At 41.8% G+C, this 72,089-nt stretch overlaps 4 protein-coding genes and 1 non-coding gene across 6 annotated transcripts; 3 read left to right on the top strand and 2 right to left on the bottom strand.

Annotated features, from left to right (window-relative positions):
• Window positions 1-34: 34 nt before the first annotated feature.
• On the bottom strand, window positions 35-1,021 carry LOC134300747 (free fatty acid receptor 3-like). The gene has a single exon (XM_062985168.1). The coding sequence runs from the start codon at window positions 1,019-1,021 to the stop codon at window positions 35-37; it is 987 nt and encodes a 328-aa protein (XP_062841238.1).
• A 10,324-nt stretch (window positions 1,022-11,345) lies between these two features.
• si:dkeyp-97a10.3 (putative uncharacterized protein DDB_G0291608) lies at window positions 11,346-18,834 on the bottom strand. Its single transcript, XM_062985167.1, has 7 exons — window positions 18,806-18,834; window positions 18,614-18,750; window positions 18,223-18,489; window positions 16,643-16,927; window positions 15,259-15,363; window positions 15,116-15,177; window positions 11,346-14,178 (listed from the first exon to the last, which is right to left on the bottom strand). Exons 1-7 carry the CDS (start codon window positions 18,832-18,834, stop codon window positions 12,064-12,066), a joined length of 3,000 nt encoding a protein of 999 aa, XP_062841237.1. The 3' UTR covers window positions 11,346-12,063.
• An 11,487-nt stretch (window positions 18,835-30,321) lies between these two features.
• LOC134301299 (uncharacterized) lies at window positions 30,322-50,776 on the top strand. The gene is made up of 6 exons (XM_062985950.1): window positions 30,322-30,383; window positions 31,680-31,764; window positions 33,650-33,979; window positions 45,743-45,964; window positions 49,544-49,661; window positions 50,115-50,776. The coding sequence occupies exons 2-6, from the start codon at window positions 31,722-31,724 to the stop codon at window positions 50,146-50,148; spliced, it is 747 nt and encodes a 248-aa protein (XP_062842020.1). The 5' UTR covers window positions 30,322-30,383; window positions 31,680-31,721; the 3' UTR covers window positions 50,149-50,776.
• On the top strand, window positions 47,019-47,100 carry trnal-uaa (transfer RNA leucine (anticodon UAA)). Its single transcript has one exon. It is a non-coding gene; the product is annotated as a tRNA-Leu (tRNA).
• A 5,481-nt stretch (window positions 50,777-56,257) lies between the features above and the next one.
• On the top strand, window positions 56,258-65,030 carry si:dkeyp-97a10.2 (uncharacterized). Of its 2 annotated transcripts, XM_062985501.1 has the most exons (6): window positions 56,258-56,346; window positions 57,349-57,416; window positions 59,878-60,228; window positions 61,522-61,758; window positions 62,209-62,305; window positions 63,287-65,030. In XM_062985501.1, the coding sequence occupies exons 2-6, from the start codon at window positions 57,365-57,367 to the stop codon at window positions 63,345-63,347; spliced, it is 798 nt and encodes a 265-aa protein (XP_062841571.1). In that variant the 5' UTR covers window positions 56,258-56,346; window positions 57,349-57,364; the 3' UTR covers window positions 63,348-65,030. The 2 variants fall into 2 exon arrangements, with proteins under 2 accessions (XP_062841571.1, XP_062841570.1); XM_062985500.1 differs by having other exon boundaries at window positions 56,258-57,416.
• The last annotated feature ends 7,059 nt before the right edge of the window (window positions 65,031-72,089 follow it).

The following is a 72,089-nucleotide window of genomic DNA, read 5'->3' as shown; positions in this document are numbered from 1 at the left end:
TCACTAACACTTACAGAATTTGTCGAACCAGCATCTAAAAATCAGTAGTCGTCTGTAGCTGATTGTCACGAGAACTTTCCTCTGTTCTAGACGTCTGTTTGTTCTCTGTGGTGCTGAACCTGAAGGAAAGCCGAATGGCGAGTCTCCGTAACGAGTGGTTGATGGTGTCTCTGAGCGCTGAAGACGAGAAATAGAAGATGAACGGGTCCAAGGAAGCGTTCAGGGTGCTGGGGAGCAGGGCGTACACTCTCCATTTAGGACTGTTCCAATAAATAAAACCCACCACATGAGACAGATTTAAGGGCATGAAACAGATTATGAAGACCAGGAAGGTGACCAAAGCGAGTCCGATGGCCCTGAGACGCTTCTTACGGTTGAAGTTGGGCAGCCGCGAGAGGATGAAGATGAATTTCACGTAGCAGAAGCAGGAGATTATAAACGGGATGCTGAAAAGTACGATGGCCAGCTCCAGACGAAACGGGAGAAGGACGCTGAGCTGCTCGTCACTGAACTCCTTGTAGCAGGAGTTTTTGTGGGATGGATCCAGCTGGGTTTTGTTGTGTTTATAGTACTGCATGAAGTAAACAATACTGCAGTGGCCCATGGACAGGATCCAGATCATGAAGCTGGCGAGCACGGCCATTCTGGGATCTCGCTTGAGTTTGTAGGCGATAGGGAAGGCCACGCCCAGATAGCGCTCCACACCAATAGCAGTTAGGAGCAAGATGCTGTTGTGGAAGGTGCTGTAGAAGATAAATCCCGACAGTGGACAGAGAAAGTAGCTGACCGTCCATTTCATGTCGGCCGCCTCTTTGGTGTGGAATGGGAGAAACAAGAGGAAGACCAGGTCCGAGATGTTGAGGTTGAGCAGGAGAACGTCGAGCGGTGTGGCTCGCTGTCTCATTTTTCGGATGAAGATGAAGAGGGCGAGCAGGTTGGCGGGGAGCCCTGTGATCAGTGTGATACTGTCCACAAGCAGGACCCACATGCGTAGGTCTTCGGTCCACACCGTGCCCGGCATTTTGGTAAACTGGAAAACGAGAAGTTTTGGTAACCATCTATAGTCAATCATCACTAATGAAGAAATAGTTGCACAAATTTAATTACAGAACGTTCTGCACCACCGAATGAGTGATTTCAATTGCAGTGTGTATATTTTCAAGCCATTTTCATCACACCAACATTTTTAAATTACCCTAATAATTTAGTATTATAAATAGTATGTCCTGTTTATAATGATTTAAATACAGTTTAAATTTAAACTACCACTTTTAAAAATACTGGATGGGCGGACGGATGGTCTGAAGACCACAGCCTTTATTAAGTACCTTTAAAAGGCTTATAATAAGAGATACGATCTAAATTATATACAGATGTGAGCAGACTCTATAAGCACAACAAACTAAATTTAGGTGCAGGAGTGCAGAAACAGGTTTTCCTAAATTTAATGAGATTGCTCCAGTGTGGACTTGAAGTGCAATTTAATTTTAGCAGCGGAGGAAACGGTTCTGTAATACGATCATATAAAGCAGTGTTACGCAGTAGTGCTGATAGCTCTGATCTTAATCATTAGTCTGCCAGTAGAGAGTTGGCTAGACTGATGAATAATAACGCTACTAAAGAGAAACACTGATTTATACTAAACTTAGTATGTGTACTATTACTGCTCTACACTATTACTGCTCTACTGTACTGTACAATAACAGCTCTATATTATTCCAGCTCTATACTAATATAGCTCTATACTATTACAGCTCTATATTATTACTGCCCTGTTATATTACAGATCTGTACTATTACACCTCTGTACTATTACAGGATACTATTACAGCTCTACTGTACTATTACAGCTCTATACTATTGCTGCTGTGTAGTATTACTACTCTAAACTGTTATAGTGCTGTACTACTATATGTTCTGTATTATTACAGCTCTAAATACATTAAAATTTATTAATGTAAACTTTTACAATAACATTTTATGTTTTAAATTGTGCAGGTTTAAAAATAATTACAAACTGAAATTTGACATCATGCAACAAGTGGCATATATATGAATATACGTATATATATATATATATACACATACATAACACATGCTTATAGTTCATATTAGGGATTCAATCATGTGTTAAAATCTTTTACATCATCTGCACATGACTAGATATAACACATATTAACATTTGTTTACCTTTAACAATAAATAAATAATAAATGTGTAAGCTGTAAAGCAACATCAGCTCATGTAGATCAGAAGTCATACCTTTAGCTGTGCAGGGATGGGTTTTGGCTCTGATGGTGCACTTTGTGATGCACACTGTAAACGCTGCTGATATTTCTAGTTCTGAATGAGCTTAAGGTCTAATTATACAAAAATAACGGGGCTGTAATGAGAAGTCATGTGATAAATGTTCACACCACCGACTCACTCAAAAAAACCTCTTAGTTCCTTTAGTCTGCAGAGTGTTAACCAGAGACTAACAGCGTCCTGAGCCACTCACGCAATGAGTAGTAATTGAACCATGTCATGGTAGTTTTGGGTAATTTCTGGAGGATTTTTTTTACTTTGGGGGGTAATTGTAGAACTTTGTAGTTCTACAATTACTGACTGTAGTCCATCTGTTTCTCTACATGTTTTTTTTACCTGCTTTCACCCTGTTCTTCAATGGTCAGGACCCCCACAGAGCAGGTATTATTTAGGTGGTGGATCATTCTCAGCACTGCAGTGACACTGACATGGTGGTGGTGTGTTAGTGTGTGTTGTGCTGGTATGAGTGGATCAGACACAGCAGCGCTGCTAGAGTTTTTAAATACTGTGTCCACTCACTGTCCACTTTATTAGACACGCCTACCTAGTTGGTCCACCTTGTAGATGTAAAGTCAGAGATGATCGCTCATCTACTGCTGCTGTTTGAGTTGGTCATCCTCTAGACCTTCACGCTGCCCACAGGGCGCTGTTGGCTGGATGTTTTTGGTTGGTGGACTATTCTCAGTCCAGCAGTGAGAGTGAGGTGTTTAAAAACTCCATCAGTGCTGCTGTGTCTGATCCACTCATACCAGCACAACACACACTAACACACCACCACCATGTCAGTGTCACTGCAATGCTGAGAATGATCCACCACCTAAATAACACCTGCTCTGTGGTGGTCCTGTGGGGGTCCTGACCATTGAAGAACAGGGTGAAAGGAGGTGGTTTTAATGTTATAGCTGATCGGTGTACATGAACATTTCTTAATTTTATGGTGTTTTTATAATTATATAATGTAATTTAACTTTGTGACGTGGCCCATTGGTCCTGCTTTTTTTGTGTTTTGCAAGAAAGTGTAGTTTGAGGTGCTGATTTTGTCACGCCAATGTGAAGCTTGTTGTTTGTTTCATTTTGGAAATGTGGAAAAAATTCCTTTTACATCTTACATTTTTATGCGTTGGGTTTTCATACAGACCCTGACAGCATTTTTTTTGGTGGTGCAGTCAGACAAACTCTAATTATACGGACACAGCTGTGAAGAATCAGGAGTCCAAACACATACACTGTTCAGAATCATTCAGTCACAGAAGCAAACTCATGAAGATCTTGGGAATTTTACGACGTGCGCATCAGGTATAAGTTAGTTCAGGTCTGAGGTACTACAGCCTTCCTGCATGCTCAAACCAGACAGGTTATTCCCTCTCTTACCTCCTATAAGAAGACATTAACAGCTGAACCGGTCGCTCGCACATCAGCAGCTTGTTTAAGCTTTCAGTTTCTGTAACGTTTGACATGTTAACCAGACTATTTATAAATCTGCTACTGGAAATGTCTGAGCTCTGAGTTTTAATTCTGTGTTTGAAACAGGAAGTATGTCAGGGCTGTCGGCAAGCTGCTGGAAACCTCATCATTCTCATCATTTACATTACATTTACATTTTCTGCATTTAGCAGACGCATTTAGCAGACGCCTTTATCCAAAGCGACTTACATTACAGTTACAGTATACAGTCTGAGAAGTTGAGGGTTAAGGGCCTTGCTCAAGGGCCCAACAGCAGCAGCCTGGCAGTGGTGCGGCTTGAACCAGCGATCTTCTGATTACTAGTCCAATACCTTAACCACTAGGCTACACGGCTTTATGTTTAAATAGGTCAACTTCACAGTGAAAATACATAGGAAATTAAAATTAGGATTAAAATTAGTAGGAATGTGTATGGACTGTGTCTTTGGGAATTTGTGCCCATTAAGTCCAGAGAGTGTTAGTGAGGTCAGGCACAGAATCGATGTTCTAAATTATTCCAATGTAGTTTGATGAGGTTTGCTTCATGCTGGAACAGGAAAGGCCCTTCCCCAACCTGTCTCCACAGTCAGAAGCATAATTTTACAGAAGTGTGGCTGAAACATGTGAACGTTATAATTAGAAGGAGGGTGCACATACTTTTGAGCATACAGTGTATGTTGAGTACTTTTTTTTGAGGTCTTGTGTTCATCTATTTGATTCTTGTTTCAAAAGCTTCTTTGATTTCGGTTTATTTATAATAATAATACATTTTATTTATATAGCGCTTTTCAAGATACTCAAAGACGCTTTTTTTTATTTGGTTCTGTTGAAAGGTTCTAGACTGCTGATAGACCTCACAAAGGTAAAGGCTTTTTACCCGTGTGATCCACACTCTTACACAGATGCTGACTGTCACCAAACTAAATAAGTTGACCAGTCTATGTGTTCTATGAAACCCAAGCTAGACTTATTAAAGAGTGCAGCTGCTGGACTGGCCTGTCTGCAGCCCAAACACAACACATGGAAACCCTGTGGAGTTGCACAGCTAGCGAGTTTGAATCCCTGCTCTGCTATCGACCATCCAGGTGCCTACACAGACAACAACTGGCTGGCAGTGGAAGTGGAAATACAAAATTGGGTAACTGGATACACCTAGATTGGGAGGAAAAATGCATTAAAAACTGGATCACTTGGTGTCTTGAGTCTCAGAAGAATCTAGACTGTAATTAGACTTTTAACTTGTTTATTGCTTTACTTTTTACTTTTTATTTTAATAATGTACACTGTACCATGTGCTGTGGTAGAGATGTGCAATCAAAGACAATAGTTAATGAGGCTGCGGTCATAAAATAAATATGCCCAATATGAAAAGGTCCTTCTTTGAGGAACTTTGAGGAACTTAAATCACAGAAAAAATTTTATATAACATAAACCAAATATACTTAAAAACATGTAACATGTAGATCCTTGAGCAGCCTTGTTGTATTTGTTTGCTATTAACCTTTACTATAAATAATCAGCTTCAGAGTTTCAGTGGTGAAAACAGGAAGGAAGCCTTGACTGCCAGAAAGTCCTTGGTATGACTTATGCTTTAATTATTGTTAAGAAGAAAAAACACCGTTTTTATTTGTGTCATTTGTGCCATCCCCTTCCTCCTGGCCCCACTTCTGACAGAATTATAGCACCAAGTCTTTTTTTATAATCCTTTATGAATGAAGCCAGGAATCTGAGATCATCTCCTCAGTCCAAAATCTCTCCAGGTCCTCAGGGTTCCTCTTGTGGACAGCTTTTCAATTTAGATGCCTGGGATGGTGGGTCTTCCTAGAGCGGTCAAAGATCCCAACGGTGCTACCGGCCTGGTCAGGTGCTCTACAGAGACATTTGGACGCTTCTGAGGGAAGGGTAACGGTGCTGTAACGGCGACTCCAGTACGGCCGCTATTGTGTGGTCAAAGCATCAGGATGAGCAGTGGAGGAATACCTCGGTGTAATATGTTCACTTGTGCATGTTACGGCTCTGTGTAGAAATCCGCCGCTGGATAATGAAAGAAGAGCCCATGAAGATGGCATGTGCCATTTCGCAGGTTCTTGATTGATTCATCTAAAAACCAGACATTTTTACAGTCTCAGAGACCAGTCCAGAGTCGGAATAGTGAGTTCGAAGCATGAATGATGTTGTGCTGACGTTGCTTCCTCAGCCAGATCAGAACTAAAAGATCCAACTGATTCAAGACTGAACATGAGCTTAATGTTTCCACTTCTCCTTTACAGTTGCCTGGGCAGCTCTAACAGGAAGGAAACCAACTAGTTGTAAAAGTAACACCCTGTTACCATCCCATGTAGGTCAGAACTGTTCTTCTGCATGTAAGAAGATTGTATGACTGTATAAAAAGTAATAAAAAAACATACATAAACCATGAAGCATCCAGTTCTGTAAAAACTAAAATACTTGTCTAAGAAACTAGACCAAAGCATTTTGCAAGCATGTACATGATATGGTCAAGGTTATGCGGCCACCCGACCATGATCTTGTTGGATGTCCCATTCAAAGACCAATATGGTGTGGTTTCTTCCTTCGCTTTGTAGCTATAACAGCCTCCACTCATCAGGGAAATCTTTCCTCAGAAATATTGGAAAGTGTCTGTGGAAAATGTGTTAATTCAGTCAAAGGAGCATTTATGTGGTCAGGCATTGATGTTGGACAAAAGGTGACAGATCATTTAAAAGTTGCATTTTACTCATGTCATCTTTTTTGGAAGATTAATACATTTAAATGTGACTAATTAGCCAAAACAGAAGAAATCACAAATACTTTTTATTTTTTACAGTGTTGTATATACTTTTTTATTTATTTATTTTTTTTTTACACTTATGAAATTAGTTTCAGCCACACCCATTGCTAATAAGTATGCATGTCTATATACTTATGCATGTCCATATGCTATATAGTGAGTGTATTGGTTGCATTGGTCTCACGAACCCTAAAAATCGGTACTGGTCTGTAACTGATTGTTACGAGAACTGTCCTCTGTTCTGGAACTCTGTTTGTTGTCCGTAGTGGTGATGCAGTTTGGTAGTTGGTAGTTGCAGGAGGAAAGGTTCAACCGAATGGTGAGTCTCCGTAACAAGTGGTTGACGGTGTCTCTGAGCGCTGAAGACGAGAAATAGAAGATGAACGGGTCCAAGGAAGCGTTCAGGGTGCTGGGGAGCAGGGCGTACACTCTCCAAGTAGGACTGTTCCAATGAATAAAACCCACCACATGAGACAGATTTAAGGGCATGAAACAGACTGTGCTTTGGTAAACTGGAAAACATGAACACCCATTTTAAACAGTTTTTAATATTTTGTACAGATATTTTGTTATTACATTTTGTACAGATGTAGTCAATATTTACGTACACTTGTAGGGAACGTGTGTATTATGGACAGTATTGGGATTTCTTTTTGAATGATATATCATTACTGGTTCCACTGACAGCAAAACAGCCCTGGAGATACCAGGACCACCATAAAACACCCTCTATAGCTCTCATTCATTGCACAGAATTGTGTTTTTCCTCTGCTGGGTCACCTTTTACCAAATTCCTTGTTTTTACCATTTCATAATAGTTCTTTGTTTATTTATTTAGTAGTTAGCTTAGCTTATTGTGTTCCTTGGTTAGTATTAGTTAGTTCTGTTAGCATTCGCGATTAGCATTAGCGATTAGCACAGGGCTTATTGTAGTCATCCTGAGATTTCTTGTTCTTTATATTTCTTATTAACGTTTTATATTTACTTGTAGTCACACTAGCCCCCTTCAAAGTTTTCTGTCACTGTACTTTCTGGTGGTGTTTTTGTGTATTTTATGTATTTTTGTGTCAATAAGCACTAGGGTTGCCAACTTTCAGAACTGGAAATAAGGAACACCCTGGGCTGGCGGGATGCCAAGTGTTTACCTGAGCGGGGGGGGGGGGGGGGGGCACCTGTAAACAACATATCGGGTCTTACACCATCATAGAAGCATTATTAAAATGTTTTATTTAGGCTGTGTAACATTTATTATTTTCATTCTTTATAATAATAAATCAGAACCATATTTTAGGTAAAACAACAAACAACATTTTTACATAATCCATCTTCACACTGACATGCAGCCCCGGTTGTGGACTGTGTTGCCCACCCCAGCGCCCCCATAGCACCGGCCCTGCTTGTGTTACTTTAGTTTCGCCCTAAGCCGGATTCGGACCTAGGGCAGAAGAACGTGCACTATGCGCTCTGCCCACTGCGCTACTCAAACAGCTGAGAATTTATAGTGGTGGTAAATTCAGTACATTTTATGCACTCGGGTTGATCTGAGTCACTCAGTAATGTGATCCGGTTCACTTGGGTCACTTGAGTCAGTTGAGTCACTTGTACTGACGTTCTGATTGTGATTGATTTACTGCATTAAAATGCATCCAAATATCACGTGTTCTGTGCTCTCATCTTCTGTAAATAAATCCTTCTCTCTTAATTCTCTTGGCCCCTCACACTTCTCTTATCAGTGACAAGTTGACACTTTTTTAAGTAAAATCTTGATCATGCGGGAGAGGGGGGTGGACTCACCTACCAATCAGATGGGTATATTAATGGGTCAAGGGTTTAAAATTACCATGGGGGGCTATAAGTGGTACAGTACTAAAGTAGCCTGTAAGCATTTGCATTTTAATAATAATATAACTATATTTTGTTATTTTGTTTACAAGAAAATATGCTGCATTACTAATCTATACCACTACTGCTGATAATAATAATAATAATAATAATAGCATGTGCATAAAATAAGCCACATAACGAACCGCTTGTATTAAACTTATTACTTAGATTCATAGACTGGAGTGAAGTCGGTTTGGTTCAGCCAAATCATCTGAGTCAGATGTGTTTCCGGTGAGTCGGCTCACTCGCCTTGTATACTGAGCTGCAGCCAGTCAGAGGACTCGTAGGATCCGGGTTCATTGAGTTTTCGGACTCGTGATTCCTGATTCAGTACAAAGATTCGAATCATTAACCCGGGTGATTCAGGAACCGCCCAGCTCTGGTATCGAACAGTCTAATCTGAGCATTTGTCTCCCATTGATAAAAATACGGAACAAAGCGCGTCCCGTATCTGTCGGAACACCGCGTTTAGTTTCCAAATACGGAACGATTCCGTATTTTACGGGACGGTTGGCAACCCTAATAAGCACCTTCATTAATACCTAAACTCATGATTTGCTCCTCTTGTTACATTGTCCTCCAAACATATTTCTGGTAATTTTGAGCAAACAACTTGTTTATTTTGAATCGTGGGCAATATAAAGCACTTTTGACTGTGGACAGTGACACCTAATGTTGTCGCATCACACTGGGCTTAATGCACTTATCAGGGTATATACGTGGTTGTATTTTTGCTAATAAAGGAGTCAAAACAGCACCAGAAACTCCTACACTGCATGTTCACTTTTATAACACTAACTGTTTTCAATGCACTATCTGGTGTCACGTTTATTATCGCATCTTGAGACATCATGTACTGTTTTTGATTCATTCAGGTTACTTTTATTCATATTGTGTTCATATCTGAAACGAATCGCACCAGAATTTCTCGAAACGGGCCGTGAATCCAAACATCCTGCTCAAACACCCTTGGTCTGCTTATTAGGTGCACCAGAGGACAGGAAGCTTCACACTAACTGTAACTAACTGCGACAGAGCTATCACACCAGGGTTCGTTTGAATCCAGCCAAAGCTGACGAATAGAAACAGAAATGAACGTTTCAGAAGCAGAAATGATTAAATTTCCAAGACTACAATGAAATTCTACTGTATGTGTGATTTTAATTATGCAAACCACTCCAAACTTTCACTTGCTAACTGGGGTGGCACGGTGGCTCAGTGGGTAGCACTGTTGCCTCACAGTAAGAAGGTCCTGGGTCCGATTCCCAGGTGGAGCGGTACGGGTCCTTTCTGTGTAGAGTTTGCATGGGTTTCCTCCCGCAGTTCAAAAACGTGCAAGTGAGGTGAATTGGAGATACAAAATTGTCCATGACAGTGTTTGATATTAAACTTGTGAACTGATGAACCTTGTGTAATGAGTACCGTCCTGTCATGAATGTAACCATAGTGAGTAAAACATGATGTTAAAATTCTTATAAATAAATGAACAAATTTACTTGTTAATTGACATTCAGCAGTAAAGCGATATGTGATAAAGCAATATAATTAAGTCATTATGATTTAGAATTACTAATTCTGATTACTAGAATTGAACTGCTACTTCTAAATCACACATTTTCAGTGTATAAACAAACACACTAATATAATCTCTGAAATGAACCTGGAGTTCACATCGGGTGCAGACCTGAGCCTACAAGCAAAATGTGTTCAGCCTCGTAATCAATGTTTAATTTATTCCAAAGGGGTTCAGTGAGGGTCGAGTTTGGGTCTCATTAAAACTCATTAACTCATTAAAAATATAAATACCATAGTGTTTTTTCAACTTTCACAGTTATGCTTCAACTGGAAAGGACCTTTCCTAAACCCAAAATGTAAAAAATCTTACCTGTTAGAAATGGGTCCTGTAATGATTTATGTAATGAAATAAAATAATGGATATAGATCTTTCCAAAAGAACTAAACTCAGAAACAATTATTTAATAGTGTAAAAATGGATAATTAAGACAAGAATCCAACCTTCAAAAATGCAGCAACGGTTGTGGCTCTAATGAAGCACTTTTTTGGTGTGCACGTTAATATTGTTACCTCATGACGTTAAGGGATTAGATAAGAGATTTGTTAGATTTATTTTTAAAAACATTTGTCATATCCTGTCAACCACTTACAAAAATACACATCAGTCCACATAGTAACCAGTTAGAAACGATCTAGCCTGTACATTGTATGGACAAAAGTATGTGGAAAATTACAAGGATTGACATTGGTATTGACACTTGTCAAAGTCTTTAAAATTACTATGGAGTTGCCCATATTGCTCTCTTTTGTGGCTATAACAATCTCCACTCTTTTGGGAAAGCTTTTTTTACAAGACTGGTCTGTCATGTGCATGAGCTGTGCCTTAATGGTTGTGGAGGAGTACCCATAAGCTAGGAAAAATTCATAGGCATTACATTAAAACTCACTCATTTGATATGTTTAATCTCAGACAGCATGGTAGCGCTGTCTCCTCACAGCAAGAAGGGTCTGGGTTAGATGCCCCAAGGTCCTTTCTGTGTGGAGTTTGCATGTTCTCCCTGTGTCCATGTGGGTTTTCTGCGGGTGGTCCAGTTGTCTCCCACTAGTCCAAAGACATGCCGTCAGACCAATTAGAGAGAATCGAAAATACCCTAAGTGTGTCTTTCTGCCCTGTGATGGACTGGCGACCTGTCCAGGGTGTTTCCCGGACCCACCACGACAAAACAGGCACTTTGCAGGTGAGAGGAGGCTTAATGTTTCATATACGCAGAATGTATCTATAGAATCTATTATTATCACCTGGATAGAGATGATTTTAATGTTATTTGAACTTATGTAGAAATTCAGTTTATTCTGAAAGGTTCACAAACATTCTCCACTGAATGTATATTAAGTGAAAGTAGGTTTGGAAGAGAAACACTCAGATCTCAGTAGTCTGTTTCAGCATGGCAAAGATGTCATTTTTAATATAAATTGATAAATACTCCACAGGTAGATGAATTGAGGCAAGGCGATTTTCTCTCTGACCTTTTCTCCCTCAGTCATGGCCAATATTGTCTGTAAAGTGCACAACCAAGCAGCGGGCACCAATGAGACTTGAACCCGCTTATCAGCTGTAGGCAAATGTAACATACTTGAGCTTGAGCAGCCCGGAACTTTAAATTAAAATGCATTAAAACATAATTGGCCTGTAAAGAATTTTAATTACATTGCTGATACAAAGATTTAGCAATGTTGAAACTAGCATTTAATTTTGTCCCTAATGCTTGTAGTGTGGTAACACTCCTCCTGACCACCAGAGGGCAGAATCGGCAGAGGTATAGATTTGTCATGACGTTTACCTCCTTTTTACACCTGTTACACAGTAAACTTTGGGCTCTGTCAACAGTGTTGTGTTTTTCCTGCCTAATGTTTAAGTCTGAGCCATGTGGTCCAGTGGTATTTTGACCCCTGGACCATTCATACAATAATTAACTTTCTGTTTAACCATTGCTTAAGCTTAGTCAGGGTCACAGTGGATCCAAGTCATGGTAAAAAAGCAGGAAACGCCACAAACAGGGCACACACACACTTAGATTTTTTTTGTATCCACCCAAAAAAGAGCTCATCAGTGTTTTTTGACTCTATAAAAAGTCTCTTGGCTGATTCATATGTGCTGGGTGTTTGTGAGCGCTGGCATGCATGTGTGGGTTTTCTATGTGTCTGTGCAGGTTGGCATGCATGGTCCTGGGACGTCTGTGCACGTTGTGAGGTCTGTGATGTCCGACTGTAGGTCGTTTCATGATCTGGATGGTCTGTAGAGGGCGTGGTTGCTGTAAAGGCTCCCGTGGCAGCGTTCTAAACTCTGCCGGTCGCAGAACAGGAGGGGGGGTCGGAACAGCCTGACCTTCACGGTTGATCTGCTTGGCTGGAAGAGTCTGACTGGGTATGGGTTGAGTCCCGGGGTGCTGCAGGGCGGTTTGGGTTTGGTGTGTCATGTTAGGGAGGGGGTTTGAGGTCTGACTGGTGTGCTGCTGCAGGGCGGCCTGGGTGAGCGGTACAGGGTTTGAGGTGACCTGTCTGTGATCTGGAGCAGCCTGAGCGGTGAAACGTGTTGGTGTAGAGGTCTGGTTGGTGTGCTGCTGCAGGGCGGCCTGGGTGAGCGGAACAGGGTTTGAGGTGACCTGTCTGTGATCTGGAGCAGCCTGAGCGGTGAAACGTGTTGGTGTAGAGGTCTGGTTGGTGTGCTGCTGCAGGGCGGCCTGGGTGAGCGGAACAGGGTTTGAGGTGACCTGTCTGTGATCTGGAGCAGCCTGAGTGGTGAAACGTGTTGGTGTAGAGGTCTGGTTGGTGTGCTGCTGCAGGGCGGCCTGGGTGAGCGGTACAGGGTTTGAGGTGACCTGTCTGTGATCTGGAGCAGCCTGAGCGGTGAAACGTGTTGGTGTAGAGGTCTGGTTGGTGTGCTGCTGCAGGGCGGCCTGGGTGAGCGGAACAGGGTTTGAGGTGACCTGTCTGTGATCTGGAGCAGCCTGAGCGGTGAAACGTGTTGGTGTAGAGGTCTGGTTGGTGTGCTGCTGCAGGGCGGCCTGGGTGAGCGGAACAGGGTTTGAGGTGACCTGTCTGTGATCTGGAGCAGCCTGAGTGGTGAAACGTGTTGGTGTAGAGGTCTGAGTTTGTGCGGTTTGATGCTGAGGAGCATTTGTTCTCTGGGATATGCCTACATTTTGCTGCCTGGCTGTCATACTTTGCTGGTCTGTTCGATACCGTCTCTGCGCAGCACCTTGAGCAAGTTGCCTTAACAAGTCTCTTCTGGAAGGATTGGAGACATTCCTTATTCGTCCGTCCACCGGTGACCTTCGCGGTCTCAGATTCGGACCTGGACTCGCTCTTTCTGAGTCTGACCTGTCTTGTGATGAAGTCTGGGACTCGTCGCTGTCTGAATCTTCCGCTTGATGATTGGGATATGCTGGTGTACCATGCATGCGGTCCCACGGCATCTGACGGAGATCTGCACTTGCATCAGAGCGATTAGAAACTTCGTTTGGTACTGGTTGGGATCGGGTGTGGTTTGGACTCGTGTGCCGGTTGTGTGAGTAGCCGTTATGAACGTTATCACTGTGCTCTACATGTTCTAAGGTTCTCCTAAGTGCAGCCGGTCCTGCGTGGTCTCCCTGTGTCGGGTTCCTGAGGTACTGAGGATGATTCTGCTCCTGAAATCTGTTGCTTCGCTCCTCATACTGCATGGCATTTTGGGCGTTCTGGTTCTCCTGGCGAGGCACGACAAGCTGCTGGACCGTATTTGGATCGCTTTGTTGATGGTTGTGGTTCTCGTTCGGCCGTCCTGAAGGCGTCTGGGGTGCGGCGAGACTGACGTGCACCGTCGCAGGCTGTGCGTCGGCATTCCGCTGCCGGGGCTGAGTGTTGAGGTTGATGAGGACGGTCTGAGTTCCTTGCTCGCCGTGGCCCGTCTGGATTAGAATATTCGGATTCTGTTGTGGGCGACCGTGTGGATTTGATTGGCTGTTTTCATGCCTGTATGAGTTGGAGTTTCCGTCTGTGTTATCCGGACGTATGTTGTTATTTTGTGGGATGTTATTGTTGATCGGTCTGTTTTGTCTCAGCGGTTCATTGTTTCCGTGACCGGTGTGCCAGATGTTTGTGGTGTTTTGATCGAGTCTGTTTACATGATGCAGAGGTGGATCAGGTTGGTCTTCAAGGAACTCGGGATTGTCATGGCCATTCTGTAACGCTGCAGGACTCTAAAAAATAAGACATTCATAACATCATTCATATGGATTTTTAAATGTTGTAAACAGCGACACCATGTGGCCAAAAGTATGTGCACACCTCACCACAGGCTTGTTGGACATTTCATTCCAAAACCATTGGTGTTTAATCGGTTGCCTCTCACTTCTATTGGCTATAACATTCTCCTCTTCTTAATTCATAATTTTGGAGTGTGCCTGTAGGAATTTGTGCCATTCAGTCTAAACAGAATGTGTGAGATTGAGCACTGATGTGTGACGAGAATGTCTGGCTTGCAATCAGTGTTCCGATTCATCCAACAGCTGTTTAGTAGGGTTGAGGTCAGAGTTAAGTCAAGCTAGAACAGGAAATGACCTTCCCTAAACTGTTGCCATAAAGTTTAAGGCATATTCAACATAACGTTTACATTGTCAGCATTTATCAGACGCTTTTATCCAAAGCGACTTACAGTACTGTGACAGTATATTTCGTCTAAGCAATTGAGGGTTAAGGGCCTTGCTTAAGGGCCCAACAGTGGCGACCTGGCAGTGGTGGGGCTTGAACCAGCAACCTTTTAATTACTAGTCCAGTACCTTAAGTGCCAGGCTACAACTGCCCTACAAAGAAATAACTGAGTTTATACACCTACGTTTAATATTGGACAGTCGTAGACTAGTGGGTAGAGGTGCATGTTACCAACTGGAAGGTTGTGGGTTTGAATTCGGGCTCTGCCACTGTCGGGCCCTTAAGCAAGGCCCTTAACCCTCTTGGCTCCAGGGATGCCACATAGTGGCTGACCTTGCTTCCAAAGAATTTTGATCTGTACATGTGTAGACATTAATATGACGAATAAAGGTGTCCCATCTGCTTTAAATTATTATTATTATTATTTAATATAACCGGCATCCACACACTTTTGACCAAATATCTGTATGCTAGCTATTTTCCTACCGTCGGCCTGTTGTTCAGACTTTGCTTCTGATGTCTGATGACGGTCCTGAGCCTCCGATCGACTGAAACAGACAGACCTGAGGGTCACATGTGCAGTCCGAAACACCGGAGGTCAGACGTGACGGAATAAAGACGAGTTTTACCTCTACGCTGGCGAAGAATCAGCACGATGGCGACGATAATTAACACGAGAGCGACAAAACAGGCAACGACGATTCCTGCTACGGCGCCCACGCTCAGACACGTACCTGCGAAGAGCCCGAAAAGAAAAGATTTATTTACAGACGTCTCTGATGGACGTCGACATTTCACATATTTATTCATTTATTTATTCATTCAGTCATTGTCTGTTTTACCACCATTTTATCCTGGTCATTGTGCATATAGTGGACAGCAGCCTGGAACCCTGGACAGGTTGCCAGTCCATCACAGGGCAGACACACACACACACACACACAATTTTGTAGGTCTTTGGGCTTGTGGGAGGAAACCGGAGCACCCGGAGAAAACCCACGCAGACACACAAAGGACCCCAGGCCCTACTGTGATGCGACAGCTCTACCCACTTTACCACTGTGCCGCTTACCGCTGTGGCATTACCATGTTAACACTTACATGGAACAGTGGTCTGTCACCAAGGGTTCAAGAAAATCCCCAAACACACACACACACAGAGAGAGAGAGAACGTGTCCGCATGGTCAGATATAATACAACAACCAGCTTTAGCCTAGTAGTTAAGTTACTGGACTAGTAACCAAAAGGTTGCCAGTTTAAGCCCCACCACTGCCAGGTTGCCACTGTTGGGCCCTTGAGCAAGGCCCTCAACCCTCAATTGCTCAGATTGTATACTGTCACAGTACTGTAAGTCGCTTTGGGTAAAAGCATCCGCTAAATGCCGAAAATGTAAACAACCAGCAGGAAACAGAATGAATTAGAAGCGTACTTGAAATACATGGAATACACCGCCCACAGTCGAGCGAGTTTTACATCATGTGATTTTCGAGGCTGCCTCTTCTGTCCATGTGATCAGCAACCAACCTGATCTTCTCATTTATGGCAGACCTGTTTTGTTGGTTCTTGGATCTGACCATCCAGAAAATCAGTGCATTTCAGCATGAAGTGACAGTTTGGGTGGTCCTCCTGACCTTGGCAAAGATGCTGCTGTTCCATGTACTTTATACATTGGCACACAGCTTTCTGAACTTCCCCACTGTAATGTTTGTCGTTTACGTGGGAATTGGGGACAAAATAGAACTGCTGCTGCCACTAGGGGGCGCCAAAGCGGATCATTCGTTCGGGTGTTCTTTTTTATGCAGTTCTTCTTTTTATCTGGGCTTGGGACCTGCACTGAGGGTGCACTGATGTGTACCCCCCCCCCCCCCCTTCCCTCAATAGCTAGTTTCACATAACACCATGCACCTTCTGATTTGGACCCTCAAAACAATAATGTTCCAATAACTGAGAAACGGACGTAAGCCATCCACGAAGCGATTTCCCTGCACAGATATCCATTCCAGCTCACTCACCCACAACGCTGAGGCTGATCTGCTGCTGCGACGTTTTCATGGTGACGCTGTTACTCGCCGAGCAGACGTACTGGCCGCTCTGATTGGTGGAGAAGACCTGCAGGCTCAGCGCGCCGCCGGTCGACTGGCCGCCCGCCAGCGTCTGGCCGTTAAACTGCCACGATAGGAGGGCGGGGGGCAGAGACACACATGTGCAGGTCAGCCGGACCGACTGACCCACGGTGGAATCTCCGCCGCCCACGCAATCCGAGGACGTTTTGGTCATCTGAGGCGTGTCCGGACCATCTGGAGTAGAACAAATATCATAACGTAAGACATTAAGACAGAAGAGTAAGATGGAGTTGCCTCCCCACTGTACTGCTGCTACACTATAGGGACAAAAGTATTGGGACGCCCCTTCTAATTTTAAGAAAATTACATGCTTCTAGTTTGGCAGCAACAGTTTAGGGAAGGCCCTTTCTTGTTCCAAGAGAAACAAGCTCTACAAAGACATGAAGAAAAGCTTTTAAAGTTTAAAGAGACTCCACATTTTTGGGAAGGCTTCCTACTATTTTTTGTACTGGGTGTGGTAACTATCGGCCAGAGAATTAAAAGAGGCTTTGTGATGCTGGACGAGAATGCGTGGCTTATAGTCAAAATTCCAATTTATTCCAAAGGTGTTCAAGGGGTTGAGGTCAGGGGTTCCTAGCAGGTCATAGATATTTCTCAATGATGGATTTTACACACTTTAAAAAGCCAAAATTCAGCCTCCCTGTTTAGTGTCTGGTTACGACACACATAAAATAGGGAGTACTAAGTATTTAGGGGTTGCCTCAACAGATCTGGTCCACATACCAGACATTAGGCACAGTTTTTACGCCGTATGCACTTCCTCACGCAACCCTCCTATTTCCATCCAGGCCTGGGATCAGCACTAAGAGCACAATGACCTAACGCCACCTCCACCAAGTGGACCTTCCAATGCTAGGGCTGTTTCGGCCACCACACGGTCTGACATTAGCCAATCATGTCCATGCAGACACCCGACGGGCTGATGGCACCACTCAGAATCGAACCCTGGATCCCCAGAACTTCTGCACCACTCAAGCATCGCTTGGATGAGTAGTCTTGTGTTTCTTTGGTGGTTTAGTGGGTCATTGGTCCTGATTTTCTACTTCTGCTGCTATAACCCATCTCTATAACATGTGACATTGAGACCGGCATCGTATTTTACAGGAAAAAATGGTGGTACCTTCTTGATGCATATTGTTAAATTGCTACTTCACTGTGGAGATGATGCAAGCAATTCTTTTATAGTGGCTTTAAGTCACGGCCTCTGACTTCTGCAACTCGGAGTGATAGACTGTGTGTAGTAGTGGGACAGCCTGACCTAGGTAGTGTGGCTGTAGTTCCATTTATTTATTAATCATATATTAACTTATTTTCAATGACTGTTCTGTGGACAGTTATACCATACTGATAGTCCTCACAAAGAGACTGTGAACTAATATAAATTCATACAGGACCTTTAGAAGGACTGGAAAACACAAAAGGGTACAAAAAGCATTAAGCTATCTACGCTCCACTGGTTTAGAACATACAGTTAACGGTGAGGCCGGCCGTCGCGCTCTGTGTGCTGACCGGGTTGCTGACGGTGCAGGTGTATTGTCCAGAATCGTTCCTGTTGGCTGGATTAATGATCAGAGATCCAGCGTTGATGTTTACACGAGGGTCTGAGGAGAGATCCGTGCCACCTTTGCTCCATGCCACTTTGGTCTCTGTGCCCTTGGACCAGCTGCAGCTTAGGGACACGTTGCCACCTTCTATAGCCAAAGAGGGCACGAACAGGCTGGCCGGACCAACAGCATCTAAAACACACAAACACACACACGAGGTCTTTTTGAAGGTCTTTTTAGTTTAGAACAATCCTCATGACTGTAGAAGATACTAGAAGATAATCAAACACTGAGGAACTCACTGTTCATGTCTTACCAAACACCCTCAGCGTGACCGAGCGCGAGTTGGTGGCCAGACCGGTGGTGGCAGCGGGCGTCACCGTGACCGTGTAGTTTCCGGCATCGCTGAGACGACTGGCGCTGATCTTGAGCTGCGTGGCGCCGATGTCCACTCTGCCCTGGTACTGAGTCAGGGGGTTGAGTACGGCCTGGCCACCGATCCAGTTGCCCAGCGTGCCTCCTCCAGGAGCGAGCCATGTGATGGAGAAGACGTTGGTGACGGTCTGCACTACGAACACGGCATCGCTTCCCGAGACAGCCAGGACGGGGGAAGTCTGGAACTGGATGGGCGCTGGGTCCTGACACAACGTCCACGGCAGCGCTGTTAAGATGTTAGTATTATTAGTCTCAACAGCTTTAATGTCCAAATTCATTACAGTTTTTTACTTTGTATTATTTAAATTGCTTAAAGTTTGTTGATGTTGTTAATATTGACAAAACGTATTTATTAAACTGTCTCATAATCAACCGTAATCATAAAACCTTCATTCATTTCATTATTTAATATTTAAGGTGACTTTTTTAGGCACCTGAAATATAAAATAGGCAGGGTGCGGGTTCAAATCTCAGCTCCACTTACCATAAAGAAGCACTTTGTAGTTTTACAATTACTGACTGTAGTCCATCTGTTTCTCTACTTTCACCCTGTTCTTCAATGGTCAGGACCCCCACAGAGCAGGTATTATTTAGGTGTAGGATCATTCTCAGCACTGCAGTGACACTGACATGGTGGTGGTGTGTTAGTGTGTGTTGTGCTGGTATGAGTGGATCAGACACAGCAGCGCTGCTGGAGTTTTTAAATACCGTGTCCACTCACTGTCCACTCTATTAGACACTCCTACCTAGTTGGTCCACCTTGTAGCTGTGAAGTCAGAGACTATCGCTCATCTACTGCTGCCGTTTGAGTCGGTCATCTTCTAGACCTTCATCAGTGGACACAGGACGCTGCCCATGGTTGGTGGACTATTCTCAGTCCAGCAGTGACAGTGAGGTGTTTAAAAACTCCAGCAGCGCTGCTGTGTCTGATCCACTCATACCAGCACAACACACACTAACACACCACCACCATGTCAGTGTCACTGCAGTGCTGAGAATTATCCACCACCTAAATAATACCTGCTCTGTGGGGGTCCTGACCATTGAAGAACAGGGTGAAAGCAGGTTAAAAAGGTATGTAGAGAAACAGATGGACTACAGTCAGTAATTGTAGAACTACAAAGTGCTTCTACTGTATATGGTATAAGGTTTTTGGGGTTATGTTATTTACTAAAGAAATGCCGTCTAACCGGTTATATTTTTTGACTATCGCTCTTTTATCTTTTATTTGCATCTTTGTAACTTCCAAAACCAGGTGTAAATCATTTGCATCGCATCTACCCGACACCTTTATCCGAAGCGACTTAGCAGTGGGACCCATTACTAAGCAAGCAATGGAGGACTAAGGACCTGTCGGGGTTAGGGCTCGAACCCGGACCTTCTGATCAACAGTCCGGCACAATAACTGCCCTCGGTGTGACGCTTGACTGCTGACTACCTTTCTTGTAGCATTCATTGCCAAACTGAAAGCAAATGTGCACCATAAAAACGAAACCAGCTTCTACAATGGGCCAGTGGTCCAGAACACGTCCCACCCAATTTCCTGAGGTAAATACATCACTTAAAATCTGTGGCTGGATTTAAGTGCTGTGGATTTGAGTCAGTCTGAGAATGTATTGATATTAGAAGCAATCTGAAAGGTGGAGTGGGTAAACATTCCAGGAATCCAAGTGATATCTGCCAAAGAATGTATTTGGGTGTCTGAATGTTATTATATCTCCACCATCCAAAGGTTTACTTCTCTCTTATAATGTAATATTTAGGTTGTTTTTCTTGGCCATGGATTTTTGGACCATAAATTTTGGTCTTTAGACAATAGTCACTATTAAAAAGTGCTTTTAAATAAATTTGACTTGACAAACGGTGGCACAAACTTGTGGATTTGATTAAGAAATGTATGAAGCTCTAGTAGGAGCAGACTGTACCTGTCAAAGTGATCAGAAATCCAAGCAGTGATGGTTTCATCTCAGTCTGAAGCGGCTGGAAAGAAAAAGAGCTCCTCTGTGTAAACTATAACCCGGTTACCGCAGGGTAAACTGTTACTAATCACCTGAGCGATTGTGTAATCATTTAGGGCACTGTATAAAAATAATCCCATGTGTACTCACCCTTAAAGCTTTTGTTGGACCTCGGTTGAATCCATCAGAAAAACCACCACTGTTTACACCTGCCCATATTCCATATCGCTCCCTACGTTCAGGACATGACGTGGAGTGTACATGGCATTATTTCATGCCCTACGTAGTGTGCATAGGTAGAACGTTGGAGAGCATTTAAGATCCAGCCAAACATCTTTTTACTTCCTGTTTTTCTGGTTTGGTGAGACACGCCTGTACCAAACAGGTTAGCTGAACGCTTCCGTAGGTTTCTAATAAACAGTCTATGTACACTCTCAGGAATTAAGTGAGAGGTCAAGAGATGGCTGGCTGCTGACCAGGAGCTTGATGGACCTCCTATTCTAATACGTTTAGGTGTCTGTTCTGGATTTTTCTCAGATGGTTGTGAATCCCTGTAGTCATGTTGTAAAATCAGAGAGTCAAATACCCCCACCAAAAAAAAAAGATTTCTATGTTTAATAATGTACATGGTTTTAAACTAACATTATTGGGTGTCTGCATACGCTAGATCAGGGGTGTCAAACTCATTTTCACCGAGGGCCACATCAGCATTATTGTGGCCCTCAAAGGGCCGGTTGAAACGTATCCTGCTGTGATTGCAGTCTGCTGTTTTTCTTGGAGGCTGAATTCTGCATTTACATTGTCCTACTTTACCACAGACACGGCCTCATAACACAAGAGACGCACCGGTTTCTCTTCCTGAAGCACAAACTTGTTTTCACTTTCATTAAATTTCCTCCTTATGTTTAATTTTCTTATTTATCTTTTTGTACATTTTAGGATCATGTGTAAATATGTGTAACATCATCTACTGGCGGGATGTGTCACTTTGCAGGTCACAAAATCAGCCTGCATTTTGAAAGATGTAGTTTGTTTAGGATTTTACAGTGTATTTTTAAGACAATTGTTCTGCCCTCACTAATAGTTTATCCCCCTTGCTCAGCTAGACAGACAGACAGACAGACAGACAGCTCCCTTCAGAATACAGTCGGTTTATTTGCTTCCCAGCTGTGTGATACACTGTGTGCATCAAAATGAAGTAAAAATACAAACAATAAAAACAATAAAGAACCTAATACAGTAAAAAGCACACAGCTGTAGTCAAGTGTTACATCTGGTACAATATGAGATTTAACCAAACTAAAACGCTGTGATATACTCACTAAACATTTACAAACAACTGAGAATATAAACGCCACTACTTACAGACGATGTTTCTGTATTATACTGCAATATAATTATCTGTATTTATTTATTATTGTTTACGTTACTGACTACGCTATCCCGCGTTCTTTTGCCGTAAAAGTCACATGGCTTCTCAGCGAGGTTAAAGTTAGTTGCCATGACTACGATGTCACGTTGTCTCTTAAAGGCGCAGGAGCGCATTAAATTATAAGCGCGTCTCTGTAACGACTCGAACCATCACAACAATCATACAGTCGCTTAAGCTCTCGCGGGCCGGATGTGGCCCGCGGGCCTTGAGTTTGACACCTCTGCGCTAGATGGACAAAAGTATTGGGACACCACTTCTAATTGTTGATACAAAGATCTGTTAACAGGAGTAATACACTGATCAGCCATAACATTACAACCACCAGGGAGGAGTGTCTAATAGAGTGGAAGGTGAGTGGACACTCATACCAGCACGACACACACTAACACACCACAACCATGTCAGTATCACTGCAGTGCTGAGAATGATCCACCACCTAAATAATACCTGCTCTGTGGTGGTCCTGTGGTGGTCCTGACCATTGAAGAACAGCATATAAGTGGGCTAACAAAGCATGCCGGGAAACAGATGGCCTACAGTCAGTAATTGTAGAACTACAAAGTGCTTCTATATGGTAAGTGGAGCTGATAAAATGGACAGTGAGTGTAGAAACAAGGAGGTGGTTTTAATGTTATGGTTGATTTGAGCAAATCAGTGGTATAAAGGAAATTATGAGCTTTTAACTTTGCAGCAACAGTTTAGGGAAGGTCCTTTCCTTATTCGGCATGTGTGCACCCCTGTGAACAAAAGCGAGCTCTATAAAGACAGAGCCCTGACCTCCGCCCCACCAAACAGCTGTCTTTGACTGAGTGGTCACACAAAGGTCACTTTATTTTAATACTGTTTGTTTTTTTAAATGAGACGTCCGACTAGCTCATGGTCTGGTGTCCAAATGCTTTTGGACTTGTGTGGTCTGTATGGATCTGAATCTGTTATGTTTTGGATAATTGATGTTTATACTCTACTTTTGCTGTTGTCTATACTTTGTGGACACTTTTTCATTAAGTCAAGAATGAAAAAGAGTTCTGGCATGATTGCATGGTACCGGCTCTGTCCACAAATATAGGACTAAGAGTTCAAAGCTGGTGTTTTAGCTAACCCAGACAAACCTATCTGAACCACAATGTACTGTATGTGGACACACCTTTTGGCATATAAAATCAGTTCCATAAATGATATCCCTCCAGCTTTGAGGCATCGGTTTAGGGAGGAGTTTGTCTGTCTGCCACGTTTACTCTTGCATTCAGATTCAGCACACACTAAGATGTACCATCAGAAGAATTCTGTTTACTGAGAATGACCAGCAATTAATCGAGTAATCAGATAAGAAATACTTTTGCTTTAATAAAGAGCAAAAATAAATACATATAAGATTAAATAAGACTCGTCTCTTAAAACTGCACATTTTTATTCCTTGCATACAGTACAGTTAAAATAAATCAAACTACTTGTAAAATGTAAACATGCAACCTAAAACTAAGTCATTCATAGATAGATAGATAGATAGATAGATAGATAGATAGATAGATAGATAGATAGATGATAGATAGACAGACAGACAGACAGACAGACAGACAGACTGATTGATTAGACAGACAGACAGACAGACAGACAGACTGACTGACTGATTAGATAGATAGACAGACAGACAGACAGACTGACTGACTGATTAGATAGATAGATAGATAGATAGATAGATAGATAGATAGATAGATAGATAGATAGATAGATAGATAGATGATAGACAGACAGACTGATTGATTAGACAGACAGACAGACTGACTGATTAGATAGACAGACAGACAGACAGACAGACAGACAGACAGACAGACAGACAGACAGACACACAGACTGACTGATTAGATAGATAGATAGATAGATAGATAGATAGATAGATAGATAGATAGATAGATAGATAGATAGATAGACAGACAGACAGACAGATACTTTATTTATCCCGAAGAAAATTATTGGTCTCCAGTAGCTAAACAAGAACAAAAAACAAAAAAAAACTAATACAAATAAATAATAATAATAATAATAAAATAATAAACCAAAATTATAATAATAATAAATAATAATAAATAAACAATAATACATAAACATAAGCCTCTAATTTGTTTAACTTAAAGAACTAAAAGTTTCAGCTACAGCTCACGCAGAACATAACACTTTAATATTTTGTTGGGAGGTTTTGTGGTGTGTAGGAGGTTCTGTCAGGATTGCATCTTCTAGATGAGGTGATTTGGCGTTTGTGTATGGCGTCACATCAATGTCAAAACTAGAGGGCGCAGCACTGATCATAAAATCGCTCTTAAACTGTCTTTTTCACTCTCGAATGTTGTTTTTCTGCTCGATTTCATTGTTGTGCGCGCGCGCGAAAGCAAATTGCGCTCGGCTGCTCTTTCTGCGCGAGAGAAGCTTTTGCGCTCGCGTTATCAAAGAGGCGGTTTTGACCGTTTGGGGGCGGAGTCAGGGCCGGCTCTATGCACGCCTTACTTCCGGGTTCTCGTGTACGGGACAGACCAACTTCCGGTATTCAGACGCCGGTTGTCAACAAGCAGATATTGTGGCTCTCTCTTTTACACTTGTTGTCTTCAAGATTAACCTCGTCTGACGGTGAACGATTTTAAATGTACAACACCAGCTACATTGACAAATACGAAGGTAAGTACGTTTGCAAGCATTTCCTTATAACCATGCAGGTAGGCTAGTTGTAAACTGGTTAGTGGTTGTTTTGCTAGACTAGACAAACACTACATCTAGCTTGACAGACCAGTATTGAGATTTATGTTTTAGTTAGCTTTGAAGCATACCATTACAATTTCATTTTGATGCATCTTCTCTTTGCACAGTGTCAGGTATATATATATATATATATATATATATATATATATATATATATATATATAATGTATGTGTGTGTGTTCAATTCCCAGGTGGAGTGGTCTGGGTTCTTTCTGTGTGGAGTTTGCATGTTCTCCCTGTATCCATGTGGGTTTCCTCCGGGTGCTCCTCCGTGTTTCCTCCCACAGTCCAGAAGTGTGTAAGTGAGGTGAATTGGAGACACTAAATTGTCCATGACTGTTTGATATTAATTATTTATTATATTAATATAATTTATATTAATTAATTAATTGATAATTATTTGATATTGATGAATTGAACTGATGGATCTTGTGTAATGTGTAACTACCGTTTCTGTCATGAATGTAACCAAAGTGTAAAACATGACTTTAAATTCCTAATAAAACATAAAACAAACTTAACATATCTGACTGAATATATTACCAATTTACCCTCAATCTTTTCATTAAGTGTAAAAAGTTTTGTTTGCCAATATATTAACGAGTTATCTTTTATTTATTATCAAATGTTATATGTCAGACCTTTAAATTTTCATGTCATTTAATTAATTTGATGTTACAGTATTAACATGTCTTTCTCCAAAAAACATTTTTGTAGTAAATGTGAGGATAAACTTTTTTTTTTTATGTTTCTTACGGCAGGTTATCAAGACATAATCATTACAGAATTCATCAGTGTCAAGCTGGCAGCAATAGGGTATCAAATATATATGCTGTTCAATTCAAAACCTTGTATCATGTTACAAAAGAGAAAAAAAAATGACTTTCATTTAAAGTTAAATGTAAAAAGATTTTATTTCAAGTCTTTAACACCATTCAAGTGGTCTATTCATCATGAAATGAATGCTAAACAACTGCCAGATTCACAAAACATGAGAAACGGCAAAGGTGGAGATAAACTGTTTTACACACTCAATATGGACAAGTATTGAAACACCAGCTCATTTATTGTTTCTTCTGATATCGATCCATCCATCCATCTATCACTGATCAGCCATAACATTAAAACCACCTCCTTGTTTCTACACTCACTGTCCATTTTATCAGCTCCACTTACCATATAGAAGCACTTTGTAGTGCTACAATTACTGCCTGTAATCTGTTTCTTTGCATGCATTGTTAGCCCCCCTTTCACCCTGTTCTTAATAATCAGGACCACCACAGAGCAGGTATTATTTAGGTGGTGGATGATTCTCAGCACTGCAGTGACACTGACATGGTGGTGGTGTGTTAGTGTGTGTTGTGCTGGTATGAGTAAATAAGACGATAAATACAGCGCCCGGTGGGCAGCGTCCTGTGACCACTGATGAAGGTCTAGAAGATGACCAACTCAAACAGCAGCAATAGATGAGCGAAGGTGGACCAACTAGGTAGAAGTGTCTAATAAAGTGGACAGTAAGTGGACACGATATTAAAAAACTCCAGCAGCGCTGCTGTATCTGATCCACTCATACCAGCACAACACACACTAACACACCACCACCATGTCAGTGTCACTGCAGTGCTGAGAATCATCCACCACCTAAATAATACCTGCTCTGTGGTGGTCCTGATTATTAAGAACAGAAAAGAGGCTAACACAGTATAGAGAGAAACAGATGAACTACAGTCTGTAATTGTAGAACTGATAAAATAATCAAAGAGTGTAGATATAAAAGATGTTTACATAATAAAGAGGCTTTTGTTGGTTTTTATGCTTTTGTTTAACACAGAAATAGAGTATAAACTATAATATATATTTACAATATTTAAATGTACACGTTATTTAAAAAGAAAATTGCAGATAAAGGCGTGTTTAGCTTCATGCCTTGTCAAGTGGTCCAGTCCGATAGTTCACATGCAGGCAAAACACAGTGAACAGAAATGGACATAGCGATCACCGTGTCGAACAACTTATGCTCTTTTACCCGTCGAATGCAGCGTTCAACATGAACCCTGAGAATGTTCCGATCCACCTCGATCTTGTGTTTGAAAACGCAAACTCTACATATTCACCGCTATACGACATGTTGTGTTTAGAACTTTGCTGGGGGTTCTCACACACCAGAACCTAGACTGTCCGACTAAGGCTAAACGGAAACACGTCACAGAGCTTGCATGCATAGAGCCAATAGCATTCGCTGATAGAGCCGGCCCTGACTCCGCCCCCAAACTGTCAAAACCGCCCATTTGAAAACGCGAGCGCAAAAGCTTCTCTCGCGCAGAAAGAGCAGCCGAGCGTAATTTGCTTTCGTGCGCGCGCACAACAATGAAATCGAGCAGAAAAACAACATTCGAGAGTGAAAAAGACAGTTTAAGAGCGATTTTATGATCAGTGCGCACGCAATTCCTCTTTTTGTGCTCGCGAGTTTCACATTTGCACTCGCGAGAGTGATATTTACACACGCGAAATGTTCAAAGTTGCGCCCTCTAGTTTTGACATTGATGTGACGCCATATTTGTGTGTGTGTACGTGTGTGTTTGCATAAGCCTTCAAATGCCTATGGTGACTGCAATGAAGAAAAGTCAGCGTATCAACAAGACGCCCTGATGTTGTGGATGTTGTTCTGAGTTTTAGTTTTTTCCAGCTTAAAATGATCTTAAACTTTGTGTTGTTTTCTCTGTCCAGTCTCGTCTGTTCACCCCTCGATATTTTCTCTTCTTCTCTATTCTGCAGTCCGCACTATCAAACCTCGGCTTTGTTTCAATACTGAATACAATACTTTCATACTGAACAGTACGCAGGAGCGGCGAGCGTATTCATTGAACTGCACTTGAAAAGTACCTGGTTTAAGTTCTGTTCAGTTCTGTTTAAGTATGAGATTTGGGATGCAGCCCTCGGCTTCTTCACGTCACCTGCCCACAGCGTGAAACACCATGAGCTGTATATAGTTGTATGAATTAAAAGATGCCTCGATGCAAAAAATTAGCATCGAGTTTCTCAAGGAATCATTTCAGCCGTAGTGGGCATTTTCAGAATGTGAGGCTACGTAGGAATACGTGTTACTAAACTGGTTAATATGAAAACCTTTTAAGCAGATGTGCTGGACTGGAGGAAGCATAACAGAACAGCTTTATCCAGATGTGTGTGTTCCTGTTCCAGCAGGGCAACAGGTACTATCATATCTAGCAGACTGATATGGACTCATCTTAAATCATACAGTTTGTCTTGAATTTTTTAGTTAATCAAATTTTGCTTGCAGTGGACGTGTAATTTATGTCTTTGAAATTTTAAGTCAAGTCAAGTCCAATTTATTTGTATAGTGTTTTTTACAATAACATCATATCAAAGCAGGTTTACAGAATCCAGGAGTGACAGACCAAAAACCCACGTTAAGCAGCCAAGGGCGACAGTGGCAGAGACAGTAGAGAGAAACCTTAAAAGGAACCAGAACTCAGCAGGGACCTCCGCCCTCCTCGGGTGAATTTTAATGCTTGCTGTTACTGAGTTATTTCATAAATGACATGTAATAAAATCCTGCCGAGGTCAAAAAACAAAAACCAAAGTCTGTTACCTAACCCTGAGAAACAACTGGCCAGATTGATAGATCAAAGTAATCCGAGAACCATCAGAAGAAAAAAAAAGAAGGTCTAGTGTGAAATAGAGACTGCTCAAACAAAGGTGACACTGTCTACCTCAGGTTTTTTGTCTGTGTGCTTAACAACACATTTCAGGTCCTAATTCAAAAGAAAGCCCCCCAAAACTCTTAATAATGAGCTCAAAAAAGAAAAGAATTTAAAAATGGTTTGTTTTTGTTCTTGTTGTTTAGGGTGGGACAAATAAACATCCGTTTAAAATATTTTTGAGCAACTTTTGACTTCATACATTGACTTCATATCCTGCTAAAAAGATCGACAGGCTCAGGGAAGTACAGCGGTACCTTGAAACTCAACGTCAGTCAGTTCTGGGAGCGGCATCGAGCTTAAAAGACGTTGAATTTCAAGGTATTTTTTCCCATAAGGATGTTTAGGAAACCTGCTAATGCGTTCCATGGTCCCGGGGAACTGCATATACAGTATTTTAGTCTCATGTAAAATAATGAGGTTGTTTTTGACACGTATCCACTGACAATAATACAAATATAATATAAAAACACTGAAATACGGGCACCCAGGTGATGCACCAGCACCAAGTTTCTGAACTTCCGAGTTCGAGGCTCGGTGTTGCCACCAGTCGGCTGGGCGCCATCTGGCGGGCATAATTGGCAGTGCCTGCAGCAGATACTAATTGGCCATTGTAACTGCAGGGTGAGGACCGGACTATATGTGGGTGGGTGGGTCTTCATACGCTGTGTAAGGACCCTGATTGGCAGAAGAGATGCCCATGCAGGAAACACGGACGAAAAGAGGAGGGCTGTACACGTGTAAAGAAGGCGTGGGCAGCGGCGTGCTCTCCTTTGATGCAAATCTGGAGTCCGTCAGCAGCGGAATACAAATCGAATGCGCTAAATCGGGAGGAAAAATGGGGGAAAAAATGCATTAAAAACTTTGCATAAAAAAAAACATTGAAATACAATAAAAACAGTTTAAAATTAATCAAAAATACAATAAAGCTGCACTTTACCTTCTTTATTGTTTCTTTATGCTTTTTAATTAGTGGCGAGAACAAATAAGCAGTAATAATTAAGAGAGGTTTAGTGTTTCTATGTCGTTTTTTTAATACATTAAGTCACATTATTTTGAACCAGAAGCGTTTTAGACTCTGGGAGAAGCTGATTCTGATTCTCACCATTTCTCAGAAGCTCGAGCTGTAACACAAGTTTAAAAGTGAAACAGGGAGGAAAATCCAGATGAACACAGATACATGTGGAGCTTTCAGAGTAAATTTGACGGTTATTCCACATGAATGCAGATTCATCTCATGTTCGCATGACGTTTTACCGTACCACTCAAGACAGTGGTATATATATGAAATTTGTTAAGGGGGTCCAAACATTTTTTTGCACTGGGGCCCATGAGCTCCTAGTTACCCCACTGACATAGGGGTGTGGATTCTATTCCCTGGATCCTTTTTGTGTGGAGTTTGCATGTTCTCCCTGTTCTAACACAAGTCTAAAGACATGCAGTCAGGTTAACTGCAGAACTGTGTGTGTGTGTGTGTGTGTGTGTGTGTGTGTGTGTGTGTGTGTGTGTGTGTGTGTGTGTGTGTTTCCTGAACCTTCATCACTGTTGAAATGTGCAGGTCTGTGTGGTTGGTAGAAGTCGAACCGATGATGATTTTTTTTGGCGTGTTCTGTAATTCTATGGGCGCGGAATTTTATCAATGTTTGGAGCGTCCTGATAACAACCGGGTCTGTTTATTTTTCAGCACTCTGGAGTATGTTTGACAGCTTTCAGTTTTGTTTCGAAGCTTCACACGGAGCGCTTATAAAAGAAGTAAAGAAGGATTATTTAACAGCAGCGGATTAATTTCCGGTGAGTAGGTTTGTGTTTAGTCTGTTCACAACCGCGGTAAAATGTAATAATAGTATTAATTTGGCAACACACTAGAATTCCAATTTTATATTAAATCCAGGTTGATTTTTATTTATCTGCGTCAGAAAATAAATACGATCATTATTTCTCGAAAATAAGCTCTGTAATATGTAAGGGACTGTGTATAAGTTTGCTTTATATGTGATACAATCAAATAATGCAGGACTTTAAACAGGTGTATTTGTCTGCATTATAAAAAATACAGTAATTATTTATAGAAATAGTGTTAGTAGGTAAGGGACGTTTAGATAGATAGATTTCTTTGTTACAGCAGCTCACATCAGACAACAACCACTTCTTGGATACATAAAACATTCACTTACAGTATAAAAACATGCAATAAGAATAAAAATGTACAGTATGGTACTATATACATGTAAACACTTTTATGGTGTATGCACAGCATACAGAAATGAGTATTTATTGAGGTATGAAAACATTGGTTTAATGGTGCATGCATAGCATACAAAAGTAGGTATTTATTATAAATGATTAGGAATTATTTGGATTATTATGAATTGTTAAACAGTCGTTGTTGAGTTGTTGAGACAGTCGGAACATGTATTTATCTGCACAGGTAATTTATTATTAATTAAATATAATAATGTTTTACAGAACTAGTGCTTGTAGTCGGTAGGGAACGTTGATGTGAGTATGGTATTATAAAGGTGATATAGTTGATTTGACATCAGTAAATCAAATCATATGAGACTTCAATAGATGTATTTAACTGCACAATTGAATTATTATAAAATAAGTACTTTATTATTATGTCTTTTCATAAATAAAGACTTTAATAGACTTAAATAGATTTTTTAAAACAAATCTATAGCAAACTGCACAGTAAATGTTATGCATTATTATTTCTGTAGTTTTACGACGGTCCCTAACCTGTCTGGTTGTTTAAACGTCCGTTTAATTGTGTAAAGACTCCGTTTAAACATAATTTATTATTATTTATCTTTAAATACATAAACCAAATCCGGGATTTAACATAACGTGTGCTTGTGGCGTGTTGGTCATTTATCTGCCATAGAAACTGTGAATGCGCAGGTGCTTCGTGTTGTTTTTACTGGAGCTGGAACCGCTGTAATGTCGAATATTAAACAAGCTTCACTACAGTCAGATACACTTTTATTTGATTAGAACGCTTTGTGGTTTATTTTGGGGTTTTTTACACACCCTCGGTCATCAGTGTGCTGTATTAAGCGTTTTGTTCTTTTTGTGTGGTGTCAGTGTTTTGGTGTGCTGCCAGCACATCCTTCCTATCCTAGCATCATGTGGCTCCACAGCAGGCTTCGGCTTTTTATCATCCTAAATGGTGAGTTTATCATAAAATGCACATATACTAACATGAGCACATTAAGAACACTATTTATATAGAATATTTGAGAATATTTGTCTTTACGTCATGATTGCTGTAATGTAATGTGCAGTATGTACAATTGGCTTGAACATTTACATAAACACAAACGTCATGCCAGTCATGAGATTTCCTCCTGGCATTATTACCCTGTCCAAACCAAACTTATGTAAGTATCTTCATTTGAAGCCTGACTGGATTTGTTCCACATAAATAACTGAAGAAAAAACTAGACCAAGGGCTTCGTTATTTCACAGAAGCCTCTAAGGACGTTCTGACATCAAACCCTCATGGATGTGGACAGTGTACCCGTGTTTACTACTTACTTACAAAGAATTACAAACCCATGCTGATGAGAAATGACTATTATAGACGTTTTAAATTTGCTGAACGTGTTTACGAACTAGCAGATTAAAAGAAACCCATATAAATAAAGATATTGATGTATAAATAGAAGATATGAAAGTCATCAGAACAGTAACAGTAAACCATTGATCGTAACACCTAATATTTTAGGATGAATTAAAAAAACATTTTGCATGATATTATTAAAATGTGCTCACATAAAGAAGTATTGTGATACTCTTATGTGATGAACTGTGGATTCAGACAGTATTCAGACCCATTGACTTTTTGCACATTTTCTATTTCTTGATGATATTTCACACTTTGGTTAGACAGCCAACTGTAGGAAAGTTTGTTCAAAGATTGTGTCAAGCTTGGTATATTTTAAAATGATGAAGTTCACAGTGGTCTTCGAAGGACTTAAAATGATGTAAATTGTTTTATATGATTATGTGATACGTTTCAAGAGTAGTAAAGCAAACAGGATGCATATGAGCACAGTTTTAATTCATTTTCTAAAGTCTAAAAAACCCTAAAAACGTTTGTATGGCGTCTATATCTTAACACCTGAACTCATTAGTTGTTTTATTAATTGAACATTTGAGTTTATATAAGGTTTTCTAAAAATATAGGTAAAGGTGAAAAGTATACACCGATCAGGCGTAACGTTAAAACCACCTCCTTGTTTCTACACTCACTGTGTACAATAGTCAATTACTGACTGTAGTCCATCTGTTTCTCTGCATGCTTTGTTAGCTCCTTTCACCCTGTTCTTCAATGGTCAGGTCCCCCACAGAGCAGGTATTATTTAGGTGGTGGATCATTCTCAGCACTGCAGTGACACTGACATGGTGGTGGTGTGTTAGTGTGTGTTGTGCTGGTATGAGTGGATCAGACACAGCAGCGCTGCTGGAGTTTTTAAACACCTCACTGTCACTGCTGGACTGAGAATAGTCCACCAACCAAACATATCCAGACAACAGCGCCACAGGGGCAGCGTCCTGTGTCCACTGATGAAGGTCTAGAAGATGACCGACTCAAACAGCAGCAACAGATGAGCGATCGTCTCTGACTTTACATCTACAAGGTGGACCAACTAGGTAGGAGTGTCTAATAGAGTGGACAGTGAGTGGACACGGTATTTTAAAAAACTCCAGCAGCACTGCTGTGTCTGATCCACTCATACCAGCACAACACACACTAACACACCACCACCATGTCAGTGTCACTGCAGTGCTGAGAATGATCCACCACCTAAATAATACCTGCTCTGTGGTGGTCCTGTGGGGGTCCTGACCATTAAAGAACAGGGTGAAAGCAGGTAAAAAAAAGTATGTAGAGAAACAGATGGACTACAGTCAGTAATTGTAGAACTACAAAGTGCTTCTATATGGTAAGTGGAGCTGATAAAATGGACAGTGTAAGTAATATATACTTACGTAATATAATTAAAACTACAGTTTTGAAGTAAAAATAAAAGCTTATCTTCTCTCTCTAGGTTTGCTCATGTCAAAGAGCGTAAGAGTGATGTTTCCGCTCAAGGAGCCGCATTACGTTGCACTGAACAAGACTTTGATTCTTGAAGCTCAGTTCTTCACAGATCCTGGAGAAACCATAAGTTTTAAAACATGGGCTTGTAAGAATAGCCAAGGAGAAGTCAGGCTGGTCACAAACGGTAAAGCCACCAACAGCAGGACGTCTGTGGAAAATCAAGAAAAGCGATTAATCATTAGACCAGTCACCGAGCGGGATTATGGAACCTATACGTTTACCGTCACCAATCAAGGTGGACTCCAGACGTCTGATTCCGTGCGAGTGATCGAATCTGGTAAGTTCAGCAGCATAGGAACCCTGAGGAGAACCGCTGTAGAAGCCCTGTGTATTAATCTTGACCCTACAACACTCCAGCCACACACCCGCAAACAAAACAACTCGGTGTTGTTTGTATTTTTGGACAAGGCCGTCTTGTTCCAGCATGACTGCCTTTGTGTACTAAGGTCAACTCATGCCAGCTAGGCCTCCATTAGTGCCTGACCACACAAATGGGTTTTTTGTTTGTATTGAATGGTCACAAATTCCCACAGACACATCTTTACGAAGAGGGAGCAAACATCCCATTGATGACCATGGTTTTGGAATGGAATGTCCAGCAGGCAGTTGGTCAGATTACTTAATGTAATGTTTGTGTTAGCAATTTAAAGTTTTTCATTCGTGCAGCGTTCAAGTGCCTCGCGTTTGCTGGTTAATCTGCACTACGAGGCGTCCTAGCAATCCTACGGCAATTCAGTTAGCGATTGCTTAGTCAAAACGTCCAAGACGTCGAAGTCTAAAGCAGCTAAAACTCGACTCTGGTAACTGAGTTTGGAAAACTAACGAGCCATTCTGTGGACGCAGAGGTGGGGAAGAACAAGGACGAGTATTTTCGCATATGAGACGGAAAATGAAGCTTCACACCGTCACTGGATGTTCTAGGTTTACGTTCATCTATTAAGGTAGCTGTGCTGTGTATCGTAGCTTCTATTTATTCTATCATTCAGTTTATGAGTGTAATTTAATGACCGTCGTGAAATGTGAATTCGTTTCTTGCTTCTTTCCAGTTCCTGAACTAACCTTGACACACTTTGCATGATGCAAATATCCTGTTCACTACCCGGGGAGCTGATGGTTAACTTTTCCAGTCAGTCGGGTGAATTATTTACTCACCTGCTGTAAGGTGTTTGTTTAAGGTGATGAAGCCTTTGTGTTTAAAGGCTCTCATTTCATTTTTGTCAGCTGCTTGGTTGGCACAGGGTTGGTCTGGCACCCGTTGGTCTGGCGCTCTTTGGGCACTCTACAGAGGTACCTGTACAGGTCTGAAGGTCTGTAAGGCTCCTGGATGAGTGGTGGACAAATAATTCAGTCTAGTGTGTTCCTCTTTCCTTTTTAAGAGGTAAAAAAGCTTAAGGTCTTTATACGTCCAGTCCAGTCGGCCATACTCCATGACCAGTATGTATTTCATGTATGAAGCAGAGGGAGGAGGGAATGGTTTTGGGACGCCACCATAACCCCACTCCATACCCAATGGTATATTTTTCCAGTGCCACGTATTTTGTTTTGCTGAATACGAGCTGCCGAATTTAATCCTGGATAATACCACACCAGTCTGTGGCTTCATAACACTGTTGTTTTGTTCTTTCAGACAGGTGAGGCTACGCTGTCTGTCTGTATTTGAGCCTCCAAGGTGGTAGTTGACGCCAACTTCAACATTTAAAGTCAAATTCAGAGTCAAATAAAAACAGACCGCAGCCCTATAACGTCATTTACTGTTTGCAGAATGGTCCTACCTTCAGGAGGCTATTCTGTTCCCATATGTACACTAAATGGCCAGAAGTATTGGGACACCACTTCTAATTGGTGAATCTATGACTTTTTATGCCTAACCGGTGCAATAAAGGAAATTATATGCTTTTGACTCTGCAACAACAGTCTAGGGAAGGCCCTTTTCTGTTTCAGCAAGCTCTACTCAACAGCTCTGGAATGAACCGGAGCATCTTGACCAACATCAGCGCCCAGGTGCCCAGCTCTTTTAACTGAATTGGCACAGATGTGCTGTGTAAAGATAGCCTTAATGTCACTCTATTTTTATAGCAGTTTTTGTAATAGGATGTCCAGCGAGCTCGTGGTCATGATGAAGAGCGAGGTTTCAGCAGATGTTTCCCTGAATAAGCCTTATCCTCGTTCCTCTGGCTGTGAGGACACATCTGGTCATTTCAATAACAAATGAAAAGGTCGACTTATCAGTCACAGCACATGTTTCCGCTTTGCATCAGTCCATCTCACATCAGCTTGAGACCAGTGTGGTCAGCAGGTCTGGATGTTGTCGATATCTGGCAGGTATTCAGACCATGAGCTTGTCAGACGTCCTATTTCAGTGATTTGTGTGATGAGCTCAGCTAGAATAACAGCCACTCTTTTGGTTAGGCTTCTCACAATATACTTAAGTACTGTTAGTCTGTGGGAATTTGTGCCTGTTCTGTCAAAAGTTCATTGTATATCTGAGCACTGATGTTGATGTTCAGATGTTGAGATTTACTCCAAAGCTTTTAAGTGAGCTCTTTAAACTGAGATACAGCTTTGCTTTGTGCTGGAACTGGAAAGGGTCTTCCCTAAACTGTTGCTGCAACGTTATATAATTGATTTATTATGTTAGCAGTTGTTGTGGCTGTAACATTTGCCATCTGAGGGATCAATGGTCATAGGCCTTTCGGAGTGATTTTTTTAACCTGTATGCACAGGTATGTCTTTGTACCTCTTTGAATCTTTCAATAATATTATAGACAGTAGATGGTAAATCGAGAAACCATCGGACTTTTCACTTTCGCGATTTCTAAGAGGCAAATCTCTACCCATATTTGCTTGTAAATGACCGAGACTTGTATTAATTCTGTTTTTATATCCAGTTATATAACAGCGTCGCATGTGGACAGTTCCAAAACAAACATTACAGTCTTGCGTTGCTTCAGTCCCAAACGTTTTAAAATGTACTGCTGGCATCAGATTAAGATTTACTGTGATTTTACTGTGAGGTAAAACAGATCGAGCAGAAAATTTCTCTTTAGGTCTGTGAGAAAACCAAGTGATCTCTCAACATAAAAGCATTTTATGTCATCCTACACTCCCGAGAAGAGGGCGTGTCTAAATTCTCAGACTCCCTAAAATGCTCCTACTGAGGTTCCTTAATTCTAAGTGATGATCTGACTGAATAAGGCAGCTCACTGGGTTTTCACACTGACCCTTTGGTCTCCTTCTTACTGTTCCTGTAGATCTTTAAATCTGTAGTTGACCACACTAAGCTCTCCAGATGATGATGTCACTATTGTTCTGGCCGTGGCATCCAGAGCCGGTTTTTCTGGTTTGAATACCGAAGATGCCGAAACTCTTGCTCTTAGGCTGAACCCAGACGGCATGCCAGGAATGATCACATACTACATGATGTAGAAGTTCCATTTAAAATCACAGATACTAAGTAATATCACACCCACACACACATACTTACAGCTATAACAACTCCCACCGGGTCTGGGATTTTTTTCCCGTAAGATTTTGGACTGTTTCTTTCAGTCAGAGGAGCGTCCTTAAGGGTCCAGCAGGTAATTACCATGCTTATCCCGCAGGTGATCAGTACAGTATTTGACCCGACATCTTTACATTAAATGTACTTATTATATTTACATTGGTTTATTTTTGCCATATCATATGGAGAGTCACAACGGTCATGGACCGTGCACATGTCGGAGGGAGCGCGTGACAGGCGAATATACCAATCATGCTTGATAGGTGCCTGGCCAGGGCGATAGCACAGCTTAGATTTGAACTCAAAAGGCTTGCGCATTAGACCACTGTGACATTTAGCAGACGCTTTTATTTAAAGCGACTTGCAATCGTGAGCGGGTACACTCCGCCCATCAGTGGTGGCCTGGTGGTGGGGGGTGAACCAATGACCTTCCGGTTATGAATCCAGTGTTTAACCGCTGTCTTTACATCTCATATATATACAGTAGACTTTTGAGTTACGAGCAGTTTAGCATACGAACATTTTGGGTTACGAATGATCTTTTTCAACTTAACGTACGAACAAATTTCGGATTATGAACTGATTCGTGAAACACGTGACGTCACGAACAAGTTGACTCCGAGCGTCTCTCTCTCTCTCTCTCTATACAGGTCCTTCTAAAAAAATTAGCATATTGTGATAAAGTTCATTATTTTCCATAATGTAATGATAAAAATTAAACTTTCATATATTTTAGATTCATTGCACACCAACTGAAATATTTCAGGTCTTTTATTGTTTTAATACTGATGATTTTGGCATACAGTTCATGAAAACCCAAAATTCCTATCTCAAAAAATTAGCATATTTCATCCGACCAATAAAAGAAAAGTGTTTTTAATACAAAAAAAGTACACCTTCAAATAATTATATTCAGTTATGCACTCAATACTTGGTCGGGAATCCTTTTGCAGAAATGACTGCTTCAATGTGGCGTGGCATGGAGGCAATCAGCCTGTGGCACTGCTGAGGTGTTATGGAGGCCCAGGATGCTTCGATAGCGGCCTTAAGCTCATCCAGAGTGTTGGGTCTTGTGTCTCTCAACTTTCTCTTCACAATATCCCACAGATTCTCTATGGGGTTCAGGTCAGGAGAGTTGGCAGGCCAATTGAGCACAGTAATACCATGGTCAGTAAACCATTCACCAGTGGTTTTGGCACTGTGAGCAGGTGCCAGGTCGTGCTGAAAAATGAAATCTTCATCTCCATAAAGCTTTTCAGCAGATGGAAGCATGAAGTGCTCCAAAATCTCCTGATAGCTAGCTGCATTGACCCTGCCCTTGATAAAACACAGTGGACCAACACCAGCAGCTGACATGGCACCCCAGACCATCACTGACTGTGGGTACTTGACACTGGACTTCAGGCATTTTGGCATTTCCTTCTCCCCAGTCTTCCTCCAGACTCTGGCACCTTGATTTCCGAAAACAGTACTTTGGACCACTGAGCAACAGTCCAGTGCTGCTTCTCTGTAGCCCAGGTCAGGCGCTTCTGCCGCTGTTTCTGGTTCAAAAGTGGCTTGACCTGGGGAATGCGGCACCTGTAGCCCATTTCCTGCACACGCCTGTGCACGGTGGCTCTGGATGTTTCTACTCCAGACTCAGTCCACTGCTTCCGCAGGTCCCCCAAGGTCTGGAATCGGCCCTTCTCCACAATCTTCCTCAGGGTCCGGTCACCTCTTCTCGTTGTGCAGCGTTTTCTGCCACACTTTTTCCTTCCCACAGACTTCCCACTGAGGTGCCTTGATACAGCACTCTGGGAACAGCCTATTCGTTCAGAAATTTCTTTCTGTGTCTTACCCTCTTGCTTGAGGGTGTCAATGATGGCCTTCTGGACAGCAGTCAGGTCGGCAGTCTTACCCATGATTGCAGTTTTGAGTAATGAACCAGGCTGGGAGTTTTTAAAAGCCTCAGGAATCTTTTGCAGGTGTTTAGAGTTAATTCGTTGATTCAGATGATTAGGTTAATAGCTCGTTTAGAGAACCTTTTCATGATATGCTAATTTTTTGAGATAGGAATTTTGGGTTTTCATGAGCTGTATGCCAAAATCATCAGTATTAAAACAATAAAAGACCTGAAATATTTCAGTTGGTGTGCAATGAATCTAAAATATATGAAAGTTTAATTTTTATCATTACATTATGGAAAATAATGAACTTTATCACAATATGCTAATTTTTTGAGAAGGACCTGTATATATATATATACAGGGGTTGGACAAAATAACTGAAACACCTGGTTTTAGACCACAATAATTTATTAGTATGGTGTAGGGCCTCCTTTTGCGGCCAATACAGCGTCAATTCGTCTTGGAAATGACATATACAAGTCCTGCACAGTGGTCAGAGGGATTTTAAGCCGTTCTTCTTGCAGGATAGTGGCCAGGTCACTACGTGATGCTGGTGGAGGAAAACGTTTCCTGACTCGCTTCTCCAAAACACCCCAAAGTGGCTCAATAATATTTAGATCAACCATGTTCATCAAACCAATCTTTCACCAGTCTTGCTGTGTGTATTGGTGCATTGTCATCCTGATACACGGCACCGCCATTGGATGCACATGGTCCTCCAGAATGGTTCGGTAGTCCTTGGCAGTGACGCGCCCATCTAGCACAAGTATTGGGCCAAGGGAATGCCATGATATGGCAGCCCAAACCATCACTGATCCACCCCCATGCTTCACTCTGGGCATGCAACAGTCTTGGTGGTACGCTTCTTTGGGGCTTCTCCACACCGTAACTCTCCCGGATGTGGGGAAAACAGTAAAGGTGAACTCATCAGAGAACAATACATGTTTCACATTGTCCACAGCCCAAGATTTGCGCTCCTTGCACCATTGAAACCGACGTTTGGCATTGGCACGAGTGACAATATATATACAGTGTATCACAAAAGTGAGTACACCCCTCACATTTCTGCAGATATTTAAGTATATCTTTTCATGGGACAACACTGACAAAATGACACTTTGACACAATGAAAAGTAGTCTGTGTGCAGCTTATATAACAGTGTAAATTTATTCTTCCCTCAAAATAACTCAATATACAGCCATTAATGTCTAAACCACCGGCAACAAAAGTGAGTACACCCCTTAGTGAAAGTTCCTGAAGTGTCAATATTTTGTGTGGCCACCATTATTTCCCAGAACTGCCTTAACTCTCCTGGGCATGGAGTTTACCAGAGCTTCACAGGTTGCCACTGGAATGCTTTTCCACTCCTCCATGACGACATCACGGAGCTGGCGGATATTCGAGACTTTGCGCTTCTCCACCTTCCGCTTGAGGATGCCCCAAAGATGTTCTATTGGGTTTAGGTCTGGAGACATGCTTGGCCAGTCCATCACCTTTACCCTCAGCCTCTTCAATAAAGCAGTGGTCGTCTTAGAGGTGTGTTTGGGGTCATTATCATGCTGGAACACTGCCCTGCGACCCAGTTTCCGGAGGGAGGGGATCATGCTCTGCTTCAGTATTTCACAGTACATATTGGAGTTCATGTGTCCCTCAATGAAATGTAACTCCCCAACACCTGCTGCACCCATGCAGCCCCAGACCATGGCATTCCCACCACCATGCTTGACTGTAGGCATGACACACTTATCTTTGTACTCCTCACCTGATTGCCGCCACACATGCTTGAGACCATCTAAACCAAACAAATTAATCTTGGTCTCATCAGACCATAGGACATGGTTCCAGTAATCCATGTCCTTTGTTGACATGTCTTCAGCAAACTGTTTGCGGGCTTTCTTGTGTAGAGACTTCAGAAGAGGCTTCCTTCTGGGGTGACAGCCATGCAGACCAATTTGATGTAGTGTGCGGCATATGGTCTGAGCACTGACAGGCTGACCCCCCACCTTTTCAATCTCTGCAGCAATGCTGACAGCACTCCTGCGCCTATCTTTCAAAGACAGCAGTTGGATGTGACGCTGAGCACGTGCACTCAGCTTCTTTGGACGACCAACGCGAGGTCTGTTCTGAGTGGACCCTGCTCTTTTAAAACGCTGGATGATCTTGGCCACTGTGCTGCAGCTCAGTTTCAGGGTGTTGGCAATCTTCTTGTAGCCTTGGCCATCTTCATGTAGCGTAACAATTCATCTTTTAAGATTTTTTTTAAGAGTTCTTTGCCATGAGGTGCCATGTTGGAACTTTCAGTGACCAGTATGAGAGAGTGTGAGAGCTGTACTACTAAATTGAACACACCTGCTCCCTATGCACACCTGAGACCTAGTAACACTAACGAGTCACATGACATTTTGGAGGGAAATGACAAGCAGTGCTCAATTTGGACATTTAGGGGTGTAGTCTCTTAGGGGTGTACTCACTTTTGTTGCCGGTGGTTTAGACATTAATGGCTGTATTTTGAGTTATTTTGAGGGAAGAATAAATTTACACTGTTATATAAGCTGCACACAGACTACTTTTCATTGTGTCAAAGTGTCATTTTGTCAGTGTTGTCCCATGAAAAGATATACTTAAATATCTGCAGAAATGTGAGGGGTGTACTCACTTTTGTGATACACTGTATACACTGTAAAAAATGTGGTGTTGAAATTACTTAAAAAATTTAAGGCAATAGTTTGCATGGATCTTTTTGAGTTGAATTAACTTTCTGTTTTATTAAGTAAATGGAACCTATCTAAGCCACTTAAAATATACTTAAATAAATTATCACAGTATAACTAAAATCAGTAGGTTGAGTCAACTTAAATATTTTTAAGTTGAATCTACTCAGGTTTTGTAATAAACACAACTAAATAAAGTCAAAATGAAGGACTACAAATTCAAGTTGTACCAACTCATTTTTTTAAGTTCTACCAACATAGAAAGATCCATGCAAACTATTGCCTTAATTTTTTTGCTTTTGTATTACTTAAAATTAGGGCTGTCGAAGTTAACGCGATAATAACGCATTAACGCGATTTCAATTTAACGCGATTAAAAATAATAGTGCCGTTAACGCAAATTCTAGTTAATGTTGAGACTTGACTGGTAGAACTACAACGCTCGGTTACATTATGTTAACATTATGTTAAAACAAACGTTTTAATGTCGGACTTGCCACCGTTTTTCATTTGCAGTTTGTTAGCATAATGTAACCGAGCGTTGTAGTGATGCACTTATAAAGAAATAAATACACGCTATATTCACAAGTTGTCGGGAGCAGAACACTTTTATTAACTTATTCTGTTAAGGTACCAAATACCGGAAAGCTGAGTCAAGCACGTTAGTCCATGCACTATGGAAGCCCCAAAGGGTCAAAACACACTCACCGTGTAGAAACGGCCATCAAACCATTGTCACAATACAACCACAGAAAAGTCTGTTACAATAACTACGCCTTATCCCACCTAAAGCACCGCTGATCTACAATGTTTGCTGATGGAGAAATTCTAACCTACAATCTGACATTTACTGCCTAGTATGTGAGTGAATAAAACTCCCTTACAGTTTTCTCTTGTCCCAGCAGTTTTTAACATCAGTACATTTAGCATAAAATGTGTTCACCATTTTAATTGTAACATTTCACATAAAAATCCTTGTTTTCTATAACATTTACACAGATTTTTTTTTTAATGCGATTAATCGCGATTAACTATATGAAATTCTGAGATTAATCGCGATTAAAAATTTTAATCGTTTGACAGCCCTACTTAAAATATAAGCACACTTAACTACCACTCAAATAAATCAATTTCCAGTCATCAAATACAATATCTGCATTTATTAAAAGTGCAAACAATTAACAAGCAGCAAAAGGGCTTGCATATAAGTAAGTAAGTAAGTAAGTAAAATTTATTTATATAGCACTTTTCACAGATAAGAATCACAAAGTGCTTTACAAAAACATTGCATGACAAAATATACACTCATCTACATAATAAAACACAACATAAAATAAATTAAACAACAATAATAATAATAATAATAAATAAAAAAGCAAATAAAGTATACAGTATAGATATAGTACAATCAAATAGTAATTGTAATTTTGTCCAACTTTAAATAGTGATTTGAGTGAACTAACAACCTAACTTAGCAAAGCAAGTTGCACAACTGCTTTGGGCTGCTGAAGTTGAGAAAACTTAAAAAGGTGAGGCAGGTAAGGCGGTTGCCTTACATTTTCAAGTCAGATTAACCTTTAGATTTTTAAGGCTGACTAAACATTTTACTTTTAGTTTACTAAACTGTGTTTTTTTTTTTAACTAAAAAAAAGCAGTTACTAAATGTTTTTTTACAGGCAAAAGTTTTTTACATATCTGAACTGGCAGTTGGTAGCTCAGTGGTTAAGGTACTGGTCTAGTTGCTGGTTCAAGCGCCACCACCACTAATTTGCCACTGTTGGGGCCCTGAGCAAGGCCCTTAAACCTCAATTGCTTGTATTGTATTCAGCCACAATTGTAAGTCTATCTGAGTAAAAACATCAGCAAAATGACAAAAATGTAAATGAATATGTTACGCTCTTAACAAGTAGCTATGAAAGAAATTTAAGACAATTTAAGACAATTTTATTAAAACGTTTATTTGACTTTAACAACAGACATTTATTTTAAGCCATAAACCTGTGCCACTCCAGCAAAAGTATAATTAGCATCAATAAACAAACTAGTTTTCTAGTATAGTAAGCAGAGTCAGGATACAAACACAGCAATGGCCAGGAGCACCCTTGGTAATGACACAATCTGTAATGTTTCAGTAGTACTTCTGGACTGGGATTGCATTGCATATCAATCTGCAATAAAAAACACAAACAATTTTAAAATAATATATTTACATTTAAACAATATGATGATTTAGCTCTCGTTTAATAATCAATTAAGACAAGCACAGTAAATCAGCTAAAGTTGAAGTATGTAAGCAAAATTCCAATAAATTGACAATAAGCATATTAATGTTTAAAAGTTTGCAACTATAGCTAACTATGAATACCATGAATAAGGCCCTACCTAATTCACAGCCGTGAAAATCACATCAAATGAGCCGCTTACTTACAATCATACCGCATCATAATTAAGTGTAACAGACTGTTTTGTAATGTGCTGTACCACAGACAAGTTTAGCTTATTAAGCTAACACAGTTAGCCCCAGGCCATTCAAACCAATGGGCATCATAACCCGCTAGCATGTCAGCTAAGAGCTCTCTCTGTGTACCGAAAATGGTTAAATTGTCACCGACAAGCCCAAATTTGCAAATAGATTACACTTGTGAACCTTTATATAAATTAACAATTTGAAAAGAACTCGCACTCGTCTGCCATACAATATTTGAAATCTTTGGTTGAGAAAATACGTGAAACTAAAATGCTATTCCCCTCGTTATTCAGTCAGTTTATTGTTTATGCATTTGTTAAGTTTTAAACATAACTTGTATTATGTTGAATAGCTGAATACCTACCTCAGGGCAGGTCAGGGCAAAATCCAAAACTTCAGCGTCGTCCTCGTCCGTTACAACTCAACTCGGAGAAGTGCGCATGCGCAGTCACAGAACGTAGAGCTTCTGATGCTCTTCTCTTCTTTGCTTCGTTCAGACAACTCAGATATTTTAGTTGGCACAACTCAAAATTGGTATGATGTTGTACTAAAGCAAAAATAATGCGTTGAAAAAGTTTAAAATTTTGAGTTTGTCTAAAATTATGTCTTTTTAGGTTGCCCAAACTCAAAAATTTGAACAAATGTAACAAACTTATTTTTTTTTGTTGAACTGACTTATTATATTATGTTTAATTTACTAATGTGCTGAATCATTTTTTAGAGTGTAGCGAACATTCGGACAGCGGACAGTGTTTTCTTTCCGTTTCTTTCCGGTTATTCTTTCATTAAATTACACCTACAAAATATAACGCTATTGAAATAAAGAAGGAAATAATAATAATTTAAGATTTAAGGGAAAATATACTTGTATTTATAACAAAAAAGACCATTTAAGACATTAGAGTGGTTATGTAAGCGGGTGGTTTGGGAGGTCTGGCACAGATTAATTCTATTTACATTATTTCTTATGGGAAAAATAGGTTTAACTAACAAACATTTTGATTTAAGAACAGCCCTTCGGGCTGCTCAGGTGGCGCAGCGGTAAATTACAGGAGGGGCGATGTGCTGGCAGGTAAAAAGAAGTGATCAGATGCGCATCATGTGACGGCCCAGGCTCTCCTCGATCCAGTGTGGGTGTGGCAGCAGCAATGAAAGACATAGGAGTTCCAATGCATCTTATTTTCATTCTGTTTACACTGTTTTGTCCAGTTTACAGGTCGGTTTTGATCCGCACGTGTTTTTACTTTTATTTTAGAACATTCTTCTCTCCTCAGAAACAGAAACGCTTTCCAAAATTGTTTTGGCCGCTGATCAGAGATTCCATCAGCACAGTCGGTTTGGTTTCTGGATCAAATATGTTTAGAGTGTAATAAAGTATTTTAAGACTGAATCTCCACGAGTTCTAAACCGATCCAATATTTAGTTGTTTGTTTTTGTGGTTCTTTTTTTCTCTCTCAATGATGAATCATACAGAAAAGTCTCCGAACGCCTCTCTTGCCCTGAACTGCAGCGTGCAGAGAGAGGGTGCACTATGGGACAAGCCGCAATATTCGTGGCAGGTCGACGGCGGAGAGGTCAAGGAAACGGCTAAGTTGTCAGAAGACGGCAGCACGCTCTACCTGTCCGAAAAACTGAACCAGAACTACACCTGCGTCGTCGAAAGCGGCCAGGGGACGAGCAGAGTACAGATAAAAGGTATAAAAGTACTCTCCATTCACAACTCCTATTCAGACAGTGTGTGTGTTCGAAAACCTAGGGAGCTGCTTTGCTGTCTTACTGTCTACACAGGCAGCTGCCTCAGTAGAGAGGATTCTAATAAGTCAATGACTTAGAAGTCAGGTTATTCGAACGCGCTACTTAGACAGCGATTCCATCGGGTTTCGCGTTTAGCATCTTGCCATTAAAACCAATGGATTGAGGTGACACAGCACGCTAACATGTCAATATAGCATCTCCCTTCATGTACCGATAACGGTTACATTTCCTGACAAGCCCGAACTTGCAAATAAAAACACTTGGTACAAGTTTATACAAGTTAAAAATCAGTAATATTTTATTTATGTTTGAAAATAACTCCATTCGTTTCTCCGCCCCGTCAGCCATGTTCATTTTTCTGTGAGAGAAGAGCACCCGACCCGCAATGAATGCTGGGATTGCCTTGATCACTAAAACAGCGTCAGATGCTCACTCGTTCTTGAGCCAAAATAACATTGAAATATTAAGATGCCTCAGTAGTGAGGATTTTAAGGCATCTAGGATTTCGAACAGCCTCCTTCTCGGGAGCGCAGCACAGGATGATGTAAAATGCTGCCTATGTAGAGAGCGCACTAGCTTTTCGAACACACCCCATATGTAGATATATTCAAGTGTAGAATTATTAAATTCATGTGTTTCAGCCACAGTAATCCCTAACAGCTGTAATAAATCAAATATAGAAAGGAAATTTTATGCTTCAAGCTTTGCAGCAACAGTTTAGGGAAGGCCCTTTCCTGTTTCGGCATAAGCAGGCTCTATAGAGACATGAAGAAAAGCTCATTTTATAGAAACTCCAGAGTCCTGACCTCAGCCCCACTGTACAGCTCTGGAATAAACTGGAACATCAATATCAGTGTCCAGCCATACCAACTGCCACACTTTTGACTAAATGGGCACAAATTCCCACAGTCATACTGTACTGTTCCCTGGTGGTCTAGTGACTAGGATTCGGCGCTCTTTCGATTCCCGGTCAGGGAACTTCCACTTTTGTCAGGGTAGCGTGGCCGAGCGGTCTAAGGCGCTGGATTTAAGCTCCAGTCTCTTCGGAGGTGTGGGTTCGAATCCCACCGCTGCCAACTAATGATGTTTAACAGTTTCTTTAATTTTTCTTTAATTTCCTTCAGGATCCATAAAGTATCTATCTGTCTATCTATCTACTTTCTAACCAGGAGAGCGGCGGCTGTTCTAGCTGAGAAGGTCACATGGAGGTCACTCTGTTTTAATACCGTTTGCTTTTGAAATAGGACGTCCGACAAGCTCGTGGTCAGGTGTCCGAATACTTTTGACCCTATAGTGTTCAAAGGTAATAAAACATTGTGTGATTAGCAGCAATTTCGACCCATCTTGACCTGCAAACTTCTTTTCTTTGAAGTTCTTTAAGTTTCTCAGGGTAACGAGGGTTCATCTAGGACTGTGGGTAGCACTGTCACATCACAGCAAGACGGTCCTGGGTTCGAATCCCAGGTGGCACGGTAGGTAGGGGTCCTTTCTGTGTGAAGTTTGCATGTTCTCCCCCGTTTCTGTGTGAGTTTCCTCTCCCAGTACAAAGAAGTGCAAGTGAGGTGAACTGGAGGTGAAACTGTCCATGACTGTGTTTGATATTAAACTTGTGAACTGGTGAATCTTATGTAACCAGTAAACGTTTAATGGGACTGGCTCGGCCATGTGAGCACCATCATTCTTCTTTAATAGAAACCAGTTTTGAGTTATTTTTACTTCATGTTTGGGATCGTCACCTTGGTAGAACGTCTAGATTTCGTTTCCTGGCTGAAACGACTGTACTTTCCTCAAATACGCCCTGGAAAATTTGTTTCATTTAGGTTTTCATTCATTGCATAACACCCCAGTACTGTTTCAGTCTAAATTATTCATATTTTTGGACTGAGTGTACTGGGTAAATGATGCTAGTCCACATACATAGCGTCTGCATACATACAGACATGTTTGGCTGTATCTTTGGTTGGGGGGGTGGATAATCGGCACCCTGCCCGCGGTCCGATGATTACCGGGAAACAAGACCCACGGCGACCCTGTTCAGGATGAAATATGTGGTGCACCAATACAGAAACAATGTGTAGTTTCATGTACTTTTCACTTGCCTCTGAGACATTTAAAACGCTCCTTTACCTTCACTGTTATTGTGTGAAATCTTGGACTTCCCCTCGGTGTAATTTAAGGCTAGTAGTACCTCAGGAACGCCTCACTGAATCATACAACCACTAAAATAAGCAGGCCTGCACAGAGCTACTGTGTACAGAATCAAGAAACCCAAACACTTGTGTAGTCTCGTTCTTTCACAAACAGCCCAGCCTTCTAGATTAGATTCTGTTTGTAATGAAAATACTAGGGATGCCCAATATCCTGCTCCTTCATGTGCTGTACATGTGTGAGCCAGTGTGTACACCGCCCATATTTTATCCAAATCCTAGCTAAACCACGTGGTACCCTACAAATCCTGGTAACGTCAGTGGCAGTTTATTTCTAGAGCACATTTTAAAACAACAGAGATAGACTAATCAGCGCTGTATAGTATAGTGAATAGTAGAATTGTACAGTTTATTTAGTCATACACGGGGGGGATATGCTCCTGTGTTTTTGCTGTAAGCGTGAGATACAGGCAGTCTGGATGAAATAAAAGCACGTATGAGCTCCAAATCCTTCAGATAAAAAGGGCTTTACCTCAGATAAAAGCCTGAGTCACGTACTGTAACTATAAATAACCAGTTAAAGCCTCTTATCCTTTGTTTACCGGATAGATCTGGTCCACATATTAGATCAGGCATTTCCTTCCTTCCTGACGCAACCTTCTTATTTCCATCCAGGCTTGGAACAGGAGCATACAGTATGTACCATTAGGTCCTGTTGGTGTAGTGTGTTGTCTGAGTGGTGTTGTAATTATACAGATACTTGTTTGTAAAATTTGAATCTCTGTATTGTGTACTATTACTTTTGACTTTCTGATTAATGTAACTTGCTACTGAGGTCTTAATTTCCTTCGGGATTAATAAAGTATCTATCTATCCATCTATTTTTTTTGGACTGTGGGAGGAAACCGGAGCTCCCAGAGGAAACCCACGCAGACACAGGGAGAACATTCAAACTCCGCATAGAAAGGACCCGGACCGCCCCACCTGGGGATCGAACCCAGGACCTTCTTGCTGTGAGGCGACAGTGCTATCCACTTAGCCACCGTGCCACCCCGTGCCGGCTAAAATGAAGCAGTTGGACTATCATTCCCACAGTCCTGACCTTAACCCTGTCAGTCAGATGTGGACTGAACTGAAAAGTCGGGTCTGTTCCAGAAAACCAGCGAATTTGCAACCAACTCAGACATGTGACACTAACGTGATGTTGATGGCTGACGGTAGTTAAAAAAAAAAAAAAAAAGACCAAGTGTTTCAATCGTTCAGTCACAGAAAAATAAGAGTCCGATATATAAATTAATCACGATTCTAACACGCATGTTCCTCCCAGGTCAAACGTTGTGATGTAAGAGCGTCTGGTTGTGTGATTGTGCAGGTCCAGACCAAGAAACACAAAAGCAGCCTTCAGATAACAGCAGCTCCAAAGTAACGCTGATTACCTTCGTCGTTCTTGAGGCCATCGTCATCGTTATTCTGCTGATTTATTTGATTTGGTAAGTGTATTTTATTATAGAACTTGTTTTTTTTTAATGCATTTTCTCCCTTTTTCTCCCGATCTTTGGCGCGTCCAATTTTTACCTAATTGCGTTATGCTCCCTCTCTACTGGTGCTGACCCCCGCCCCGATTGAGGAGAGCGAGACTGTCATACACACTGTTCACCTGTTCATATGCGGATCAGCTTTGTGCACGGAGAGCCAAACCCTGATCAGTATTATTCCTCGACTCTGTGCAGGAGTCCCTATCCGGCTTATCTTACCCTATGAACAACAGCCAATCGTTGTTCATGCAGCCGGCCAGCCGCATGGCAGAGCTGAGATTCGATACGATGTGTTCAAATCCCAGCTCTGGTGTGCTAGCGTGTTTTACCGCTGCGCCACCTGAGCGGCTATCGAACTGTTTTTTATTATTCAGTAGAACGTATTTAATGTCTGCGGTTGTTCTTTAGGTTGAAAAACAAGAAGAAAGAAGGCGTGGTATAGATTTCTGAAGAAGCCAAAGAAAGAGACGACATGTGGACGTGAGCTTTTGGTCCATCACATTCCAAAGTTTTCTTTAGTTTATTATACCTCAGAGCTCAGTTTAATCCTTCATGAAGACTGAAGGCAGGAAGCTGTCAGGATTCAAACTCAAGTGTGAGGACCAATGTGGCAGTTTATTATTAAACCAGACACATCCAACATCATTCCTGAGAGGTTTTTCTTTTTAGAGACCATCACGAGCACTCCACTTATTCCACTTATGCAACGTTTGTAAAAAGACAAAGCAGTAATTTAAATGTTTGTTGTCCTGCTGTGTAAACTTTAATGTTTTTGGGGTTTGTTTGAAATGAATCTGTAGTTTCAGAGCCGAAGCTGGTGGAAGTGAGAACGCAGTTTCTGATTGGGGTTGTGGTTGTTGAGGATTATTTGGTTGTTTATCTTATTATTTTTTCATTTTTTTTTCATTTTCATCGTTCTGGCTCCAGTAGGAAACAGACCACCGCAGGACACCTAAGTCTTAAAACTGTAGGCTCATATTTTTGTTATTATAATATAGTTCTGTTATTTATACACCGATCAGCCTCCTTGTTTCTACACTCACTGTCCATTTTATCAGCTCCACTTACCATATAGAAGCACTTAATAGTTCTACAATTACTGACTGTAGTCCATCTGTTTCTCTGTATGCTTTGTTAGCCCCCTTTCATGCTGTTCTTCAATGGTCAGGACCCCCACAAGACCACCACAGAGCAGGTATTATTTAGGTGGTGGATCATTCTCAGCACTGCAGTGACACTGACATGGTGGTGGTGTGTTAGTGTGTGTTGTGCTGGTATGAGTGGATCAGACACAGCAGCGCTGCTGGAGTTTTTAAATACCGTGTCCACTCACTGTCCACTCTGTTAGACACTCCTCTATTAGACACCTAGTTGGTCCTGACCATTGGAGAACAGGGTAAAAGCAGGTTAAAAAGGTATGTAGAGAAACAGATGGACTACAGTCAGTAATTGTAGAACTACAAAGTGCTTCTATATGGTAAGTGGAGCTGCACCTTTCTGCACACAGTTTGTTATTATAAAGCTTTATATCCTAATGCTGTTTTTTTTTCTTTTGTAATGATACTTTTGGTTAAAATTAAACAGGCTGTATGTATTTATAATAATATGTGCATTGGCACTGTGCACTTTATAAAATATCTATTTTGCTCTGGATGAATCACATTTGTACATCATTTTCATTCATTGAATTATCTAACAGAACTTCTACACACCCACCATTGAGGTTCAGATTCTGCCTGAAACATAAATAAATCTTTATTCTGTATTATAGCTTCTGTAACGACACTGTCAGTGTAATACTGTGTATTCTGCTCGTACTGAATCCCAACTCTGTCAGTCAGATGTGGATCGTTACTAAAAAATGAAGTCTGTTCCAGAAAACCAACAAATTTGCAACCAACTTTGCCAATTTCTGTGATTGTCCTTTAGTTGCTGGTTAAAGAGAAAGTAAGAAACTAAAGAAAAAGATACTATATGCACTGTATTTAACTATATTTGCGTCAATAGACTTTGCTTCACTGTAACGGCTTTCTAGAAGATTTTGTGGAAGCTGTGCCCATTCAGTCAAAAGACCATGGGTAAAGTTATTCACTGACATTAAACCAAAGCGCCTGGCTCAATCTAGACCCTGTATTTCAAAAGTTAAAACCTTAAACTTCAAAAAAATAGCAGTGATTTAAAAAAAAATCATTATGATTATTTTTATTTCCATAAATGCAAATGCACTGAAAATACTCCACTTTCCATTCTAAATCAAAACATTAACAAAATGTTTGTGTTAATCCTTTACAGAAAGTTAAGAAAAATGAATATTAGGCTGTTCAAAATAATAGCAGTGCCAGCATTTTTTTATTAGAAACTTAAAAAATGTATCTATAAACTGAAAAAAAAATTAAAAGGTTTTACTTTACCTTAAATGACTGAACTAATATTTAGTGGCATAACAATTGTTTTCGAGATCTGTGTCGCATGGAGTCGACCAACTTCTGACTCCTCACACCCTGGACATTACTTCATTCAACCCCTCCCCTCCGGCAGGCGCTATAGATCCATCCACATTAAAACCACCAGATTTAAAAGCAGTTTCTTCCCACAGGCCATCTCCCTCCTAAATAAATAAATGACTAATAATACATAACACGTAAGCGTAAAAATATTCATCTGCTGCCAAACTGACTACACTGTAGTACTCATCCTACATGTTGTGCACTTTACTGCTTTGTAAATATTTCAGATGCTGCTAAATTACATATCTGTATATTGTGTGTATATAATCTTATAGTTTGGATAATTTTGTGATTTTGTGTTTAATGTTTAATGTATACGTTGCTTGTACACTGTATCGTACCATTACTAGAGAGATACCATCAGCCGGAAACAAATTCCTTGTGTGTATCCACATACCTGGCCAATAAATCTGATTCTGATTCTGATTCTGGCACCTCTGAACAGGTATTCCAGTCCAGGATGATTAGACGACATTCCACAGTTCTTCTGCAATTTTGGGTTTTGCCTCAAAAAAACACGTTTCAGACGTCAGCCCACAAGTTCTCTCTGGGATTGAAGTCAGGGGATTGGGCTGGCCACTCTATTACCTCAATCTTGTTTGTCTGTAGCCAAGATGTTTTGGGTCATTGTCATGTTGAAACACCCATTTTAAGGACATTTCTTCTTCGACATAGGGCAACATGATCTCCTCAAGTATTCTGATATATTTAAACTGATCCATGATCCCTCGTATGTGATAAATAGACGTAACACCATGGTATGAAAAACATCTCATATCATCATTTTGTACCACCATGCTTTACTGTCTTCACAGTGTACTGTGGCTTGAATTCATTTTTTGAATGAATAATTTGCTGCAATTTGCCATAATTTGCTGCACTTCTCTGTTTGTTTTTCCCTCTAAAATCAACTTTTTAATCAAAGTACGCTGTTTATCAGAACAATGTCTGGAACAACCCATTTTACCCAATATTTCAGAAGGAAATGTGCTATGACCAACCTGTGCAACATTTGCCCCCCTCCTACATTAAATAAGAGCCAAAATTGACACCCGTTCTTCTGTAGAATGAATAGCTTCACCAATTAAACTCCTCACTGCTATTATTTTGAACAATCCCCTTTCAATCAATGCTTCAATTACTCAGAATGAGCGGCATGCATGTCCTAATTGTTGGGTTTGTTTCGTTTTCAATACTACTGCACTTTCAAGTAAATTTTTTGCTATGTACTAAAGACAGTGATTTATCAGGTTAATGATGTTGGACTGCAATTTTTTTGAACACCACTGTGTGTGTATACATATATATAATAATAAAATATAATAAAATATTTATTTTTGGTTGGTTGATTTTTATGTGTTGATTTTTTATTATTATTATATCATTTACAGTCGTTGGAGTGGGCGGCACGGTGGCTAGGCCTCAGCATACTTCATGCGGAGATGACGTTCGCCTGGCTTCGGCGACCAATGTGACGTAATCGCGGAGAAAGCGAACAACCGCGGACGTCACGCAGAGGCTTCGCTCGCCCTGTCGCGCACATGGAAGCTGGGCGAACTCCGCGGACGACGTCACGCCGCGACAATGCCTGTGATTGGTCGGTAAAAAAAAGAGGCGTGTCATGAAAACAAACACGGATTTTGAGGAGCGTCTCAACTGTGATCATCGGCTGCGTCCGAAATCACTACTTTCATACTGAACAGTATGCAGTTATTAATCATTATTAAGCATTAAGCATTTATTAAGCAGTACACGAAAATTATCCGAATAATTTACTGCTTGGGCAGCATTTTTTGTGTATGCGAACACAGCACACTCGCGTACTAAAAGAGCTTACTTCTGTACCGGCCAAGCAGTGCACACTACCTCTAATTTAACTATGCGATTTTCATTATAAATGTCACCGCGTCACCTGCAGCTGTGGAGCACACATGACGGGCAAAACGACACTGCTAGAAGTATGCCAGCTTGTAAGCTCGCAAATGTAGTTCCGCTGGAAGTATGCTGAGGCTTTAAGTGGGTAGCACTGTCACCTCACAGCAAGAAGGTCCTGGGTTCGATTCCCAGGTGGGGCGGTCTGGGTCCTTTCTGTGTGGAGTTTGCATGTTCTCCTCGTGTCTGTGTGGTTTCCTCCGGGGGTTTCCTCCCACAGTCCAAAGACATGCAGTCAGGTTCATTGGAGACACTAAATTGTCCATGTGTTCGATATAACCTTGTGAACTGATGAATCTTGTGTGATGAGTAACTACCGAAACAGACCTGACTCTTCACTAAGCACTTAAGCTGCACTTAACTGACATGCACTTTCTAACCTTTAATAACATCTAATTTAAAAAAAAATACATTTGTTCTAACAGGGTCTCAGCAGATCTGTATCCTTGGACTATATTAGGGAAATGTTTACAGTGGAAGCTCTTCTGTAAGTCGCTCTGGCTAATTGTATAAAATATAAATGTATAGAATTGGATGATATTCTACATGAGAGTGTTTTATAGCTTGTGTAGGGCGTATCACACATCCAGACCTCCGTCCATCCAAGAGGAAATAGCACAAGGCCAGAGAAGAGAAAAACACGCTGTGGAAATGTAAAAATAAACCAGTGAGGGAATTAATTCAGTTCTTTATGTTGGTCGTGTTTTTGTATTTGTACCCTCAGAGGATGTGAAAATTACATGATGATTCAGCTGTTGTTTTTGTTTTCATGTCGTGATTTGTTTATTTCCCTAATTTGCACCCAGATAGCATATGATCAACATCCCTGTGATCCGCCGACCTCTGGCCTTCCACAATATTATGCTAGCTGGTAGAGAAGAACTACGACCAAAGTAAAGCAGCTCTTTTCTTACAGAGAGTCTCGGCACATATGGTACTCTCTCTCTGGCAGATAACATTGAGACAGTGGTAGTCTAGTGGGTAGAGCTTTGGGGGTTGGGGGTTTTAATCCTGGTTTTGCCATGCAGCCACTGATGGATGCTTGAGCAAGGCCCTTGATCTTCTCAGCTACAATGTTTGACCCTGTATTCTGGCCCCAGCTTTGGTACAAGCTGTTATATGAGACTTTACACACAAACATTAGGACCCCCTCACCCAGGCTGGACTCCACAAAACAACTGAATGAGTCCAGTGGTACTAGGACTGTACCAGCAGGTCCTTCATCTTCCTTAGGTTGCAGGGTGAATCGTCCTTTAATGCATCAGGTGCATCTCTTCTACAGGTAAACAGTCGTCCTTCACCAGTTGCTCCAAGGTCCATTTCTGAGGTCTGAGTGCCCAATGTAGGTGGTTTCGATGCAGGGCTGGAGTTAGCCTGGGCACTTTGACTGGCCTGTGACTATTCAGCACCATACAAAGGGGAGTTGATGCACTGTTCACTGTGAAACCTTCACCTCATCATCAGGATATATATATTCAGAAATGTGGAACTCTATGTTCAACCTCTTTAGGGTCAAACCCGTGAAGCATGGTGGAGAAGGCATCAGACATTATTACTGCACTCTGTGGCACTCCGTCACCTCATGAGATGAGAAGAATGGACTAAAATCCTACAGGAAGTTTTGTTTTCCATGGTGTGTGTGTTTGTGTATGTGTGTGTGTGTGTTTCAGTTGTAAACAACAGTTTCCACGAAGGTGATTTAGTTGGTGGTTGCTAGGAGTCTAAGCAAAACCAGTGGAAATGTGATCCAGCTGCTTGGAACATACTGCGCACGTGTGTGTGTGTGTGTGTGTGTTTCCCTGCTGGATTTCCCCTTTGCATGACCTCACTATATCCTCAATTTCCTGTGCACACTGGTAACCTCTGCTGGTTGCACAACGCCCTCGCTGTTCTATGAGAGCTAAACCTGAGCGATATCCAGTACGTTAGTGTGTGAAATGATCCGTGAGGCCCTTTGCATGTAAGAAAAATCACTTGTTGCATTGTGAGCACAATCTGGCAACCGGTGAATGCTGGGAGGGGATTTAACATTGTCTCTATAACAAGTGCTCTCAGGTTTCATCACACTCGTGTCATTGTTCACCTTGCTGTAGCTGAACGTGATGCAGGAGTAAACATGTAGAGCTCACGGTGAGCCGACAGCACCGCCCCGCTCCTGGAGAACACTTTTCGGACCCTGGATGTTTTTGGCAGGCTTGCAGGTACGATCTTATATCCTTTAGAGTGCAGATGACATTACAGTGCATTGATCTGATCGTGTGGTTGGGAAATAATAGCAGGACACAGCTGAGGTCAGTGTCAGAAGTCTGCCACTGTTGTTGAGGAACGTTCAAAAACGTAAGTACAAATCTACCTGCAGCAACTTGGATTAATAATTTGACGTGGAAAGTTGATAGCACTGTCGCCTCACAGCAAGACGGTCCTGGGTTCAACCTTCTTGCTGTGACAGATCTCAGACAGATCTCATCCTATTTTTATTTAATTTTATTTCTTATATTATTCTACCAAAGACTTAAAAGACATAAAAGTAATGAACTGGTGCAGGGTTAGGGTTAGCTCGGGCCCTCATCTAAAAGCTCGGGCCCAGGTAACCTGACTGCACATCTTTGGACTGTGGGTGGAAACCGGAGCACCTGGAGGAAACCCACGCGGACACGGGGAGAACATGCAAACTCCACACAGAAAGAACTCAGACCACCCCACCTGGGGATCAAACCCAGGACCTTCTTGCTGTGAGGCGACAGTGCTACCCACCGAGGCATTTAGCAGATGCTTTTATCCAAAGCGACTTACACAGTACACAGTACTGTGACTCTACGTATATTGTCTAAGCAATTGAGGGTTAAGGGTCTTGCTCAAGGGTCCAATAGCCACAACCAGGCAGTGGTGGGGCTTGAAACAGCAACCTTTCGATTACTAGTCCATTACCCCCCCCCCCCCCCCATGTCTACATGTAGATGCCTGACTGGCTGATAGCACAGCTGAAGATTTGAACCCTGAACCCTTTGTTTCCATTCAAGTTCACCTCACCTGCATGTTTTTGGACTGGATGGAAACCGGAGCAATTCAACCACAAAGACTCTCTTGCTTTCTCCTCTTGCTTTGTTTGCTAAAATAAAGTCTATGGATATTAAATACTTGTTTTAAATTATGTACATTAAAGGGCTTGTTTAATACAATACGATTTTTTCCCTGTCCTGCAGGTAGCTGAAAGATAAGATGGAATTGAAACTGTGGAGTTCCTGCCTCGTCCTTCTTTTACAAGCCTTCGGTGAGTTATTTAGTGCTGCCGAGCGCCAGCACCAACGATAACGCTAACGGTTTATCAAGGTCCAGGGTGTGGCGGGTTCAGACAGTAGAACATCCATCACGCCAGCAAGAGCGAGAATCGTCTGGGGAAGCACGTTTCCTCCCGGCAAGCTTTTACTCGTTTACTCGTTTGGGCGACGGCGGCAAACATAAATAAAGCTGAAAGGTTGTTTTTTGTTGTTTTTTTCCGCTCCGTCTCATGGGCGCACTCAGTAAATCACGTGGCATCGCCAACACAGAAGTGGTGTGAAGTGAAGGTGTAAACGGTCAGGACCATTAACTGGGGGTGAGGGGTTTCAAGTGTGCAGCAGTCAGGCTCCACGATTCAGAAGATTTATTGGTTATTTTTGTTTTTCTACCTACAAACACTAGACGCAAGACAGGAATAGAACATATACAGAGTACAAGTCCACTACAGGTCAAGAGAAATAAAGTAAATACACAGAATTAACCAAAGATAAAAGTATTTATGTGGAACATTTAGTCAGTTCATGTTTATTTTACTAAAGTAACACCTTTTCAGTCATTGTCAGCCAGTGTAAATGATTTTTGGCTTGGTAGCTGTTACATAATATATTGTTGATTGTTCAGGAAATACCGCCAGAACTGGCTGAGGTTGAATCTGGAACAAAACAAGGACAAAAATAGGGACGCTACAGCCTGACGACTGAACTGGGAATTTAAAGTTCTGTATTCAAGGGTAAAGACGTGTTCTGTGAGCTTTAAATTCCGTATGTAAGTGATTGTATTAAAAAGAATCAACAATAGCATCCCAAATTATGCTATTACCCAGCCCAAACCCATTTTCCTTCCATCCACCGAGTCCAGTGTGGGCTGGAAACACTAACGTGTCCTGTGAGCTTTCGTGTTCTGAAACAATGAAGAGGGAAGTTTCCTCCTAAACACTTCCGGATTGCCAGGGATTCAACAATAGACGCTAAGTTATCAGGATGTGGATTTTCTTAGATGCAAAACACCCCGTGGACCTGCCCTACATGGTTGTATGCAAAAGTTTGGGCACCCCATGCCCAGTGATGGAAATAGATAGCAAACTGCTATTCAAGAGAGTTCAGGAGAGGCTTTATCGTCATTTCAGCTCTACACAAGTACAAGTACATACAGAAGTGAAAGAATGTTCCTCCAGGATCAGGATCAGGACCAGGGTGCAAAACAGAACAACATACACAGTGCAGATAAACAACAGTACAATACATACAAAAGACGTTTCTAATCTAAAGTAATTAAAGGAGTCGAGGCTAGAGACAAGTCTAGAGTGGGCCAGTAAACGGTACTGAGTAAATAATGAGTGAGGTGAGGTAAAAAACACATTCTGATATACAGTTAGCAGCGTAGAGTTTATATAGGAGCAGAGATATAAAAGAGTAAGGTGCAGAGTAATACACATGCAGAGAAACAGATGGACTACAGTCAGTAATTGTAGAACTGTAGAAGTGGAGCTGATAAAATGTGACAGTGAGTGTAGAAACAAGGAGGTGGTTTTAATGTTATGGCTGATCGATGTAGTCACTAAGTAGTTGTATGTATTTAAGTTTCAGTGTCCAGGGAACAAGACTGTGTTGGTTGTGTACGTGTGTGTGTGTGTGTGTGTGTGTGTGTGTGTGTGTGTGTGTTCGTGTGAGTGTGTATATACTGTATGTGAGTAATTATGTCACAGTGTGTGTATGTGTGCAGTTAAGTATGTGAGTGCAAAACAGTGCAAACATAGTTGTGTGTCAGAATCTAAGTGTGTTAATGTATGTATGTACACCGATCAGGCATAACATTATGACCACCGTCCTAATAATGTGTTGGTCCCCCTTTTGCTGCCCCATACACAACTGTGCTGCTCTGTGTATTCTGACACCTTTCTATCAGAACCAGCATTATCTGAGCTACAGGAGCTGGTCTGTTGGATCGGACCACACGTGCATTAATGAGCCTTGGCCGCCCATGACCCTGTCGCCGGTTTACCACTGTTCCTTCCTTGGACCACTTTTGATAGATACTGACCACTGCAGACCGGGACACACCCCACAAGAGCTGCAGTTTTGGAGATGCTCTGACCCAGTCGTCTAGCCGTCACAATTTGGCCCTCGTCAAACTCGCTCAGATCCTCACGCTCGCCCATTTTTCCTGCTTCTAACATCAACTTTGAGGATAAAATTTTCACTCGCTGCCTAATATATCCCCCCCACTAACAGGTGCCGTGATGAAGAGATGATCAGTGTTATTCACTTCACCCGTCAGTGCTCATAATGTTATGCCTGATTGGTGTATATGTGCAGGTGTGTGTGTTTATGTGTGTGTGTATTATGCTGTTCCCTGATTTGTATTTTATCACAATCTTACGTTCTAGATAACAGCGTCTGCTGAACAGTGAAGGTTCATATAGTTGCACTCAGTTCTCCATTTGTTTCCTGTAGTTTTGCCGAGCTGCCGCGGTGTGTCGGTGCGTTTCTCTAACCAGAACACCGTCTACGTGGTGAAAGGACAGAATTTGTTCCTGGAGGCTGACATCCAGTTGGTGGCAGGAGACTCCATCACCAAGGTCACATGGGAGCGCCAGCCAGAGGGCGAGAAGGATTCTGGGAAAAGCAGAACAACGGTGGCCGAGTATCCTGCTAAAACCCCGGGACAGCGAGCGACCGTGGAGAAGAACGGATGCTTGTTAAAGCTGGTGAACTATCAGAGCGCCGACAGCGGCGTGTATACGATAACAGTCACGGACCAGAGAGGAGGTCAAAGTTCAGCACGCCGCACCGTCCATGAATACGGTACTTTTTTTAATGCATTTTCCTCTCGATTTAACATTTAACGTACTCAATTTGTCGTCCGCTGCTGAGGGATTCCCGAGGAGAGGACGCCGCTGCCCACGCCTCTTCCGACACGTGCACAGTCCTCCTATTTCTGCCCCTGCGTCTTTTCCGCCAATCAGGGTCCATACACAGCGCATGAAGACCCACCCACCCACACATAGTCCCGTCCCCACCTTGCAGATACGGTGGCCAATTAGTATCTGCTGCAGGCACTGCCAATTATGCCCGCCAGATGGTGTCCAGCCGACTGGTAGCAACGCCGAGTTTCAAACCGAGGAGTTCAGAATCTCTGCGCTGGTGTGCTAGCAGAATATCCCACTGCTCCACCTGGGCGGCTTTAAATACGGTACTTGTAATCCTTGTTTTTGGTATTTTGATTGATGAAGAGCTCAGGGTTTGGACTTTTGTAGGTTTAAATCGTAAACTAGCGCTGTGAGGTGCTTTTAATCATCCCACATCTGATCAGCAGTGGGAAAATGTATGAACCAATACACACAGTCTATAAACGTATCCGTCTCATTGTACAGCAACACACATGTACACATTTAATTACTCGTACCTTTAGAGCTGCCAATCCATCTTCTGCCTGCTTTTGGATGGTGGGAAGAAGCTGAATAACCCTAAAAAAGCCTAAAGGTTTAAGAAAAACATGCCAAACTGAAGCTGAAGATCAAGGTATCATCGATAGCTTAATACAACAACACTCACTCACTTTGTTAACCGCTTATCCAATTAGGCTCATTGGGGGGGGGGGGGGGGGGGGGCTCCCAGAGGAAACCAGAGCTCCCAGAGGAAACCCACACAGATACAAGGAGAACATGCAAACTCCACACAGAAAGGACCCACCTGGGGATCGAACCCAGGACCTTCTTGCTGTGAGGTGACAGTGCTACCCACCGAGCCACCGTGCCGCCCCATGTATAAACACTTACGTCTCATTGTAGAGCAACACACGTACACATTTGATTACTCGTACCTTTACAGCTGCCAATCCATCTTCTGCCTGCTTTTGGAAGGTGGGAGGAACTTGAATAACCCTAAAAAACCTAAAGATCACAGGAAAACATGCAAAATTGAAGCTGAGGAATAAAGTGTCCATCAGAACTGACTGTAGTGACATGAATATTTTGTTTTATACCGTCTTTAGTTTCTTCCAATTACACCCGGTTATAAAGTAACCGTCTTTATTATATTCATTAGATGCTTTATTGTTGGTTGTTGGTTGACGTGTCGTCTGTGTGTGTTCTCCAGAGGCCGTGCACCATGTGTCCGTCATGGTGAACGTGTCTCACGACATCCTGCACTGTACCGAGGCGTGGGGGACCGAGCCCGTCTTCAGGTGGCTGCACGAGCAGGAGGTGGTCACGGAGGACGTGGGACGGGTATCGGCGGACGGTGCCTCTCTGTACCTGAAATCGAAACTGTGCGGACACTTCACCTGTGTGGTGAGCAACAAGCTGGGCCACAGCTCAGATACCTACACTGCCGGTACGCCCGTCTGTCCTAATGCCACGTTTACGTTAGGAGCGGCTCATTTTACGTTATCCTACACTCCCGAGAAGAGGGCATGTCTAAATTCTTGGATTCCTTAAAATGCTCCTAATGAGGCGCCTGAATTCTGAGTGATGATCTGACTGAATAATGAGATATCACTGCTGGCAGGTGTAGGAAACACACGTGTCTTAGGCATTGAGTGCTAGCCTGGGACTCTCCTTGACCAGTTGAGTTGTGCATCTGGGATGATCCCTCCTAAAATTAAACTAATTGAATTAAACTAATTGACTTGTGACTGACTTGTTGTGTTGTGTGTGGATGTAGTACACGTGTACACAAAAGCATTTTAGTGTTCATTGTACAACTGTTCTGTGTTTAATAAGCTGTGTGTGTGTGTGTGTGTGTGTGTGTGTGTGTGTGTGTGTGTGTGTGTGTGTTTTACAGATCCATGTAAAAGACAGAACAACGGTACGACTGTAATTGTTGTGTGTCTCGTGCTACTGCTGCTGCTGGCTGGAGGTTTAGCCTTTCTGTTCTGGAGGTACAACAACTAACACACACACACACACAAACACAATACTACACACATACACACACAATACATAAAACTACACACACAATACATACACCTAAACACGTACACAATACATACAACTACACACACACACACAAAACTAAACACATATACAATATATAAAACATACACTATATAAAACAACACACATAATACATAAAACTACACACAAACACATTACTACACATACACTATACATAAAACTACACACACACAAACACACTACTACACACACACTACATAAAACAACACACACACAAACACAATACATACAACTACACACATACACAGTACATAAAACTACACACACAAACACATACACAATACTACACACATACACTATACATAACACTACACACACAAACACACTACTACACACACACTATACATAAAACTACAAACACACTACTACACACACACTATACATAAAATTACACACACAAACACATTACTACACACATACACTATACATACAACTACACACATACACTATACATAACACTACAAACACTACTACACACACATTATACATAACACTACACACACACACAAACACAATACTACACACATACACTACATAAAACTACACACACAATGCATACAACTACACACCTACACTATACATAACACTACACACACAAACACACTACTACACACACTACATAAAACTACGCACACACACAATACTACGCATACACACACACACATAAAACTACACACGGCTTTGCCACTGTGCTGCCCGATTAAGGTCATACACAGTATTTATCATAATATTTATTCATTTAGTTTGTGTTTGTATTAAAAACAGACGGTGTTTTCACCGTGTTGATGCCACTATCAGGTTTCATGTCAGTCTGCCGTGCGCTCTCTGTGACCTTCAGCTACTGGGGTTCTTAAAATATGATTATTGGCACAACATAATAAAATCTGATCTTGTTTTGTTCTCAGGAGGAGAAGTTTCAGTAACAGGAGACAGAGATTTTGGAATTCACACGAGGACGCCGTTTAACCTCGGGACTAAAACCCCAGACTGGACGACACAGTGAAGCTTGAACCAAACATGGACCTAAAGCACCTTTTATTATTCAAAGAGAACTATGCAAACAGGTGATCACTGGCCAGGTGACAAAATAAAGTACAAACTGCACTAAAAGTGTCCTGTTAAGATGCTGGACCATCACGAGTCACATGAAGGCTTTGATTCATCAAGTCTGTTGAATTGTTCTTTAGAGATTTAATTCTATTTTTCTAAAAGATCTTCCTTCAGCTGGTGGGTTCATGAAGGCCATGCTGGAGAACTTTGTCACATCAGTTAGTGCACTGCATATGGAGCTGATATCATCCCGGAAGAGACCACTCCCAGTATGAAGGATACAGATGCTCCATCCGCACTAGATAATCCTTATTTGTGCTTTGTACAGTACAATGAAGTTCATTTTTCTACAGAGCACAGGGTCAGACTCAAGGGCTCAACAGTGGCTGCATGGCAGAGCCAGGATTCAAACCCACAACCTTCCAGTTGGTAACCCACAGCTCCACCCACTAGGCTACCTGGTGCCTGGTGTCCCAAAGCGTATCATATTGATTAGGTGATTAGTAAGGATCAGTCCGACTACTTAAGATCGATTTGCATTAATGCTTCTTACTGTATGTAGGGGTCATGGATTCTGGCCTGTTCTGTCCTCTTGGTGTACGCCACATGTCATAATACATAATTCCTCATACATCATTTTCACCATACATCTATTCCTTGCACCATGTTGATCCAGAACTGATGTTCCAGTGACAGAGCGTTCTAGGATGTTGTATAATCCAGTACTGCCTGTTCAGAAGCTTCAGCACCAGTTATGTCCCTCTACTGGTTTATTTCAGCGTCTCTGCACCCGTCACTACAGTAGGATATTTTGAAAGCACCCTGAAGAAGGAAGGAAGCTGATGGTTCTGCAACTGCTTGAAGCTTTCATAAGACTCGTGCACTGGTTCATTAATCAGGTGGATTTTATTTTGCCAGTTTGTGCTGGGTGTGTTTGCTTTCCATTTTAAGAACGTTGTAATTGGGTGTGTTCGAAAACCTAGGGAGCTGCCTTGCTGTTTTACTGCCTACACAGACAGCTGCCTCAGTAGAAAGGATTCTAATAAGTCACTTATAAGGCAGGTTATTTGAATGCGCTGCTGGAATGGGGTGGCACAGCGTGCTAGCATGTCACCTAACATCTCCCTTCGTGTACCAAAAACGGTTACATTTGCTGACAAGCCCGAACTTGCAAATAAAAACACTTGTGCAAGTTTAAATCAAGTTAAAAATCAATAACAATTTATTTACGTTTAAAAATAACTCGGTTCGTTTCCCCGCAATGTCAGCCATGTTTTTTTATTTTTCTGTGAGAGAAGAGCTGCCGCACTGAATGCTGGGATTGCCTTGATCACTAAGGATGCTTCCGATGCTCACTCGTTCTTGAGTCAAAATAACATTGAAATTCTAAGATGCCTCACTAGTGAGCATATTAAGGCATCAAGGATTTCGAACAGCCTCATTCTTGGGAGCGCACGTAGGATGACGTAAAATGCTTCTATGTATGAGAGAGAGCTAGCTTTTTGAACACACCCTATATCTTGTGTGTCTCTTTGTTGTCTTAAAACAGGAAATAAATATGATTTTATGTGTATATTATTGGAATAAAACAAAATACTGCAACACAATTACAAGACTTGAACTATTTGTATGATCTCTTAGAATTACACGTTTAAAGCAGTACAATAAAAATATAAAAATAATAATAAATGTAATAAATCAGGGGACAAAAGCTCAGCTGGCACCATCACCAACTTTTGACTATTTTATTTCTATTTTATTTCTGCATTTTCTCCCAATTTAGTGTAGTCGATCTGTCTTCTGCTGCTGGTGGATCCCTGATTGCAGTTGAGGTGAATATATTGCTCCTCACACCTCCTCTGACCCCGCACAGGCGCCTCTCTATCTTCCAATCAGGAAGACCCCACGCACATAGTCCAGTCATCTTGCCATAGCAGAAACATGTCTGCTGCAGGCACTGCCAATTATGCCCGCTAGATGGCATCGAGCCGACCGGTGGGAACGCTGAGTTTCAGAATATCAGCACAACTCTTGGGCGCAACTCTTGACTCTTCAGTTCGAGTCTTGGAGTCGTGTCCGATGGAGAGAAGGTCGGATGAGAATTCACCTCTTTGCCACTGTCACCCTTGGCTTCTCAATGGTTTTTTTTAGTCTGGTAGTCCTGGATCGATTTGAGACGATGACTATTATAAAAAGTTCTATACAAATAAATAAAACTTTGACTTTGGTCCAGCCGTCGGCACAAATGGACAGAAAAATACAGAGATAGCCCTTTTCAACCAACGAGGAACAGGTTCCAAACCAAACCAAGTACATTTGTTCCCAGATGTAAGCAAAGAACAGCAGGTTAATTTTTAGCACAAACTGTGACAACATCTGGCGTGTCGAGTTGTAGAGGACTCATGAAAATCATGCTGGAGAACTTTGTCCAACACCTCATGCCAAAATCTTGAGATCTGCTGTCTGTGAGGCACCATAACTCATTACTCCAATCATTTCAGTCCTCAACAAACTATTTAGTGAAAACAGAACGTCTTCGTTTCAGCAGTATTGATCCGTGCTCACTTTTTGGATAAAAACAAACATCTGTAACAGCAGCACAATTGCTCACATGTTTTCCACCAGCTCGTTAATGCTGTTTACTCCAGATGTTGTTAATGACACATCCTTGGTTAGAGTAAAAACATGCAAACGTGGACCGGCTCTCTGAGTAGCACCAAGGATTAAAAAAGCCAGAATGGAACCAGATCAAGATCCAGAGCTGTGAGAGTAGTACGGTCCTCAAGTAAATACCAGACAGTAAATAGACACGTAAACACCTGAGATTTAGTTTATACGTCTACAGAAACGTTTACACAAATTAAATTAATATCAAATATATAAACTCAGGGTCTGTGAGGAGTTCAGAGCTGATTATATAATTATGAACCAGGTTTACATCATGTATATGAAGAAGCGGAGCGTGAAAAACCACCCACCAAAGTAAAGTCGTCAGCTTCCTCATCATAATTACCTTCGTTCTTTCAAGAAGTTCTTGATTCAGAAGTCACCAAAATAAAGAGAACGGTGAACGCCTTGTAACTTACAGGCCTTGTTATTACAACACAGGTCAATACTCCATGTGGTCCAAGTGGCTGAAGATCTGTTTCTGTTAACGTCTGGAATGTTTCTCCATCTGCTCCACGGGAGTTGCTGGAGGCGTTGTCCAAATGATCCTCCAGGTCAGCCGTGGAGAATGAAGATCCCGGTTTAGTCTGGTTCCTCTCAAGCTTTCTAACTCGCCTCTGTTGCCCTCAGATTGCTCCTCGTTTTACCTGCCACAGCGACCCCTGCTGTCTGGTCAAAAATCACGAGGAACCGAGGGTGATTACGGATTAAATCGTTTTGGAAAGAAAGAGAGAAAATACTGAGAGCATTACTCCAATTTACCACACAAACAGCTGGATTGAGGTCATCACCACAAAATGGTCACCAAACAGCTGGATTATGGTCGTATTATCTGGGGGCTACGAAGCAGAACCCCTGGCTAACAGCCCTTACGCAGCGTGATGAAGGGTGGACGCTCCTGCTGCGTTTAGAAGCTCTGATCACCCAATACGGCAGGGCGGGATAACCGGAGCTGGCAGTAACACACACACACACACACACTAGACCTGCTGGAACCCCGATAAGGACAGAAAAAAAGTCTGGACGTTCATCACAGGACACGGGTCTGGAAGTAAACCAGAATACGGGTTCGTTTACAGCCGTGTAGAGATGCTGTAGAACAAAAGGGGTTTCTGGAGGAGCTTCTGTTCCTGGCTGTGGACAATAAATGCCAACGTGAGACTAATCGGCCAAACAAAGCATTAAGTTAACTCTCCTCTGCCGAGCGGCCGAGTGTGGGTTCAGAAACAAAAGCAGCAGTTCGACCAGAAATAAAACTCTTCTCATGAGCGCCTTAATAGTTATAGGAAATAATTATATTAATTATTATTATTTATGGTTTTATTTTGTGCCCTTGATTGAGACTTCAGAGCTACTAAGAATCATCGCCGAGTTTGGTGTTGGATTTAATTCATTTCTTCTGTTCTTCAGCTGAATTAATAACATATAGCTTTTATTTCTGGCTACTCCTGTATATACACACGGGTTCCTTCTGGTGCAGGACATCGTCCAGTTTGATGTGGCCAGTGAGTGGGCAGTTCCTGAATGATGAAGGCACTGAAGCCGTCCATTAACATTTGGTTCTCAACAATTTTTATCATTTAGGATTTCAAATTAAATCCCTCGTTCAACGAGATCCCTTGTATGATTTCCATTCCCTTAATCTTTTAAGCAGTGTGTTTAGGCGTCGCCACAGTGCCTCTGGTCCACATGCCAGATGCCAAATTCAAATCTCCTATATTTATCCAGGCTTGGGAGCAGCACTAAGAAGTGCAGTTGAGGTGGGTATATCTGCTCCTCATGTGCCCTCCGACATGTCCGGACCCCTTCTTTACACACTTGCTGCTGCACAGGCACCCGTCACATAATCCGGTCATCCTATCCAGCAGACACGGTGACCAATTTGTGTCCGCTGCAGGAGCTGCCAATTGTGTCCGCTAGATGGCGCCCAGCCGACCGGTAGCAGAGCCGAGACTCGAACCGGGGTGTTTAGAATCTCGGCGCTGGTGCAGTAGACGAATATCCCGCTGCGCCACCTGGGTACCTTCCACTCTTCCTTTTTTTTTTTTTTTTTTTTACACCCTAATCTAGTCAGCCACCCACCCCATCGCTAATTGAGAGGGGCAAAGCTGTCATTTTTTTCACCTGCAGGGAGTGGGATCTTCTAAAGCACATTAGACGCCTTGACCAGACAGCAGAGGCCGCACTTGCACTGTTCAGCCTTCGTCCCTCCCAGTACAGACACAGATCGTGAATCTGTGCAGGCACCCGGTCGCCTGATAGCACAGCTGAGATTTGAACTTTCTTGAGCGGCACAAAAAAACAATCTAACTCATTTTAAAGGCAAAGCTTTTTTATTGCAATTAGTAGTGAAAGTTACACTTCAAACTAAGGCGAAGCAACACTAAAAGGCCGTTAGAGAGTTACAAAACATACAGAAACACTTTCAGAGGTAAAACAAAGACCCGGACGTACAGCGACAAGGTCTCGCCACACGGGGACAGACTGAAGGAGGGAGACGGAGCTGCTGGACGCAAAACATTCATGAAGAACGTCCTCGAGAATCAGAGAGCTGTAGGACGGTCCTGAAGGACACTTTGCTGAGAGAGAGGACAGACTTTGGTTCTTCTAGGATTAAACTGGTTTGTGTGGAGTTCAGCGTACCGAGGACACGAGGGATCACGGCGTGTTGATTAAAGTTCTCTTATTGAATCGATGCTGGGTTTTTGCTAACATTTGGAATGCTGGAGTTTCGTATTTCTAGTAAACATTCGCTTGTAAACAATCAGGAACGTTGTGCATGTGCGTCACACCTCACGCTCGACCGCCACCCCCAAAAAAAGATGTAAAGAACGACAAAGATTAAAAGTGAGACGAAGAGACGAACTCTGACGTCTCGTAGGTCCTGTCCACATGGATACAGATGTTTTGGCTTCTCATACTCATGATCAGCGATAATAAAAAGCACTTGTTGAAAAGGCTGTCGACTACTGCACGGCCCTGAAAGCTTGAGTCGTAATATTGTGCTAATTTGGGGTTTTTGGTGCATTTTACCCGTCTATATTCTCCCAGTCTAGTCATTAGCATTTCCAGACTGTAATACCTTGGATCTGTTAGAGACAGAGTCTTACAGAGAGCCGCATGATGTACGGAGAGACATGCTATACTGCTCCAGGAACCCCACCCCCCAATCCCCATGTAAGTTGCTCCTGTAAGATACCAGGTAAGGTTGGGATTCGAACTCAAAAGCTTAAATGAGAATGAATGAATCATCGCCCCCTATTGGTCTGGCATGCTCATGTCAGCGTTCTGTGTAGCTCTCGAGCTGTTGAGATGTTGGACACTGCTTCTGATGAGATTAAAAAAGGGATTCAAAATCTGTATCCAAGTGGACAGGCTTTATTCTGACCGCTGGATGTCCCGTACGTATTCACGTATGAATCTGCACAGTTAGTGGTTCTTAAAATAGAAGCGACCAGACGTTAGATCCTTGCTGTGCAACTCTGGGATTAAACCACACAGACAAAAAGAAGTCAAACGTTTGAGACTTAAGGCTGAGGCTAACGTGATCGAGTGGACCGGGAGTCTTCACTATGGCTCTAACACGAACATGCAAATTCCAGAACATCACGAGAACTTCCACCCGAACCAGAGGAACCTCAGTGGCTGAAGGTCTAGCAGCTCCAGAGCTTCGGTGCTATAATAATAATAATAATAATAATAATAATAATAATAATACACAGCATTATTGTGGACACTAGAGGCATTATGGGAGTTATGACCCCCGTCTGTGATGTCTAAAACAGTAGGCGCGATTGATGTGCGCTGTCAAACTGGCTCACGTTCCAACTTTCCAACAAATTGAATTGAAAGTCATGTGACTTATAATAAAAATCCTGATTGGCTGAAGGCACCACGTTACTAAGAACAAATAAAGCGATTTAAAAAGCTTGCCAGCTTTACCCCAATAGCAAGGTACTGAATGGAAAGGTCGGCTTTTCATGCCCGGGACTGCAAACCTGCCACCGTTCGGGCCCTTCGGGATCCTGGACTAGTTGTTCATTGTTTTGAATAAAAAGAGACCACCAAATGACCAGTCAAACCCTGCACACCATCCAACCCCCATCCCCCAAATCACGGCCTGTATAAAGAGTCAGTCTTGGCTGGATTGCTTACAGAATTTGAATTTTATGGTAATTCTATATACCAACAGCTTTCAGCAGTAGCCAATTGTAATTAGGAAGGTCAGTCTGGATTGAAATGCAGTTATATTCCTTGGTCTGCATTTTTAAAGACGGAATTTTGCTGCTATTCGATCGACAAGATTGAGGATATGAAAACGCCCGCAATACCAACATTGTGCAGAAAAACGATGAACTATCCTTAAACTGTTCCAGTAAAACCATAATATGTAGGAATCGGCTCTTTGTACTTGGAAGAGCTTTCGTCTAAAATTAAAAGAAAAATATAACAAACGACTTGTTTGGGACAGAGTTTTGCGCCCTGTGGCCGCCTCGATAGCCTCCGTAATACTGCCTGAAGCGCAAAAACCCCTGCTGCACTTGAGCATTGCGCACGCCGTCAATAAATACATTGTTAAATAGTTTGCATATGTTTCCAATACGTTAAAATGATAAAAAACTAACAAAACGTTTAAATAAAACAAGCTGGCTCAATACACACGAGTGTTAAGACACGTTGAACGTTAAATCTAGCACTGATACTGGTTTAATGATACGCCCGCAGCACACCAGGGTGAGAGAGGTGCAGTGTTTCCAGATCGCCCCGACACGCCGTTAATACTTGCGTAGATCATAAACGAGATTACGTCTAGGTCAGCGCCGGCCCCCCCCCTATATATTTATATAATACTCCCTATATGTAAACAGCTGTGGAATAGGCGTGTACCACCCATCCGAAATCCTCATTTCCCCCGAAATTAGCAGGTCGCAGATTACAAACACGAATACACGAATATAAACGAGCCTCGATGAAGTTTAAAGCGGCTGTAATACGTCTAGACTACCCGTACATACGTGCTTGCTCCAGTCCTCCAGTATGTAACCCGTACGTGAGTGTGTGTGGGTGTGTGTTGAGAGCTGTGTGTGTGTGTGTGTGTTTACTCATGTGGCAGTTTAACGTGGCTCTTTTTCTTGTTTACTTGACCTCAAAAGTTATTAGATGCACCGGAAATGAGAAACGACTGGACACAGCGTCTAATTCATGCCAAAAAAAGCTTTAGCCAGACTGGCAGTTGCGCAATAGAGAAGATTCGTTAGTGGTTGGATGCTAAATAGCTTAATAACAGCGAATCGAAGTGGTAAAGCATGCTAGCCAAGCGGCAGGGCGCCTAAATGGACGATAATTGGCTGGTCTGAGGGCGGAGGGCTGTAGGGATTCATCATAACTGCTGCTGTTACGACCTCTGCTGGCTGATCGATGGTGCTGCATGGAGACGCGGGATAATAGGGATTAGTGCGTGACTAACACAGGTCAAAAGAAGCAGCCGGTAGTGCAAACATGTCTGTTAGTCACGGCCCTTGTCGGTCTGCAGCAGTTCAATTTGGGAATTGGATATGACTAAATTATGTATTAAAAAAGTAAAACAAATGGTAATAAGGAGCCATAACATGAAAGTACGTGCAGCTAAGGTTACTGTAGTTCAAAAGCACAACTTGATTAACGTCTTACTGCTTTACTTTGATCCGAGACGTCCTGGATCAAACACAACACGCTATCTGCACATGCCCACACCCACCCCACCTCCAAATCTCTTCTGATCTGATTCCACGAACATCCCGAACCAAGGCTGGGTTCCAAACAACACTACTATCAAAACCAACATCGGCAGCCAAACACGCCCGGATGATGAACAACCCGAGCCGAGACGTGAACGTATCCGAGAGGGGCTTACTAGACCTACACTGCAATCCCACAATGCAACACAATGCTTTAATTTTTCATTTTCAATATAAAAGGCAAGAGGAGGCAGCACTGGATGCAAGACAGGAA

This window comes from Trichomycterus rosablanca, chromosome 23 (assembly GCF_030014385.1).
Source record: "Trichomycterus rosablanca isolate fTriRos1 chromosome 23, fTriRos1.hap1, whole genome shotgun sequence".
Lineage (NCBI taxonomy): Eukaryota > Metazoa > Chordata > Actinopteri > Siluriformes > Trichomycteridae > Trichomycterus > Trichomycterus rosablanca.
Note: the sequence above shows the minus strand (reverse complement) of the source record. Positions and strands in the feature narration are given on the sequence as shown.

Coding starts and splice junctions, on each gene's coding strand:
- si:dkeyp-97a10.3 (XM_062985167.1), bottom strand. CDS start 18,834: ATGGCTCGCTCCTGGAGGAGGCACGCTGG. Junction 18,751..18,805: donor TCCTGGAGGAGGCACGCTGG/GCAACTGGATCG, acceptor GTACCAGGGCAG/AGTGGACATCGGCGCCACGC. Junction 15,364..16,642: donor GATCAGCCTCAGCGTTGTGG/GTGAGTGAGCTG, acceptor GGCTCTTCGCAG/GTACGTGTCTGAGCGTGGGC.
- LOC134300747 (XM_062985168.1), bottom strand. CDS start 1,021: ATGCCGGGCACGGTGTGGACCGAAGACCTACGCATGTGGGTCCTGCTT.
- LOC134301299 (XM_062985950.1), top strand. CDS start 31,722: ATGTGGCTCCACAGCAGGCTTCGGCTTTTTATCATCCTAAATG. Junction 45,965..49,543: donor GAGCAGAGTACAGATAAAAG/GTATAAAAGTAC, acceptor GTGATTGTGCAG/GTCCAGACCAAGAAACACAA. Junction 49,662..50,114: donor CTGCTGATTTATTTGATTTG/GTAAGTGTATTT, acceptor GTTGTTCTTTAG/GTTGAAAAACAAGAAGAAAG.
- si:dkeyp-97a10.2 (XM_062985501.1), top strand. CDS start 57,365: ATGGAATTGAAACTGTGGAGTTCCTGCCTCGTCCTTCTTTTACAAGCC. Junction 57,417..59,877: donor CCTTCTTTTACAAGCCTTCG/GTGAGTTATTTA, acceptor TGTTTCCTGTAG/TTTTGCCGAGCTGCCGCGGT. Junction 60,229..61,521: donor CCGCACCGTCCATGAATACG/GTACTTTTTTTA, acceptor TGTGTTCTCCAG/AGGCCGTGCACCATGTGTCC.